This window comes from Lissotriton helveticus, chromosome 5_1 (assembly GCF_964261635.1).
Source record: "Lissotriton helveticus chromosome 5_1, aLisHel1.1, whole genome shotgun sequence".
In the NCBI taxonomy this organism is placed as follows: Eukaryota; Metazoa; Chordata; class Amphibia; order Caudata; family Salamandridae; genus Lissotriton; species Lissotriton helveticus.
In genome coordinates, this window is record NC_136065.1 from 223311387 (window position 1) to 223383475 (window position 72089).

Consider the following 72089-nt stretch of genomic DNA (forward strand, 5'->3'; position numbering starts at 1 on the left):
TCATAGAAACGTCCCATGTAATTTTCTTTTAAGCTCTTAGGTGCTTTGATGGTGAATTTTGAATTGTGGATCTGATTGTTCAACTAGTCATGAAAAATATTGAGCTCAAGTTCATTCCCAATCTATACGGTTCCAGTAGAAACACTTAACAATTGTTATGGTTTCTGGCCCCTTTTGGTTACATCTGAATTAGAATGAGTCCTTTCGCTTTGGGGAGTACTCTAAATACTCTTATTTTCTAGCCTGAGTTCCTTGAGGTTAATCTTCAATACTTCATGTCAACTATTCAATCAATCAATCAATCACAGCATTTATAAAGCGCACTACTCACCCGGTGGGTCTCAATGCGCTGGGGGAGGGGAGGTCCGCTACTGTTCGAACAGCCAGGTCTTGAGCTGTTTCCTGAAGGCGAGGTGGTCCTGGGTCAGTCGGAGGTGGTTCGGGAGGGAGTTCCAGGTCTTGGCGGCCAGGTAGGAGAAGGACCTTTCTCCTGTGGTGGCTCTTCGGATGCGGGGGACGGCGGCGAGGGCGTGGCCGGTCGAGCGAAGTTGGCGTGTGGGAGCGTAGAAGTTGAGGCGGCTGTTGAGGTATCCTGGGCCTTGGTTGTGTAGGGCCTTGTGTGCGTGGGTGAGGAGACGGAAGGTGATTCTCTTGTTGACCGGTAGCCAGTGCAGATCTTTCAGGTGTCCGGAGATGTGACTGCGACGGGGGATGTCCAGGATGAGTCGTGCTGAGGCGTTCTGGATCCGCTGGAGTCTCTTCTGGAGTTTGGCGGTGGTTCCGGCGTAGAGGGAGTTGCCGTAGTCCAGGTGGCTGGTGACGAGGGCCTGGGTGACCGTCTTCCTGGTCTCGGTGGGGATCCATCAGAAGATCTTACGTAGCATGCGCAGGATGTTGAAGCATGACGAGGAGACGGCGTTGACTTGTCTGGTCATGGAGAGGGAGGAGTCCAGGATGAAGCCCAGGTTGCGTGCGTGGTCTGTTGGTTTGGGTGCGCTGCCTAGGGCGGGGGGCCACCAGGAGTCGTCCCAGGCGGAGGGTGAGGATCTGAGTTTGTCTGAGTTCAGTTTCAGGCGGCTGGTCGTCATCCATTCGGCTATGTCTTTCATCCCTTCGTGTAGGTTGGCTCTGGCGGTGGCGGGGTCGTTGGTGAGGGAGAGGATCAGCTGGGTGTCGTCGGTGTAGGAGATGATGTTGAGGTTGTGTTGGCGTGCGATGGCTGCGAGGGGGCTCATGTAGACGTTGAAGAGGGTTGGGCTGAGCGAGGAGCCTTGAGGAACGCCGCAGATGACTTCGCTGGCTTCTGATGTGAACGGGGGGAGGCGGACTCTCTGTGTCCTTCTGGCGAGGAACGAGATGATCCATTCCAGTGCCTTCTCCTGGATTCCGACGTTGCTGAGGCGCTGCGCTAGGGTACGGTGGCAGACAGTGTCGAAGGCCGCGGAGAGGTCTAGGAGGATGAGGGCCGCTGTTTCTCCGTTGTCAAGCAGGGCTCGGATGTCATCGGTAGCTGCGATCAGGGCGGTCTCGGTGCTGTGGTTGGCCCGGAAGCCAGACTGCGAGATGTCGAGGGATCCGTTCGTCTCGAGGAAGGCGGCCAGCTGCTTGTTGACGGTCTTCTCGATGACTTTTGCTGGAAACGGGACAAGCGAAATGGGGCGGTAGTTCTTGAGGTCGGAGGGGTCGGCTGATGGCTTCTTGAGTAGAGCGCTGAGTTCGGCGTGCTTCCAGCTCTCCGGGAAGGTAGCGGTGTCGAAGGAGGTGTTGATGATGTCCCGCAGGTGGGGTGCGATGACGGCGTCGGCCTTGTTGAAGACGTGGTGCGGGCAGGGGTCGGTCGGAGATCCGGAGTGGATGGAGTTCATCGTGCGGATGGTGTCTTCGGTGTTGATCGGGGTCCAGGCGCGGAGGGTGGTGGTGGGGGGCGGTGGTTCGGTCGTGGCGTGCGTCGGTTGGGAGCTGAAGCTGTTGTGTATGTCGGTGATCTTGTTGTGGAAGTAGGAGGCGAGGGAGTTGCAGAGGTCTTGCGAAGGGGTGATGTCGTTGTTTCCGGTGTTGGGGTTGGAGAGCTCTTTGACGATGTTGAAGAGTTCCTTGCTGTTTTGGGCGTTGTTGTCCAGTCGATCCTTGAATGCAGTTTTCTTGGTGGCGTGGATCAGTTGGTGGTGTTTTCGGGTGGCGAGCTTGAGGGCAGTCATGTTGTTCGGCGTTGGGTCTCTGCGCCAGGCTTTCTCGAGGGCTCGGCAGTTCTTCTTGGAGCTCTTGAGTTCGTCGGTAACCATGGGGCTTTCTTGCTACCGGGTCTGCTAGGCAGGGTCTTCAGAGGGGCGAGGTCGTCTGCGCAATTGCTGATCCACTTCGCGAGGTTGGTGGCCGCCTGGCTTGGGTTCGTTGCGCTGGTGGGAGGGTGCATGCTCAGGGAAGTCGCGAGCTGGTCGGCTGTGATCTTGTTCCAGCTTCTTCGTGCAACCTGTAGTTGGTGGTGGTGGATCGTGGTCCTTCTGAAGCTGAAGTAGACGCAGCTGTGGTCCGTCCAGTGGAGTCCGGTGGCGTGGCTGAAGGCGATGTCCTTGCTGGATGAGAAGACGGGGTCGAGTGTATGTCCGGCGTAGTGGGTGGGAGTGGTCACCAGCTGCTTGAGACCGAGGTTGGCGAGGTTGTCCAGCAGGGTGGTGGTGTTGCGGTCGTTGTTGTTCTCCAGGTGGAAGTTGAGGTCCCCGAGGAGGATGTAGTCAGCGGAGGCGAGGGCATGTGGGCTGATGAAGTCGGCGATGTCTTCGCTGAATTGTGTGCGTGGTCCCGGGGGTCTGTAGATGAGGGTGCCTCTGAGGGTGGTCTTGGGGTCGATGTGGATCTGGAAGTGCAGGTGTTCGGCGGGTGCGATGGTGTCGTCGGTGTTGGTCGTGATGCGGATGGAGTTCCGGTGGATGATGGCGATGCCTCCTCCGGTCTGGTTGACGCGGTCCCTCCGGATGATCTTGTAGCCGTCCGGGATGGCGATGGTGATGTCGGGCGCTGAGGAGGCGTTCATCCAGGTTTCCGTGAGGAAGGCGATGTCTGGGGCTGTGGTGTCGAGCAGGTTCCAGAGCTCGACGGCGTGTCTGTGGACGGAGCGGGTGTTGAGCAGGATGCACTTGAGGTGGTTGCTGCTGGAGTTCGGCTTGGTTGGTGCTGGTGTGGTGCAGGTCCGAGTGCAGGTGAACTTGCAGGAGTGGCAGAAGAAGGGTCCGTGGGTGCGTCTCGGGGCGGCTCGATAGCAGCCCGGGAATCTGCCGGCGTTGAGTGCGGTGAGTTCGGTGGCATCGTAGGTCCGTCGGGTCGGCTTCCGTCGGTGGAGGCCAGGGGGTCTGGCGCTGGGCTCGGTCCAGGCGCGGACGTGCGCAGACGGGCTTACCCTTGGCGCACCTTCGGCGCTCAATCGGTGCTCCCACTGCGCGCGTCCGCTGCGCGGTCGCCCTGGGGGCGTCATAAGAAGGGAGCCGGTATGGAGGGTCTGCGGGGAGGCGGGAGCGCGTTAGCCAATCGGCTGGCGGGGGGGCGGGGCCGCGGGCTGGCAGCGGCGGGAAAATCGAGTGCGGGCTTGGCAGGCGGCCCTGCGGCGGCTGGGGCGCTGGAGGAGGGAGCAGGCGGCGTCGGTGGTGGCAGGCACAGGCAGCAGGTAGGCACAGGAGCGGGAGACAGGAGGAACTATTGTATCTAACTTGCATTATGTAGTTACTTAGAGACCTCTCTTAAGTTAAGAGCCGATTTCATGCACCAAAACCGGGTCAGATATAGAGGTAGGACTAGAACTGGCCATTGCCTATCAGAGGACTACAATTGAACCATCCTATAACATAGAAGAAGGACTACACCAACATATCACACAGAATTATAATACACACCAGAGAGAAGGACAAAAAAGAAGCAATGGCAATGTCAATAGGTCTCACATTTGCTCCCTATTAGCTGTGCCAATGGCTATTAGCCACGTTGCTCAACATCTCTGATGCGTGCATGGTCGGTGGGTGTCGGGGCTGCCCTCAGTGCCGTCGGCCACCAGGAGTCGTCCCAGGCTGAAGGGTTGGAGCCGAGGATGAGGACCTCCGTCTTGTCCGAGTTCAGCTTCAGACGGCTGGTCTTCATCCAGTCGGCGACGGCCTTCATTCCTTCGTGGAGGTTGGCTTTGGCTGTGATGGGGTCCTTGGTGAGGGAGAGGATCAGCTGAGTGCCATCGGCGTAGGAGATTATGTTGAGGTCGTGCTGTCGGGCTACGTGTGCGAGCAGGGCCATGTAAATGTTGAACAGCGTCGGGCTGAGGGAGGATCCCTGGGGTACGCTGCAGAGGGTGCCAGGAGGGAAGGTGATGCAGTGATAGCCTTGGTTCTCATTAGTGTGGGGAGAGAAGAGCTGAAGGCACAAAACCTGACACAGTGAAGCTTCAGTTTTCATAACAAATCTAATCAGAAATGCTACTCTAGGGATTGTGTTGATTCTCAGTCGCTCTGATTGGGTTGCTGGGAAACTGCAAAATATGTTTTCTTTGAAACAAAAATATTATTTCCTGTCATTGTTTTTCATGCAAGAGCTTATGCTTGGTAAAAGGAGAGCCATTCTTTGGATTTCTGGAGTGTGGGGATGCTACACTCCGATTTGTTTTTTAGGTCGAGTGTTAGCATACGACCTCATCTATACTTTAGTATACTTCTCTTGTAAGGTTAACGCCACCCCCTGTTTTTTAGGTCTCATCTGAGCCAGCGCATGCGCTGCTTTGGCTAGACATTTAGTGAGTGGGCTTTGAAAAGCCAACCACAGCTTTTTGTGCGGCCTAGAGCGTGTGGTTACGCGCACAGTTACGAGCAGAGGCGCCATCTGGCTTTCCTCACATCGCTCGCGGGCACCCTTACAGCGCGTGATGAGGCACCATCTGGCTTTCCTCTCGCTTGCTCTCTCAAGCGCACGCTTCAACGCTCCTCCCCACCTCCCCCAACACAGAGAGCGTCTCTCAGCCGCGTGTCTTTTTTTCTATTTTACTTTTACATGCGTGCTTGACACACTATAGCCCTTCATGTTTACCCTCTCTACTATTTCCAGACTCACTATGACCCCTCGCGTGAGCTTTCACTACTTCTGGACTAATTATGATCCCCGTGAGCTTTCAGTAGTTCGGGACACACAAATGACCCCTCGCGTGAGCTTTCACTACTTCTGGACTAATTATGACCCCGTGAACTTTCAGTGGATTCCGGAACACACATATAACCCCTCGCGTGAGCTTTCACTAGTTCCAGACTCACTGTTGATTACCCCTTCAGTCCTGGGCTCACTAGGACCTCTCACGTGAGCTTTCACTCGTTCCCGACTCACTATTAACCCTTGCCTGAGCCTTCACTAGTCCCGGACTCCTTTCTACCTTAAACCCCCTTCCATTCTACCATATAACTCCTCTCACACCATTCCATTTCCTGCAATCTTCACCTTCCATGTACGTTATCTCATGGCCCACTTTCCCCCTCACCCTCTCTCTCCCAGAATCATGTTTCCCTCAACTATCTTTGCTTTTTCGTCTGTCGCCTGCAATCTCTCCCTTCCCCTCTCTCTCCACTTCAGAAGTTCACATCTGCCTTCCACTCTTTATCTTCTGCTCTTGTTACCTGCCCCATGCATTGTCTCCTGTGGTCTCTCTTTGACATCCTTTCTTCACTGCCCTGCAGTCTTTCCATATCTTTCTATGTCACCAACCTTGCACTCCCACCCACTTCAACCATGCAGTCACTCTCACTCCCTCTTCCTCCCTCTACCCCCTCCCGCAGTCTCCTCCACCCTCCCCTGCGTCCCCCACTTTCGCCGGACGTGCAGTCTTACTCTTTTCTATTCTTCTGTCTGTCTGCCTCTGCAGTGGTAGCCCACCCTGCTCCTTTGCTGCCCCCTTTCTCTATGACCCAGAAGTCTCTCCAACACCTCTCTTCGCGCCCCCCCTTCCCTCTTTCCTTCATTGAGCCTCTGCCTTTCCCTGGTACTGTCTCTCCCTCACCTGTCATTTTACCTGTCGCTCTGTCCCGGTTCAACGCATTGATTTGTCCACATGTGCAGTGGAGTTCATAGCTTTACTGTCAAATATTCTTACCGCATGCATGTCTACTAACACTGTGGAGTAACTGGCGTTAACATGGTTTCTTCTATTCAGGGGCGTTTTCACATGTCTCTGCAGCAGAGGGGGGGGCCCAATCTTTGTGGGGGGCCCCCTATCCTTCAGGTGTTTGCATTCAGCACGAGGCCCATACATATCTGTGAGACATGGAAGACACATGGGACACTCATCACAATCTGCAAGAGGGCATCACTTTGTGTTACGCCACTGCCACTTTTAGTTTACTCCAGCTGTTAAATTGTCTTTATTACCAGGAGATGTAATGGTATTAACATTACAGCTCCCGAAAAGTACACAACATTTATAAAGCATCAGCATCGTTCTAATGAGGGATAAATGGGAGTTTAGAAGGGTACATCTCCACTTGTATTTTGTAAAAGAAATCATCAGTCAGAAAATGTTGCTTAGTGAAGATGGAGAAAAAACTTCTATTGATGATTTTGATGGGTGTTTTTTTGCAGCATACTTATTAGCCCGATTTAGCAGGAAAGTGTAAAATAATATCAAAGAGCAGGGTGAAATCAGGTCAGAAAGATTGTTGAAAAGTGGAGTAGCATATTGACATGTACTAAATGCACACAGTTACAAGCATTGGCATAGCCAATAGGTCTCGCCTATGGGACCTTATAAGTGTTTAGCCATGCAACAGTTTATGTTGTTGCACCAAGGATAATATGCTGCATAACTAAATACTTATAAGGTCCCAAAAGCGGGACCTATTGGCTATGCCAATGCTTGTTTTTCTTGTGCTTCTCCACCCCTACTTGTTATTATCTATACACTGGATGTTCTTAATTTCTTCTATGGCTGAAGCCATTTAGCTTTTTGCCAACCTCTCTTTTTCTATCAACAATGTTCCAGCTCTCCTCTTCTTTATTATTTCTCTCTATTTTCTCTCTCTTTGTTTTTTATACGTTTCATTGCAGTAATACAGATTTTTTGCTCAGTTGGTTGATATGGCATTATGTTATATTATGGACAGTAACCTTTATCAATTCTAGGGCATGTTTAATTTATATGGTATTCCTATTGTCATATGGTTAATAGTCTACAAATAGTTTCCTGGAATGTTAAAAGACTACCGAGAGTGCTTGCTCATTTATCCAGGTTACAATGCAATATTGTTATGTTACAAGAAACACCTCACTGATGCAGACATTCACTCATTGAAGAAACAATGGTTAGGCCAGCTATTCTGCTTCCCCGCACAGCAGAAAAAAATGGGGTTATTACTTTATTCCATATGTTATTATCTGTGTCTGTTGTCTATTTCTAACACTAATCTTATTTTGGATGGTGACCGCAACCAAATTATGGATTCTTATACTGACAGAAAATCTCTTGCCCAATATATCTCAAATAGAATGCAAAATATATGCATGTATGCTCTACAGTCCAGTGGTTTGTTTAGTGCATGGAGAATTTACAACCCAGATAATTTACAATTCAAATTTCATTCTCCCTTGCACAATTCTAAATCCAGAATTGATGATATTTTCTTAAACCTCTATTACCCCCAGCTTTTGTTCACCCTGAAATTGGCTCTATCTTAATATCGGATCACTCACCAGTATACAATGATTTAGAAGTTTTCGCTGTATCTTCAAAGCCTAAAAGATGGTGCTTTAACAACTATCTTTTGAAAGATCAATCTTGTGGAGATACTTATGAAAGGTTTCTGAAGGACTATTTTGATTTGAATATAACACTGGATTTTTCTTTCCACACTATTTGAGATGCCTTCAAGACATTGGCTTAAACCATAGGGGTCACGTCCGTTACAGGGGCCTGGTAGGACGTACTAAACCGTTATAACATAGAAATTACCTGGCCTCCAATTGACAAAGCTGCTTATTTATTCAGCAGATTTTGAATACAACACATTCAGTTATTGTACCTTACTTTAACAATGGTAATTCATTGAAATCACCTTTCAAGCAGTTGTACATATTTGATGCATTCAAGGTTACACATCTCATTTTTCAGAACATAATACTCTTATCAAAGTGCAAAAAATAATAGTGAAAACATTAAAACCATGTAAATGTAATAAACCATATCAATACAATAATCCTTTTGAATAGTTACACTAGTCAGTATGAAAAATAATCAGTCTGCCTGTGCTAAGATTATTTACACTTTCTTGTTTTGCAAGGCACACAAACAGACTCGCTATGGGAAAGTAAACATTTTGATTCTCTCTAGGGGTATGTTTTGTATTAGTACACCCTCTTAAGAGTCCCACTCAATACGACTCCCTCGTAGATGGCAAAGGAAAAAAGCTGACGCGTTTCCAATCCCCCTCTGAGTTTGGGTATTGTCGTCAGGGCTGGACCACGGTGTAATCTGGTGTTCGTTAACTCAATTTATTCTTGTAGTACACATTCTTTCTCCTTTTCATGTGTACTTGGTGATTCTTATGCGTGTTTCATTCCTTTCTTTCGGTGATTGTTTCTTTGTATCTTTAATAAAGGCGTTCACTCCGCCTTGGAAGTGGCTTCCTCTCTTCTCTACTCAGTCACTATATGCTGACGCGACGTGCAATTGGTTTAAGCCATCAGTTGAATTAGCATAAATTTGTCGTTACATTAAGCAGGAATTCACTTCTCCTTCAACCTTACAGCTGGGCAAACACGCATCCATGTTTTCCCAGCTGTAAGGTTGAAAATCGAAGGAGAAGTGAATTCCTGCTTAATGTAACAATGAATTTATGCTAACTGAATAAATAAGCAGTTTTGCGAATTGGAGGCCAGGTAATTTCTATGTATAACGGTTTAAGACATTGGCTAGTGGCCATATTATTGATTTTGTTGCAGGTAAAAATAATAAATCTCTATAGGAATTTGCGAATTTACTTTCATCTATTAAAAAGCTAGAACATGAGTACTACACTTCTAATACAGATGCTTCTCTTAAACCCCTTATCCAAACCAAATTGGCATTTAACAAACAAACTACTGAGGAGGCTTCTGGTGTACTTTAAAAAATTAATTCCAAATATTATGGCTGCCGAAACAGAGCAGGTAATTTTTAGTGAATTATCTTAAAGTTAAATCCCAAAAAGCTGAAATAATAATTATTATGGATGATAAAGAGGTTAATCACTTGAAGACAACAACATTTTACATTGTTTTACTGATTTCTATCAAAATCTGTACACACCAAAACGTTCTCCTTCAGATGCTGCTATAGATTCTTTCTTTCATTCTCTTCCTCCTCAGTCTCATCTACCTCAAGATTACTCCATCTTGACAAAGATATCTCTTTAGCAGATATCAACTCTGCTTTAGCTAAATTACCTACTGACAAAGCCCCCCGTCTGGATGGTTTCACAACTGAATTGTATTTCAAACGTTCTCATATTTTACTCTCTCATCTTCGTTGACTGTACATGAACTTTTATTTGACTTTTTTCGAAACAATGTTATGCTTGAGCCCAACAAAAGATAAATACCTCTCTTCTTGTGCCAATTATCAACCTATTTCCCTTATCAATGCGGACTATAAGATTTATGCCAAAATGTTAGCGCATAGACTTAATCAATATATTTCAGATCTCATTGGGCTTGAACTAGCTGGGTTTGTTACGGGCAGATACATGACGAATAATTCAAGAGCTTTTCTAAATATTATCCACCTTGCCTTTAAAAGCTCCACTCCTACAGCCGCTGTAGTTCTGGATGCAGCACAAACCTTTGATCGGGTAGACAGGCGTTTTATGAGGAGAGCCCTCAAATGCATGGTTTTAGCCCCAAGTTTTTTCAACATATTAGTCTACTTTACTCCTCCCTGTCTACTTCTATTTTTGTTAATGGCATTCAATCTCCATACTTTTCTCGTCATCGTGGAACCAGACAAGTTTGTCCCTTATCACCTTTACTTTTTATTTTATCCTTAGAATCGTTTTGGCATATGTTACGTCACTCATCTTCCTTTTGGGGCTTTGTTCATCAACATGTGGAAGTCAAATTTACAGCCTATGCTGACGATACTCCTTTATATCTCTCAGATCTATTAACTTCTGTTCCTGCCTTTACAGATCTTTTGAACACCTACTCAGGTGTCTCAGACTAGAAATTTAATTTTATGAAGTCTGAGGTTCTTCCATTAAATACATTTGACTTAAAACAAATGTTTGCAGCAACTGGTTGTAAATGGACTTCTAGTTATATTGAAAACTTAGATATCAAGTATTCTTCTTCTATCAATATAGCCATCAAAATTCGTTTAGAGGATGCCTTTAAAAAAATACTTCATATGTCTGAGAAATGGCCTCCTTTGCATTTATCCTGGTGGGGCAGGTTTGATCCAATACAAATGTTGATGCTTCCTATTGTTAACTTCTTTTTATCTATGCTGTCTATCAAACTCCCTTTGAAATATTTTAAATCTCTCAATAGTTCTCTTAATAAATGCTTATGGAATGGATGTAAATTCGGATTCTCTAAAGCTCTTCTGTGTAAACCCAAACATGAGGGAGGGGTCAATATCCCAAAATTGCATCCGTAGCAATAGTCCTTTTTGATTAAATAAGTTGTACCCCATATTAACTCTTCTTGTGGATCACCACTGTTGGTCTGGTGAAGACTTATTGCTTTCACTTTTTCCTTTTCATTCTCTTGCAAATTTTTCTCATCCTCCATGTACTTTTCTGTTGCTCACCATCACTCATTCTATTTCCACCCTCTTTCCAATCATCACTAAATCTCTCACACCATTTTAAGCCTTTTTAGAATCTTCCATATGGCACAATAAAGATAATAAGATATCTAATCGCACTATTTTGTGGAAGGATTGGGTTGCAAAAGGAATTATTCAGGTCAAACATTTATTTCAAGTAAGACTCCTTCTTTCCCCTCTTAAGGTTAAAGCTGAGTTTGACCTTTCAGCTGTTTCTTCTCTTAAGTATGAATTGTTACAAAATTCCTTAACACAACACATGTCTTCTCCTTCACAAGTTCTTTCCTCTTCATCTGACTTGTTTTCTCCCCAAGCACTTTTTTCCCTACCCTTTAAGGCTTCCTATATATACAAATACCTTCATTAATCTATACCAAATAGTCCTAACCACAAAATAGAACTTTTATTGAAATCACAACTACAGCCCACTTTTTCAGTACAAACCTGGAACTCCCTATGTAAACAAACATCATCATACTTCATGTCCTGCCAGCTCCACATAAACCTTAGATTTTTTTTACCATAGATTGTTCCTAACCCCTACTTCTATTTGTAAATATAATCCTGGCTTGTCAAATTCTGACTCTGAAAGATAGTAGTGGCTGTCATCCCGTTTACTCTATAGAAATACGAATGTCTATAAGGAAATTGTATTCTCTTTGGATGAAGGAGGGCTAGAACATACATACTGAAGCTTTACACACACACATAGGAGGACATATTTGGATACAGTTGTCCAAGATTCATTCACATACAGCGCAGGGCATTTCCAGACAAGATACACCAGGATCTTGGTGCTATATTACAACCCTGATAAAGTCCGTAAGGACAAAACACGTTGGTTGGGCTGAATATTTGTCTCTAGCTGCAAAAGAATAAATATAAATCAAGAAATGTTTAACAAAGACCACTTGACTCCTGTGCATGACTATTGATTATTCCCATTAATCCGGGTTGGACTGACTATATACATTGTGGATACTATTTGTTATGTTTTGATATTGTAGATGATGGAAATATAGAGCAAGAAACTGACTGGATTATTATGATATAATATTTACTATTAAGAATAACACATGCCCAGATAACAGACGCTCCAGCTCTAGCTTCGTAATTATGCTTGTCACATTTATGTTGGACTTGCACTAGTACTCCTGGTACGTTTTTGCATGCCTTTTTCCACTGCTCCTATATAACTTCTTTCTGGAAGAGAATCTGTCATATAATTTCAATTCTGTACTTTGTAGACTTCCCCTTTGAGGTTAAATCTATTTTTATAGGCAGTTCTCCACCTATTTGGATTGGTGCTCATAAATTGGGTACGTTGTGGGTTTACTGATTCCACTTTTCAAATCATTACTTCTAACTGGAAAGACACAACCCAAGTCACCATTAATGGATGGTGGAATTTACTTTTTCATCATCACAGGCTTGACAGAACGTCTGCATCATCTAATTTTCAATGTTTTCAGAAGGACATTCTCTTGTCACCTCTCACCAAGTATATATTTACTCCTCCTGCAAGGATGCATGACAGTAATTTCCATTTCCAACCAGCTTGAACTATTCATTTATTGCTAATATTTTAAATTGTTGCTATTTGTTGTTCTCTCTATTTATTATATTCTACTAATTCATGTCATCTATTTTATGAATATTTGACTTTATCTGTATTACTAAGTTCACTATTCTTTTTCTTTCCTGTTTCTATTCAGTTCAATATTCTGTTCCATCTTGTTTTCACTTTATTCCTTCCTTCTTTATTTTCCTTTCCTTTTCTCTCTTTTCCCATCTATTCTAAAATACAAAAGACAATTCTATTATGGCACTATTTTTCATTAAGGTTCTTCCTCTTTTACATTCTGCATGTACACTTTACAATGTAGTATCTTTAACATTTTCTTATTATTTGGTAAATGCTTTTGATCCAGCAGAAACAGCATACATTTTATAATCATTCACTTTATCCCTAATTTATTGTAATCAGGAACCTTTCTATAACCAAGAGTTTTGGGCCCATATAAACTCAATAACCACTTACATATCAGGTCCCCCCATAGATCTTTGGTAGAGCTAATAGGGACTCGATAATAAGAGATGGATGCTATTTCCCTCATGAGGACCTATAATGAAAGAAAAGCCTGTCCAACAACAGTAGTTAAAATATACATTTGTCTAGATATTCATGAATACATTCCAAATTCTGAATACTTATCAAGAAATCTTTATCTAAATACTACAAAATATTATTGGTCAATACACAAGTACATAGGAAATGTATAATTTCTGTGTTAATTCATTATTACAGGTAAGTTCACAACAAAAATACAGTGAATTTACAAATACATCATATAATCAATAACATAAATATACCCCAAATTCTCAAAAGTTCAATCCCCCTAAAGTTGCAATTTCACAGTTTCACAAAATTCCATTGGTCAGATTTATGAGGCGATCATCGTCTCAGTCAGTACATCCGGATTGTCATGTCCTCGCTCTCACTTCCACACCAGCTTGCAACATTAGTTGACACAATTATTCATAGAAAGAAATATTCTAACCATAGAAAGAGGAAATCCTAGTGATATGTTTACATTTGTGCACAATTAAACCAATAAATCAGCTTTTTAGAAATTATGAAGGACAAAGTACATTCTTTGTGGCCTACGTTAGGGAAAGGAAAGTTACAACTAGCACAGTTTGAGGCCTTCTTAGAAAAAGCATAAATCGTTGATATTCTCTGAGAAATAAACCACACGCATTAATATTTTAGAAAAAGAAAGAGACACATAAAGAAATAGGAATTAGAGATTCATTCTCCTATATCCATAAATATAATCTGATTTCCCAAATAATCGAACTATTAATAAGATTTATTTTTCTCTTGTTATAAAGATAGAATAAACATTTCACAAAACATTTTTCTGTAAGAGTTTTCTATCATTTCTATTTCATATTTCTAAATGCATGATTCTAAATGCATATTTATTCTAGCTTACTTCCCATAACATGTAAGAACACTTCATAGAATTTTCATGCTTTCAGCATGTTAAACTTTTCAACTACAACAGCCTTTATTTTACTAGACATGTTGTGCCATTCTTGCACATTTTCACGTTGTACCTTCAAATATCCCCTTATTCATAAATATTAAAAAGTCACACCATTAGTCATTGTTTTGTAAATAACATAGTTTTCAGTAGATTTGATCAAGCAACATCACTTTCATGGTATTTATCTCCATTACTATGTCATTTTATTATTTTTCTTAGTTATTTGATATGATTCACTAAGTTGTAACGTTTTGATGAAATTATCCTAATAAAACTTTCTTAAACCTAAAAAAAGAATGTTAGACTAAAAGAAGAGCCCATCAATAACTCACGCAGACCATATCAGATCATTACGCTGTTGAGCTGGCACTTAACTTCAAGCTTAAAGAGCGCCACAGGAGATGGACTCTGGATAGGACCCAGCTACTCGTTGAGAGTGTGAGGGCCGAGCTCGATGTGAAAACAGAAGATTTTTATAGGCTTAACGTAGCCTCCACTAGTGATCAGATAGTTTGGGAGACCCTTAAAGCATACTTGAGGGGACTTCTGAGCTCCTGTATGATTAATTAAAAAAAATCTGTTAAAGAAGCAGATATAGACAGCCTCAAGAAGATTAAGGAAAAGGAGACAGAGCTGCAACAGGCAGCCCTGACCTCCCGGAGTCTTATGCCACAGCTGGAAAGGGAGTTGGTGACCTTAAAGGCAGATTTCCAGGCCAAGATCGATAAAACTCTAAAGGATAGATGGGATGCCAGCATATTTCAACACTTTGCCTATGGCGAGAAATGCGGCTCCCTGTTGGCGTGGAAATCTAGAGTGGATAGGGTAAGAAACCATATTAAGAGCTTGGTTCAAAGAGGGTCAGGTGACCCGCTGCAGGAAGATGAGAAGATCAGGGAGGAGGCAAGATCTTTCATGCTTAACCTATATCAGGAGGATATTGATTATAGACCGGATGTAGTTAAGGCATGGCTAAATCTGAGGGATCTCCCTCACTTGTCCGAAGCTGATAGGTTGTATCTATCCACCAGTATTTTCGGAGGGTGAAATTAGAGAACAACTCAAAAAAATGAGTAGGGGCAAAGCTGCTGGTCCTGATGGACTCCCAGTTGAGGTATGCCTGGGTTTATCGGACAGGGTAGTGCCGGTTCTAAAAATCCTGTTGAACAAAATATACTTACATGGAGATGGTATCCCTCCCTCATGGTCCGAAGCGACGGTGCCCTTGATCCTCAAACAAGATAAGGACCCTCAAAAAATCGAGGCATATAGACCTATTTCATTGCTAAATTCGGATCTCAAGATCTTCTTTGGGATACTGGCCACCAGGATGGCAAAAATTATTAAAACTATTATACATCCTGATCAGAGGGGGTTCATACTCGGAAGACAGCTCAACGAGCTCACCTTTCAAGCTATAGGGGCAATAGATGTTGCAACAGAAAAAAAGCTGCCACTCACTATTGCTGCAATTGATGCCGCTAAGGCGTTTGATCAGGTTAACTGGAGCTACCTTTGGGAAACCATGCAAAAGTTTGGTTTCCCCACAAAGTTTGTTGAGGCTGTTAAATCTCTTTATTTGAACCTCCGAGCAAAAGTTTTAGTTAACGGTGTTTTAACTGAATGGTTCAGTATCTCAAGAGGCACCAGGCAGGGCTATCCCCTGTCACCCTTATTGCATAATTTATATATTGAACCCTTTGTGTGCTCCCTTAGAGCGGATCCCCTCATCAGGCCTTTTAAGATTGCAGATTTGGAACTTAAGTTTGTCCTCTATACCGATGACCTTCTCATGTACACTTCCAATTACGCAGAAGCAATACCCAGGTTGTTCGAACTTGCTGCGGAATTGGGTAAGAATTCGGGCTACAAAATTAACAGAGAAGAAAACGAAATAATGAGTTGGAATTGCGCTAACACAATACAGGGGGCAAAGGGTCAGATGAGATATTTGGGGATTTACCTAGCGCAGAAGCTGATAGACACATCAAAACTCAGCTGAGAGAAGGTTTCTAAGTAAGTTGGCAGCCTATTGTCACGCTGGGCGAACCTGCCATTGAACAATAATGGGGGGGGTTAAGCTGGTAAAAATGATAATTTCGCGTGAGTTAACTTTTTTGTTTAATTCAATTCCACTATCTTTTAACATTAGGGATCTTGCTACCCTTCAAGGTAAAATCGGTTTGTTTATGTGGGCCACAAAAACCCAGAGAATAGCATGGAAAAAGCTTAGGAGAGGGTTAACCCCTTCCATGCCCATGACGAGCTCAGCTCGTCATGCAGCACAGTGCTCGTGTGCTTATGACGAGCTGAGCTCGTCATGACCACACCCGTTTTTATTGCTGTCCAGCACAGCAGGGGAAACTCTCAAGCAGCGATGAGGCTAAAGATGGAGTAGTTTCTGTCCTGTAACTCCAGTTCTGTAGTAGGGGTATCTCTGTTATAGTCATAATCTAGTGAATAGTCCCGCCCATGTGCGTGGACCCCGGAGCAATCAAAAATAATCTCTTACAGTGTCAAAAAATGCAGAAATGCATAGACACTTAAGAGAAATTTTAAAGACAGATAATGCAGCCAAAAAGGCTACACTGTCCAGTACTTCAACTAGAAATTCCACCATAAAATCCACAAAACAGCAAAAGCCTGTACAGATTTCCATTGCTTTAACAGCAAACTCCCTCAGGAATGATAGAGAGAAGAACCTGGACAGACAAGCCCCATAGGCTGCCATTATGTGGCTTAAATAGGATACTGTGCCTTTATGGAACCTTCCAGAACCTTCTCCCAGTATCCCAGAATGCATAGCAGGTCCAATTTAGTTTCAGTTCTTTTTGAAGGCGTAAAAACGCCAGACCTGTAGCATTATGTACCTGAACAAATCTCCACCGGGGAGGAGGGCGGGCGCTTATGACTATAACAGAGATACCCCTACTACAGAACTGGAGTTACAGGACAGAAACTACTCCTTCTGTAGTAGGGGATCTCTGTGTATAGTCATAATCTAGTGAATAGAATGGCAAGCCCATCCCCACATCAAGCGGCGGTGGAGAATATGAAAATTACGCCACTATTGTGCGAACAAATTCCGCAGCGAAGCCTGCCCAACCTGAGCGTCTGCCCTGGCATCAGTGTCCAGGCAGTAATGCTTAGCAAAGGTATGGACCAACTGTCGTGGCAGCTTTGCCTCTGGTGGAATGAGCCTTAGGTTTACCCCCTAAGGTCTTATCAGCTTTGCAGTAACACAATTGTATACAGGACACAATCCACCTAGAAATGGACTGTTTAGAAGTAGCAAGACCTGTCCTGACTGAGCCATAATTAATGAACAATTGGTCAGACCTACGAATATCTTTAGTCTTATCAAGATAAAACTTCAGCACCCTCCTCACATCCAGGGAATGTAAAGACCTTTCCGCTGGAGATGACGGATTCTGAAAGAACGTAGGCAAAGTGATAGCCTGATTGATATGAAAATCAGAAACAACCTTGGGAAGAAATTTAGGGTGAGTACGCATAACAACCTTAGCAGCATGAAACACAGTATAAGGTTCTTGGCAACACAACGCCTGAATCTCACTCACCCTGCGGGCCGATGTAATGGCCACGAGGAACGCCGCCTTCCAGGACAGGTGCTGCAACGAAGCCTTATGAATGGGTTCAAAAGGCTCCTTCATCAATCTGGACAGCACCACATTCAAGTCCCACGAAGGCGAAGGAAGCCTGACAGGAGGGAACACTTTCTTCAAGCCTTCCAAAAAATCTTTGATCACAGGGATCTGGAAGAAGGAAGTCTGTGAAGGGCCTTTCCTGTAGGCAGTCAAAGCAGCCAGATGAACCTTAATGGAATGGACATTAAGGCCCGACTGCGCCAGATGTAGTAGATATGGAAGGATGACATCTTCCTTGCATGTCGTAGGGTCATAGTTCTTAGACTTGCACCAGATGCAAAACCTCTTCCACTTGTAAGCATAAGAAGTCCTAGTGGAAGGTCGCTTAGCCTCCTTCAGTATGTCCATACAATCCTCTGGGAGATTCAGATGGCCATATTGCACTATTTCAGGAGCCATGCCGCCAAACTCAAAGACGAGAGGTTGGGGTGAACCATCCGCCCCCCGAACTTCGTGAGAAGGTCCGGCCTGCACGGCAGCTTCATGTGAGGAAGGAGAGAGCGGTGAAGCAGGTCCGTGAACCACCACTGTCTGGGCCATTCCGGGGCAATCAGGATCATCCGTGCCCTGGACTGGGACAGCTTGATGAGAACCGCCGGAATCAGGGGAATTGGTGGAAAAGCGTACAGAAAGCTGTTCGACCAGTTGATCCATAACGCGTTCCCCAGCGTCCCCGGCTGGTAGTACCTGGAGGCGAAGCCTCGGCATCTGCTGTTTTCGGCGGTGGCAAACAGATCCACGTCTGGAGTTCCCCACCTTGCGAAGACTTCTCCTAGTACTTCGTCGTTTATGACCCATTCGTGGTTTTCCTGAATGAGTCTGCTCAGTTCGTCTGCCTGAACATTCTGCACACCTGGCAGATGGGTGGCCGTTATCGACAGTCCTCGAGCCAGAAGCCAGTGCCAGATCGCCTGCACCTCCTGCGACAGAGTGCGCGATCTCGAGCCCCCCTGCTTGTTGAGGTAATACATCGTTGTCGTGTTGTCTGTCTGAACAAGCAGAGTCTGAAAGGACGGGTGAAAAGCCTTCAGTGCCAAGTGCACAGCCCTGAGTTCCAGGAAATTGATGTGGTACGTGGACTCCATCTGGGACCACGTCCCTTGAATTTGTAGGTCTCCGGAGTGCGCTCCCCAGCCCTGGAGAGAAGCATCCGTCACGATAGTCTGTGTGGGAATGTCCTTGTGGAAGGGAACCCCTCTGAGGAGATTCTCCTTCGAGCACCACCACTTCAGAGACTGAAGAGCATGCAGAGACAGTCGTATCTTGTCGTCCCAAGATCCTCTCCTCTGGTCCCATTGATCCTCCAAGCACTCCTGCAGCGGTCTCATGTGCAGCCGCGCATGTGGCGTCAGGAAGATACACGAGGCCAACGATCCCAGCAGAGAAGACACCGTCCTCACCGTCGTGGATGGAGTAGACATGAGAGCCTGAGCCTTCCGAAGGAGTGATAAACGTCGCTCTTCCGAAGGAGACACGCTTGCTGACAGTGTATTGATGGAGGCTCCCAAGTACTGGATGCGCTGGACCGGAATCGTGACCGAATTGGACATTTTGATGTGCAACCCCAGCTTGTTCAAGAGAACGCACGTCTTCTGGAAGTGTGCATGAGCTTCCGAGAAGGAGGAGGCCTTGATCAACCAATCGTCCAGGTACGGGTAGACAAACACCTTGTTCTTCCGCAGGTGTGCTGCTACCACTGCCATACATTTCGAGAATGTCCTGGGTGCAGACTTCAGCCCGAAGGGCAGCACCGTGTACTGATAGTGATTGGTGCCGACTTGAAAGCGCAGAAACTTCCTGTGTTTGCATGCAATGGGCACGTGGAAGTATGCGTCCTGTAGATCTATGGCACACATCCAATCTCCTCGTTGCAGCTGAGGGTAGATCTGATGCAACGACAGCATGCAAAACTTTTCTCTGCGAATCCACTTGTTTGCCTGTCGCAAATCCAGAATGGGCCTGAACTCGTTTTTGTCCTTCTTGCGGACAAGAAAGAACCGAGAGTAAAGACCTCTTCCTCTTTGAGACAGAGGTACGTCTTCTATCGCCCTTTTCCTTAGCAGAATTTCTGCCTCCGCCTGAAGCTCGCGCAGTTGATACTGCGAGCTGACGGGAGGAATCGATGGAGGAGGGCTGGTGAAACGCAGACTGTATCCATTGCAAACAATATTCAGCACCCACTTGTCCTGAGTAATTTTTCTCCACTCTGCCAGAAAAAATTGAACGCTTCCCCCCACCGGAGCGGGTAACGGACGAGGGGGAAGTAACAGCTCAGGGTCGAGACCCGGCCGGGCCCTTGGAAGCGGTAGAGGACTGCTGTCTACCTCTACCCCCCTGGCGTTTCTGGAAGGGCCTTCTGTACTGCTGCTGCTGTTGCTGCTGCTGATGTTGTCCGGCAGACTGCCCCCTTCAACGACCTTGCGACCCGAACCGCCGTTGGAACTGGCGGTAGGGTTTCTTCTCCTTGGGCTTCTCCAATCCCACCGCCGTCAGGGTCTCCGCCTCGGCCTTCATCCTGGCCATCTCGTCATCCGCGTGTTTTCCGAAGAGGGTATCTCCGGAAAACGGGAGATTCGCCACACGTTGTTGTGCTTCCGGTTTAAGTGACGTCAACCTGAGCCAAGCATGGCGTCTCTGGTTAATCCCGTGGCAGTATCCGTGCGCAGACAGCAAGGAGATATCCGCCGCGGCGCTGATGGCCTGGTTAGAGACCAGCATCCCCTCCTGGACGATCTCCATGAAGTCCTCTTTGCGGTCTCGAGGAACGAGGTCTGCAAACTGCTCCATTGAGTCCCACAGTGCACGGTCGTAACGTCCCAACAACGCCGAGTCACTGGCAGCTTTCATCGAAGAGGAGGACGTACCACACGCCTTCCGACCAGCAGAGTCGATCCAGCGGCTCTCCTTGTCTGGAGGCACCGTGGATGCAGGGGAGGTGGCATGAAACTTCCGGGCCGCCGTCACAATTACCGAATCCGGCACCGGGTCCTTTCTCAAGAAGGCTGGGTCCGAGTCCGGAGCTCTGTACTTTTTGAGGAGCCTGGAAGGCGCAGACTTCACCACTGCCGGTGTCAGGAAGAGCTGTTCAGCCGGCTCGAGGAGCCCCGGCACCAGAGGCAGCAGGGGGCGAGACATGTGTTTTTTATGTAATGTCTCAAAGATCACCGAAGTCGAAGGTGTAGGCGCTTCAACCTTGATCCCCAACTTCGCCGCTCCACGCAGGAGAACCTCCTGGAATGTGCCTATATCGTCTATCGGGGACACTCTAGTCTCCGGCGAATCAGACAGTGTGGGAGAGTAAGAACGGGTCCCAGATGCAGAACGTGACCTGGACCTACGCCTCCTATGGCGATGCCTGGATCTCGATGAAGAACCACATCCACTCCTAGATCTGTCCCTTCTCCCCGAGCGAGACCTCGATCTCTTGGGTCGCGGACGTCCCGCTGGCCTCCCTGGTTCAGAAGCCTTAGGCTTCCTAGGAGTCTTCTTCGGTGGCGCCGGAAACTTGGGCATCGACACCGCCCTCGGCGGAACCGGGGGCGGGGGAGTAACCGGACGCGGGGCCAGCGGAGCCGGCAGAGGAGGCACTGGCGGAGGGGTCGGAGCCTTCGGAGGCGGACCCTTCGGTAAAGGAGGCAGCGAAGGAGGTGCAGAAGGCTTCTTCGGGGTATAAACCTCGGAATACGCCGTTCCCGGTGAGCCATCATCCTGTTCGGACCGTGGGGAGCCCCCCCACAGTCCTAGGCCTGTCCCTACGGCCTCCAGATGCTGAAGATCGGTGCCCAGACGACGACCGGGGATCCTTAGACGTCGAGCGGCCCTTCAGCGTCGACCGTTTCTCACTCTTCGACGTCGACCGGTGTCCACGTCTCGACGTCGACCCCGACCAGATGGACGAACCAGGAAACCTCGACGACGAGCGATGGCGCCTCGACGGCGACCTCGACCTCTTCGTACGTCTCAACCTCGACCTCTTGGATCGCCTCGAAGTCGATCTCTTTGAACGTCTCGACGTCGATCCCTTTGAATGTTTCGACGTCTTCGGCGCCGGAGACTTCTCCCGTCTCGACGGCGGTCTCGACGACGAGGATCCCCTCGACGACGATGTCCTTGACGGCGAACGGCGGTGTCGCCTCGACGGCGAGCGCCGACGCCGGGTCCTCCGATGTCGACCACTCGACGCCGACGGCGACGACGAGGAGATCGACACCGGCTTCGACGGCGGCCGGAACACGTCCCTCGACGTCGACGGGCGACGTTTTCTCAACCCAGAGCCCTGGGGAGACCGGGAACTGGCCGTGGACCTCCCTCTCGACGTCGTGGTCATCGCAACTGACCCAGACGGAGATCTTGGGCGCGGGCTGGACTTCCTGCCCCTGGGGAGCCCCCCAGAGGCCTCAGCATGGGCAGAAGGAGCCCCTCCTGACCCACCTCGTGCCTTCAATCTTCTTTCTTCATGTCCCTGAAGTCTGATTTTTCTCCTGTCCTTCAGGGTCCTTCCAGAGAAGCCTCTACAGATCACACAGTCCTCAGGGATGTGGGAAGAGGGAAGGCAGAGGATACAGACCTCATGGGGGTCTGACTTGGCCTTCTTCCTGGAGCACTCCGGGCATTTGTCAAATAATGCTGGCATTATGGACAATAAAAGAGTGCAGGAACCCAAGAAGAAAGTCACTAAAGTACTTTTAAAGCACCAAAAATCGAATTTAGTGTAAAAACACCAACAAAACCCTTGAAAAGGGAGAGCTCAATGCTCCAGGGTCCTGCTTGCAGGAGCCGGAAAAAAGAACTGAAACTAAGTTGGACCTGCTATGCATTCTGGGATACTGGGAGAAGGTTCTGGAAGGTTCCTTAAAGGCACAGTATCCTATTTAAGCCACATAATGGCAGCCTATGGGGCTTGTCTGTCCAGGTTCTTCTCTCTATCATTCCTGAGGGAGTTTGCTGTTAAAGCAATGGAAATCTGTACAGGCTTTTGCTGTTTTGTGGATTTTATGGTGGAATTTCTAGTTGAAGTACTGGACAGTGTAGCCTTTTTGGCTGCATTATCTGTCTTTAAAATTTCTCTTAAGTGTCTATGCATTTCTGCATTTTTTGACACTGTAAGAGATTATTTTTGATTGCTCCGGGGTCCACGCACATGGGTGGGACTATTCACTAGATTATGACTATACACAGAGATACCCCTACTACAGAAAGGGGGATTTACCTTACCTGATCTACTTTCTTATTGTCACGCTTTTCATTTTGAAAACTTTAGAATTTTGGCTAATAAGGTGGATTCTTCTTCTCTGGGCCTCTTATTTCAGGCAATGCTACATGATGTCCCGCAGAGACAGGAGTTTTTCCTTTATAAATTTGGTGACCCCAAGTTTTACAAAAAAGTCCGACTTAAGACCTTATTGGCTGCACTAAATACCTGGGGGTGTATTAGGAAAGTCTTGAGAATACCGTATTATATGGCACAGGCCCCAATCTGTGGTTCCCCAGGCACCCCTCAATGCCTTCAGGACCAACTGTCGCAGCCACTTAGACTAGCAGGTATCAGTTTGTGGGGAGATCTCCGGAAAGATTCACAACTTATCAGCTGGGAGTCAATTTCAAACTTAACTAGTGGGACACTAACGAGATTTAATCAGCTATCCGCATGGTGGGCAACGGAGTCGTGGAGCGATGAGGATCTGAGTACGAACATTGATTCTATCTCTAGAAAGGGTCCATGGAAACGTGAAGTATCGTTCTGGTACGGGGCCCTCGTGGATGCGGGATCGCCTGGATTCGGAGGCGGGGAAACGCTGGGGCAGTGTTTTCTCAGAAGACTGGGATGGGTTGCGGAAACTCTGGTGTGATTCTTAGTTAAACCAGCTACCCTCAGGAGTGTAGCATCGTGCTACAAATAACCACAGACGCTGGTTATACTTTAACTGGAGCTTTTATTATCTATGTACAGCTCTCACCCTGTCCCTACTCTAACTGCCCTGGTTCCTGTCCCCAGCTCCTCCCGTTCCTGCTCCTCCCTTTAACTCCACCCCCCAACCACTAGACTACATTACACAATCCTACATCTCCCCCTTTCTTAACAAAATGAGCTTAATTTCCACAGTGTTCGCAATTCTTCAATCCACCACACGGGTCGGCAGACAGTCTGTTCTTCAAGCCTCAGTAGTGTCGAATCAGTGGTGGGCTTGGCTTTGGTCAATCTTTCCGTTGTCTTAGTCAGGGCATACTTGACTACGTTGCGTGTGAGCTGTTTATTCTCACATTCCACAGTCATCATGTTTCCTTCTTGTGGTGTAACTGCTGTTGGCTCAGATGCTCGATCTCTTTCAAGAGTGGATAATGTTCTGGTTCTCTTCCGAGCACCCGCATCTACTTTTACTTCCTTTTGTCTTGTCCGGTCGAGGGCAACACGGCCCTCCAGTTCAGGGTCATGCGTACCAGACAGTACAGTACTATCTGAAGAGATTGTCTTGGTTTGGTTCGGTAACTCATTCGCGGCCTCGGGTTGTCTGGCGAACTCTTGGGCCATCTGTGCATAGGCATGTTTCTCTCTCATCCGATGATGATCTCTCTCTGCTGACACGTCCGGCTTTCCTTGCGGAGTGACTGGCTGATCCCTTCCCAACCGGTGACTAAGGTCCACTATCTCTGTTTTCCTTTTGTAGGTCCTTTGAGTCAGCCTCGCGGACCCCTTCAGGGGTGACGGTGTATGAACTATGTCTGGATGTACTTGTGACTGACATGACAGGTTGTCTTGTGGAGTGACTGAGTATTCAGAGACCTTAGTGTAGGACATGTTGCTTTTAACGGGAAGGATGTCCTTTGGCTCCATGGTGCGTTCGGGTGGTTGACACCATGGCTGTTGTCGGGACCATGACTCAGTCGACTCAAGGGATTGGACAGACATGCTTTCTGAGTCAGAGAAGTCTTTTGTCGACTTCCAGGATCGGACAGACGCGCTCTCTGAATCAGAGGAGTTCCTAGCCCTAATCTTTTTAAAGCGTTCTTTTGAGAGTGCATCGAGTAATGGATTTCTGAAATGAGTAGGCCGTGACACGTTGTTCTTTAACTCAGGGTTGTCTTTAAGGCGCTCCGGGCACCTTTGTTGACTTGTCTTTGGTGTTGTTTCACTTGAGAAGTTGTTCAACAACCACGTGCTCATTCTTTGTGTTTGATCTCGAGGTTTTTTATCTTTGCCCGTCTCACACGATGTCAACGACTTCTCCTCAGTTTCTTCGTTGTCACCGGTGCCATTGATGCGTTGGTCTTTTCCTGTTCGTTGTTGGGGAGGATCAGTTCGTCTTATGCGACCTGTTTCTTCTTCCCCTTTGTTTGGTGCTCGGACACCTATGATACGGGTGTGGTGTGTTCTCCTGCTGGATGTTCCCTCGGACTCATCTTCACAACTTGACGAAGAGTGTTCCTGCGCCGATTTCCAGTGTTGACCATTTTGATCTTTTCTTCTATAGTTTGTCTTCCTTACCCTCCTGTTGTGCAGGTTGCCATCTTGTCCAGGAGTGCGATCTTTCCAACTTGACGCTCCCTCCTCATCAGACTTTGAATGACACCTTGAGGGTGAAGAACTCCTTGGGGTTGTCCTTTGACTGGTTGACTCGGAGTACTCCTTGTCACTTCCCTTGTCACTTTGTCTCTCCCGTTGTCTTTTCACTGGCCTGCCTTCCCTCTCTCTCCTTTTCGTTTTGTTAGTTTTCCGGGTTTTATCTGTCCAGGCATCTTGACATTCTGCCTTCAGAGCTAGGTCTTTTGATCTGTCTCTTGCCTTGACGTGCATTCCAATTTCAGCCTTCCTAATGATTTCTTCTAAAGACCAATGCTCTCGCAGGATCTTGCGCTTTGTGTCGGGGTTTGCGCAGCCTTCAATTATCCGGAGTCGAACTGTGTCCTCATTCGTAAAGGTGTTGAAGTGGCAGCCTTGTACCAGGTTTTGCAACCGAATGATGAAGGTTGGCAATGGTTCGCCTGGTTCCTGCCGAGCTGTGTTGAAGACGATGAGATCATGATCCACATCTGCTTGTGCGGAGAGATGGGCACATAGCTTCTCTTGGAGTCTTTCATAGATTTCTGTGTCTTCTTTGGAAAATGTTCTGATTGGGCATCGGCCCTCAGGACCCACCAGATGGAGGAGTAGCATTAGACATTTTCTCTCTCTTTGTTCACCATTGGTGTCCAGGAAGTCACCCAATGTTGCCAGCCATTGGTTCCGTTTGAGACACAGACTCCAAGTATCACGCTGCACCCCTGGGGGTGGTACTTTAAGGCAGGGGCTGAATCATTGTGCTACTTCTTCCCCCGCCATGAGAGGAGGATTCTGATCAATTATATTCGCAGGGCACAGGCTGTTCACTCGGCTCCTCGTCTTCTTAGCTGATCTTCTTTAGTCGAGGTCTTCGGTCTGGTCATTTGCTAGGACGTTGATAATCTTTACAACCATCACAGAATGCGCCAGAGAATAAAGCTTAGGTTTCTTGCATTCCAAGATGTCCACCACTCAGCTGCACGGTGCTAGACACAGGGCTCCTACTCTTTCGAGTCGCATGCTAGTGGCAGGTGGTTACTGACTCTTCCGCGGTGATGCGGGGCGCGTTTGACAACTTTGTTCGTTCGGGCGTTCCCTTTACCCTAGTGCAAGTCCTCCAGTCACTTCAGTGTGTATTGTGCTTGTTTCTGGGACTGTCCTTGCAGGCTTGCCCTCTTCTAAATCTCATGCGATTCTGTCCAGCAGCTCCTCTCCCTTTTACGCTCTTCGGTGTGTGTTCACCACCATCTTTACCGGTTGCTTGCGTTTGCTTATGATTGTTTGCTTCTTCTCTTCCGTTCTTGTTTATGTTTCCTTATTACGCCTCTTGCGTTTGTTTGGGCTTGTTATCTTATTATACTCGTTGCATCTGCTCGTGATTATTTGGGTCCACTTGTCGCTTCTACCTAGCTCTTGCATGTGTCTGTGCTCGTTTCTTTTCCTCACTTGCGTTGGCCAATGTTTGTTGCATCTCTTTTGTAGGTGCTCGTGCTTGTTTGCTGTTTCTTCCTTGCACTGACTCGGGCTTGTTCGTTTGTCGGTGTTCGCGCATTTACTTTTGTCAGTGCTTGGACCTATACCTTTGCCGCTGATTGTTCCTCTAGACTTGCCAATGCCTGTCCTCGTATTTCACTTACATTTGTCACTGCTTGTTATACTATTTTTCTCCTTGTCTTTGTCAATGCTTGTCTTCTTAGACTGCTTCTTGTATTTGCATGTGCTTGTTTGTATGTGTTAATGTTTGTTTTGTTACAGTCACCAATGCTTGTTTATTTGCTCTAGTCAGTGCTTGTTTCTGTTGCTGTGTGCCTGACTTAAAAATGGCCGCTCTACTACAATCAAGGGGTCTGTCCTGAGAAGCGCCTGACTCTAAGATGGCCGCTCCCGATGTTCACAGAGATGTCCCATTGGCTTGCCTGACTCCAATATGGCCGCCGTAGTTGCCTGCATGCACTACTTTCTCTCTCTTCACTCGACCCCAGTTCCTTCACACGGGACTCACCGTCAGTCGATCTCAGGGGGCAGCACGTCTCAGGTTCAGCTTTCCTCAGCGTCCTCCACAGTCAGGTGAGGTTGGGGTTGGCTCCCGCGGCGTCTCACCAGGTCCCGCGCTCACTCGGCGATCGCGTGCCAATGCTCACGCATCGGGAGTGAGGTTTCCGATGCCGGGACTCCTCGAGCTCCGTTTCAAGCTCCGCTTTCGTCGCGCTTGCTAGTGCCTGCCAGCCGGTCCTCTGGGGGCACTTTCCTACACCCTGCGCACTCTTCACTACTTTGGGGTGGGCTCCCACCTTACTTTCCAAGTTCCCGCTCTTCTGCGCCGATAGCGTGCCAAAGCTCACGCATCGTGCGTAAGGTTTTCCGACCTCTGATGGCACCCGGGCTCCAGCTCCAGCGCGTTCAGCGGCGCTTGCCAGCAGTCTCTCGGGGACAGCGTCCTCCACGCCGAGATACCTTCGTCTCGCTCTGGGGCGTTAGGCAGGGTCGGAGTGGGCTCCCGACTCCTGTTTCTTCAAGGGTGCCAAGTTGCACGCATCCGGCGGGACTCGCGCTTTCAGCGCGAACAGCTTCTTCCCTCGAGCGTTTCAGCGCTCGTCACAGTGGCTCCCTCTGGGCTCCTCACGGTCACTGGAGGGGCAGGGTCACCTGCTGCTGTCCTCTGTCTTCAGGCAGCAGCACCACACGGCAGCGAGCTCCTTTTCTTGACGCTGCAGGGGACAGGGCACTCTCCTGAGATTCTGTGGGTTGCAGTCATGCACATCCCACCCTCGTCGCCAGTTGTAGCATCGTGCTAAAAATAACCACAGACGCTGGTTATACTTTAACTGGAGCTTTTATTATCTATGTCCAGCTCTTACCTTGTCCCTACTCTAACTGCCCTGGTTCCTGTCCCTAGCTCCTCCCGTTCCTGCTCCTCCCTTTAACTCCACCCCCCAACCACTAGACTACATTACACAATCCTACAAGGAGGAACCATCTGTACACTGCTTATAGAGTGTACTGGACTCCTGGGAAACTGTCTAAGGTGACTGCGAGGATCTACAACTGCCCCAGATGTAAGTACCCAGCCGCGGATGACCTGCATATATTTATGGATTGCCTGAATATCGGCTCTTTTTGGACTGTATGTGGTTTCCTGGAGGACGTGCTGCTTAAGCAGATTTAAGTGAGTGCAAGGTTAATCTTTTTTGGTCTTCTGCCGGATTATTGTATGAACGCTCCAGCCTCAAAATATGTATTTTATGTAATCATCATTGCTAGGAGAGAAATTTGTAGAGCCTGGAAATCTGAAACACTTCCTTCCTTTACGGACTGTCTAAAGAATATCATCATGATTAGCCAATCAGATATGGCCTGCGATAACTCTAGTGCCAATAAGATCTGGGCGGCTCTAGTGGCCTGGAGGGAGAAGTAAGATCAGTCCTATGATTATGCCAGAGGTCTGTCGGTCCGGTCCTCCTTAGTAACATACGGCCTCCCAGGTGCTGTGAACAGGAGTGGGACCAGGATACAGCAGCACCTCTGGGTGAACTCTGCCTTTCCTTTCAGGCCCTCCATAAGGTCGGTCATCGAATGGGTCTGTGTGATAGGCGTGGAGGAATCCCATCTAGAGCGTTTCTGATGGCATGTATGAGGACAAAAAAAATAAAAGAAAAAAAGTTTAAAAAAAATGTTTGTACACTGTGACAGTTTTTGTGTATGTGAACAGTATAAATGTTTTTTAATTGAGTTGAATAAATGATGTATGTGTGTGTATACATACGTACACACTACAAGGTTGGTGAGCAGGCTGCCGGAAATGCTGAGAGGACTTTGTCAGAATGTATTTCAGTTTATATAATTACAGCTCATCAACACCACATGTGAAACTATGAGCATCACAAAATTATAAAAATGAAAGTAAGGTATGCTTTAATTTAAGAGGAAAAGCACCACAACTTTGGGAAGGGCTGTAAAATGGAGTGGAATAACTCAATGTTAAAAAAGCATAGGAAAAGCCAATGTGTTTGGCATTAGCAAAGCCAATATGTCTGGCATTAGCCTCCAATCTGTTGGCTTTGTCAATGCTTGTTTTGCTTTGTTCAAAATTTTGTAGTAGAAGAAGCTGCTGGGACCTCTTCAATAAAAAAGAAAGTTGGGTAAGCCAAAATATTTTTTGGCCTCAAAAGCACACATTACCAGTCTCTGTCCCTTATTACTTTGTGTATGGACTTGCTTCTTGTGAAAGGGCAGCATGCCTTAACTCTCAGGAGTCAACTCAATTAGCCAATGGATGAAGTGAGCTGACTCCTTGCACCATACCGAATGTTGTAGTGGTGGTAAGAAACATCTGAATGTCACAATAACAGAACAGTGGATGAAGAGGGCTGGCTGAAAGTATACTAAATATATATACTTTTAGGAAAATCAAAACATATTGGCAAATGCCAGACCTAAAAATTAACCTCTTCAGCGCGACCGCGATTCCCCCTCCGGTGCTGGGCCGTAATAAAAACGGGCGTGGTCATGACGGAACGGTTCCGTCATGAGCACAGCTCAACCGTAGCTCATGACGGAACCGCTCCGTCATGAGCATGGAAGGGGTTAAAGTAGGTGAACACTGTTCATAGTATCCCAATAACTCTGACCTCTATGTACACCATCTTTGTGCATCAGTACACCTCTAGGATAGAAACGAAAAGGAGATTGCCTTTATGTTTGGTGTCTTCGATTGCTCTGAATATAGTTGTTTGCTACCTAATTTGTGGATACATTTAAGTTCTATAGTCTATTATTCTGTGCTGGAATGTTTGTCAATAGTGGATAGAAAGTATTTCCATTGGTAGTGCGCAAAGGCCACCCCCTTACTATAGGTGCCTTTCCCACTTCCAGCTCCACCTGTCACTCATGGCTGCATTTGGATCCCATAAGTTGAGCTGAAAAAGCATCATCCTACATTCATCATAACAGGGAACCCTGGATAGTGTCTTGGGGAAGGACCTACACCAGACGATTTCTATGCAGACCTAACTCAGGCCACCGTCCCCCTTCCCTCCGAAGCCCCCCTCACCCACTGGGCTCATCAACCATAAATAGGATGTTAAATGGAATAGTGCTGAACACAGTAGAGGTACCACAGGTAACACCAACCACCTGCTACACCACTTTGCCATAGATGCAGAGAAAGAAAAGGCCAGTGCAATGTTGTTGAATAAACTCAAGAGGTCTGTGCATTACCTACACCCACCAGTATAGCTCCACCATTTAAGTCCATGGACCGGACCTTCTTTCTAAGCATCATATGTATGACCATGACAGGACCATATGTCTAGTCTGACCTTGAGGCGCACAAATCAGCACATGCAGGACCACTGATCAGAGACAGCTGGGACAATCCCAAAAATAAGCTGGCTTTCCGTTGTAACTCATGAGATTGAGGGTTGTTTGCTGAGTGAACTCATAGCCTCACGGGTGAATCTATTCTCACCAGAATACTGGTGTTTTTGTGCAGTGAGATTTTTATTTAATTGCATAAATGTAACTCCTCATGCTCAGGCTTTGCTACCCAGTGGCACAATATGTGGTATCCAGGTGAAATGAAATATGTTCCTTATTTAGTTTCAGGTGCAAACCAGGAGGGCCCCACTACTTTCCTCATCAAAGACAATGCACTTTAAATGTCATATTCAGACTTGGGGCCTTCATTAGAGTTTGGCGGATGGAATAGTCCATCACAAACGCCATGGCGATCCTGTCCGCTTTATTAGAAGTGCAATAGGCTATAATTAAGCCTCCCAATCTTTACTGAATTTTGCAGATAAATACAGGCAAACAACTATCTATTTTACTGCCTGTATTTATTTTTAAATATGGATAAAAATGGAAATGTGTTTGTTTGACAGTCATGACTTCCATGCTAACAGCTGTGCAGTACATTGGTAGGTAAGGGAGTCAAAAAATAGAAAACACTTCTTAATGAGGCTTAAGCAGCTGAGGTGTGTACAAGATTGATAATAAAATGCAGCAGTGGCCTCTCCGTTATGGCGGAGGAGCGTCGCCCTACCCCCCTCCCCGCCAGCAGATGCAAAACTTGAAAAGTAAAACCATAATAAAACAGGTTTATTATTTTCTTCACAGGGACGAGTCTTGGGGGAAGACCATGTGATGACAGCCATGGAGGAGGCTTGGTGGGCACATGCTGCAAGTGCACCTGTTGTTTTGCCCGTTCGTCTTAGGATGGCCAAGCCGACATGTACACTGAGGTGTCACCAACCCGAACTGCGTTGCAGGTTTGGAGACCGCAGGCAAAGACTCACAGTCTCTCTGGGAGCGCAAATCCAGGCCGCTCAGGCCCAATCCCGGCGCTTCTCTCATGCTGCCAGGAGCATGAGAGTAGCATCTGGATTGGCCTTAGGGGAGTCTGGGAGCCTCAACCTGTGCTTCATTGGAGCCAGAGGAACATAAGAGTGGTGATGGGGCAGGCAGCAGGTAAGTTCTTTATTTTTTTGTGTTGATATTGTTGTCGTCCCATCACCCCCGCTCTGCCCAGCATTTTTCCCTGACACCAGCTACTACTGCTAAAATGTACATGTTTTCATACCAGTGTATTCATTTATTGTTAATGGGTATTTATCTCAATAAAACCTGTCGGATGCTCAAGTATCAGTGTATCTTTATTGGTTAAATACATGTGGAAATATATTAATTTCAGCTTAATTATTTTCGCAGAACCTAAAATAAATATGGATATATACAGATAAAATAGTAAAGAATAGACATGGATAAATACAGACAGAAATGTCCAAAAACATAAATACCATACAACTGGGAGCCCTAACAACAATGCAATTGTAATTCGGAGGCCGGGATCTGCCACACTTGTGATGGAGTATCCCACCTGCCAAACTCTGAATAACCCACTTGATTTCTTCAATTGACCAAATAAATTCTATTTAATTATTTTTTTTCTTTTTATTGTCCTCATATTTGCCACCAGTTGAAATGACTCTAGATGGAAACTCTCAATTCTGCCAACATAATGCCTAACTGTGCGCCCTGGAATACTTTTATTTTATGTGTGGCTTTCGAGAAATCTCCCAGAGGTGGGTTTTCTACTAGTCCGACTCCCCTCTCTCTACCTTGTCTTGGGGAGGACCAGACCGCAAACCCCTGGCATAATCATTGGACGTTTGTTGTCTAACTATCCGACCATTTTATCAACGGAGCCCAAATCTTTGCCGCCTCCTCTCCTCCACAAAAGAGGTCTATTTTACTAATAGCCATGATGTTTTTTAGGCAGTCTGCAAACCTAGGGGGGGTTGAAGATTTCCATTCTTTGCAGATCTCCCTCCTGGCAATAACAATCACATAAAATATAAACTGGGTGATGCTGTGTCTAATATCGTATTCCTCTAGCAAACCCATAAAGATCAGTCTGGGGCTACACGTGACTGATCTGGACAGTGCCTCCTCTAAAAGGTTGCAGACCGATGACCAGTAATTTTTAATCTTAATGCAGTTTGCAAAAATATGTAAATCGTCTGCCTCTGTACTTTTGCATCTGGGGCAGAAGTGTGGTGTTCCCGATATTTTTGAGAGCTTGGAGGGAGTCCAATAGACCCTGTGTGCCGTGTAAAGATGGTTTCTTCTAAGGTTGGCAGGTTTTACTGTTTTTTGAGATATTACAAATGAGTCTAACCAAACCTCCGATTGTTTCTCCGGGTCATCTCCTATTATATCCCCCCAGAGTTTCGAGATCTCTTCCTCCTGCCTGTCCTTTGCCCCAATTAGTATGTTATACCATGCTGAGACCTCACCCTTCCACCCTTCTTGCCTATTAACTAGATCTAAGAATTCACAGCCCGCTGTTTCTGACAACCAATTTTGACTTCCCCACCATGATGATAGTTGATAGTATTTAAACCTCGCGAGGGACCCTCCTGTCAAATTAGAAATAGATGTTCAATCTAATAATTCTTGATTGACCTGGACATCTCCCCATCATTTTATACCGGCCTCTCTCAAGGGAAGGGAGAGTCGATCTAGTAGACATTCCGGTGTTCCGGGGGAGTCCCAAATTGGTGGTTGTATGACGATCCATCGGAAACAAAGACCGCGCGGCAGTTTTCATCGCGGTCATAACATCGCACCGGCAGTCACATCGGCAATTTTCTCATCGCACGTTGTTGCGACGCAAATGCGGGCATGTAATTGGTTAGCGTGTCACATCGGCGACTTTACATCGCCCGACGTGACAACGCAATGTTTGAGCCCACACGTTTCAGACTGGACAATGGCTATGATTCTACAGACTGCACTGTCAATGTGTACTTGAGGGAGAAGTGAGTGCCTGACCCTCTCTTGTTGCAATCCACAGCCTTCATCCTGAGCCGAATTCACGAATGTGCTTTTCTATCCGAAATCTTAGTTCTAGCAATGCCGTTCTACGACATACACTGTGCACCGCTGGGAAATCTATATCCCGGGCCTTTGAATAACACCGAGTTTAACAAACCATTAAGCACACACACGAGGAAATAAATACCTGATTGAAATATGCGGGATGTCAAATGTTTTGAATGGAAAACCGAGATCAAGACATGGTTCTTCCTCTTATTTCCCTTTTCTCCCTCACACATGCACATTTAGTTGATGTTCGTTTTTAGCATCTACGTTTGGCAGATGTTATTCTTCTACATGTGACTCATGAAAAAAAATACCAGAGGAGTGTTCACCTTTCACCCGCCACCATTGAGGTTTTGCTCCAAACTGGACTTGTATCTGAAAACAATACGGCTACCTACAGGGAACTGTCTCCATCGTATCTTTACGTCTCCTGTGAAGAGGAGCGATAAAGAATAGCATGCAAAAAAAGAGGCTATATGTTTCCCTGCGCACATCGTGCTCTCGAGACTACTGGACCTCACGAGAAATAAAAACGTAATGTTAACCTGACATAGCGCAGTAGCTCTAATGTTCTTCACACAGGACTTAAACAAATGCCTAGTATAAAAATGCCATCAGCCATCCTTCCACCCATCCTTAATTCATGCATCCACCCACCCAGTTGTGATAGCGACTGTTTTTTTTTTAATTTGCATCTGCGCCATTATAACATATGTAGGCTGTGAATACGCTTGATAATAACAACGTTTCTGTTGCGATTGTGTCGTCCAACAAGATTGTAGCCAGCATCTCAGACCGTTTCTGTTCTGCATTTTTATAAAGTGGGGCATGTACGTGACATTGTAATGGCATAATTTTTTTAAGTTGTCTCAGCCCGTCTATTGCAAAAGAGGCTATATGTTGCTGTACCTCACGAGAAACAAAAAAACGTAATGTTAATCTGACATAACGCAGTAGCTCTAATGTCCTTCACATAGGACGTAAAGCTCTAATGTCGTGTCATAAATAAAAGTACATCTGGAGGCTGATTTGGATCTTGGTGGGGTGTACAGCAGGGGAATAAGTGTAATACATGCAAATTGCAGGCTCTGCACTAAGGGAGAGGTTTTGGCCACACAGATAGCGCTTCCGACTTTGGTGCTGGGAACTAAGGTTCGAGGCTCGCCTAATCCACAAGAAATTTACAAGTGCATTTTTTATGTTTCTGATTAAAATGCATAAACAAACATAAATCATAAATCAGCAACATAAAAAAGAAGCACTTGTAAGTTTCTTTAGTTTCTTTTATTTTAGTGGGTCAGGCGACTTACTTATTTGACGTAATGGTCCATGCGATGTTATAGCGTGCGTCCACCCATCATCCATCCATCCTTCATGCACGCATCCAGCCACTCATAAACCCACCCATCCAGCCATCGGCTAGCAACCACCCAGCCATACATTCAGCCACCATCACCCATCCATTCTGCAACACCCACCATCACCCATCCATTTACTCATCCATCCATGCAGTATGCAACACATCCACCCATCCCCTAGCAACCACCCTAATAATGTTCCTTGTAGCTCCGCCCATATTAATGCCACCCATTCATCCATTCATCCACCAATATCCTTCCATTCAGCCATCCATTCATCCACCAATATCCTTCCATTCATCCATCCATTCATCCACCAATATCCTTCCATTCTTCAATCCGTTCATCCACCAATATCCTTCCACCCATCCATCCATCCTTCATGCACGCATCCAGCCACACCCAGCCATACATTCAGCCACCATCACCCATCCATTCTGAAACATCCACCATCACCCATCCATTCACTCATCCATCCATGCAGTATGCAACACATCCACCCATCCCCTAGCAACCACCCCTAATAATGTTCCTTGTAGCTCCGCCCATGTTAATGCCACCCATCCATCCACCAATATCCTTCCATTCATCCATCCATTCATCCACCAATATCCTTCCATCCATCCATCCTTCATGCACGCATCCAGCCACTCATAAACCCACCCATCCACCCATCCCCTAGCATGTCATGTTTTTCACCGTTCGCATCGCGCTGTGATTTATTAAACGTTTTGTGACACATTTGCCAATTTGTCATGTTTTTCAACATTTGCATCGCACTGTCATTTATTACACATTTTGTGACACAGTTGTCAATGTGTCATGTTTTGCATCGCGCTGTGATTTGTGAAACATTTTCTGACACATTTGCCAATTTGTCATGTTTTTCACCATTCGCATCGGCAATGTGTCCTGTTTTGCATCGCGCTGTGATTTATGAATTTCAACATTCGCATCGCATCATTTTCTGTCACAGTTGGCAATGTGTCTTGTTTTCCACCATCTATTCCGACATCGCATCGCACTGTCATGTCTAACATCGCATGCGTTGTAGTTGCATGCGATGTTAATGACATCGCGCCGTCGTTGCATGCGATGTGAACGAAGATGCGATGTAAAAATCGCGCTGCGATGGCACCGCGAGGTTTTGACTCCGATGCTGTGGGCGCTTCCCCAAATTGGTGCCAAAAAGTTATAGTAGGGGATTTTCCAAATTTTGCAGGCTGTTTGCCATAGTTTTAAGGCTGTTAGTAGAATTTTAAGGCGGACTTTTTTGTAAAAGTTTTGGGCGCCAAATTTAAACAAAAAAAATTCAAGACCCTTATGAAGTTTGGATAACAAAGCTTGAAACAAACGACCATGTGACGATGAGTCTAACTTATTGGCCAGGAGTCTAATCTTTTTCAACTGAAATGCGTAACAGTAGAAGAGGAAATCTGGGAGAGCTAATCCTCCTATTTTTAGCCCCCTCCTCAGCTTCTTCCAAGCATTTCTTGGTGACTTAGATGCCCAAATAAATGAGCTAATTTTTCCCTGAAGGTTTGAAATGTCTTTATTATGAAATGTCAGTGGAATGCTATTGAATAGGAAAGTCACTTTAGGTAATACTACCATTTTAATTAAATTAACTCTTCCGTAGATGCTGAGAGGAAGATTGGACCATCTTTGAAGAAGTTTAGTTATCTCATTTACTACGATCTGCCAGGATACTTTAGGTGTATCTTGTAATTTTTGAGTGATGTGTATACCTAGGTATCTAATCTTTTGTTTTTATATCTGGTATGGGAACAGGACTATTTCAACTCATTATGTCTGTTTTGTTTTTGTTAATACCATAACCTGAGACTGCTCCAAATTCCTCTGCTAGATTAAATAGCTTCGGGATAGCATCTAAAGGGTTAGTAGTGTATAGCAACAGATCGTCAGCATACAATGCGGTCTTTAACTCCAGCCCACCCATATTATATGGAGAAATTGTTGGGTCAGATCGTATCACTGTCACAAAAGGCTCAATATATAGGTCAAAAAGGAGAGGAGACAGAGGGCAACCCTGCACGTCCCTCTTGATATCTCAAACCAATCTGACAGGGCCCCGTTAATTAAAACCTTAGCTCGTGGACGCCCGTATAGATTTTTAACAGCCTGAATAAAGGATGGTGGAAAGCCAAACCTTGTTAGGGTGTCCCACAAAAACACCCAGTTAACTTGATCAAAAGCCTTCGCGGCATCTATTGCCGCGATGGTAAGTGGCACTCCCTTTACTTCGGCATAGTCAATTGCACCGATGACCTGAAAGGTCAACTCGTTCAATTGTCGTCCTGGAATAAAACCCCTTTGGTCAGGGTGAATGACAGTTTTAATAACTTTAGATAGTCTCTCGGCCAAAATCCCCGAAAATATTTTAAGGTCCGAATTTAAAAGAGATATAGGTCTGTATGACTCAATATTCTTTGGGTCCTTGTTTGGTTTTGCAATTAAAGTGATGGTGGCCTCGAACCAGGAGGATGGAATATCCCCTCTTTGGTGATAAATATTATTAAAAAGAGAGAGTAAGTGTGGAATAATCACCTCCTCATTATCTTTATAGATCTCCGTTTGCAGGCCATCTGGGCCTGGGGCTTTATTCCTACTCATCTTTTTTAACTGAGCTCTAATTTCCCCCTCAGTAATGTCTCTCGACAAGGTCTTTTTGTCTTCTTCGTTCAATTGGGGTAGAGCCCTTTAGTACCACCACTTTTCCAAGTCTTCTATTCCAACCTTGATATTTTCCCGAAATAACTCTTCCATAAATCCTCTGGCTTCATCCCTGATCTCTTCTTCCTTAGTTAACTGATCTCCAGAAGTCCTTTGGTTCAAGATGTCAATGTTATTTCTGGTCCTATCTGCTCTGGCCTTCCACGCCAAAAGTGCCCCGCACCTCTCTCCATATTCAAAGTTTTTTAATTTACTAATTTCCCATCTGTCATGAATCTGTTTGTCAGCTCTAGCTTTAAGACTCCACTGTAACCCTTGAAGATCCTTTTCTAATTCTGGAATCTTCTCCCTTTCCTCCGAGGCTGCATACTGAAGCTGCTGCTCTTTCTTTTTAATAGAATCATAGAATCCAGTTCTTTAGTTTCTATATCTTTTATCTCTTTTCTTTTTAGTCTCATATGATATCCCAATAAACCTCCAAGGAAGGCCCTAAATGATTCCCAAACAATCTGTTCTAGTGCTGAGCCCACATTAAATTAAAAAAAATCCCTAATACTATTTCTAATTTTGGCTCCAATATTTTCATCTAAGAGAATGGTTCTATCTAAGGTCCATCTTCGTTCGGTAACAATATTTGGAAAGTTAATGTTAAGTTGTACTACTGAGTGATCCGAAAGGCCTACTGGAATATGGGTAACAGATACCAGGACAGATTCCAAAGAATGATCTACCAAGAATAGGTCAATTCTCGAAAATTGTTTGTATCTTTTACTATAAAAGGAATATTCTCTAAGACTGCCATTCTTGGTTCTCCAAGCATCCAGCAAGTTATGTTCTTTCATTATATTTTTAAGAACAGAGAGGGATCTCTTAGGCAGAATGTATTTTGCTCTCGAAGTGCGACCCAGTTGAATATCTAGAATAAGATTAAAGTCTCCCCCAAGAATCAGAGGTGCCCTACTAGAAATTAAGACCCTCTCGAGTTTACCCAGGAAAGTTTCATTATCCTCATTCGGGCCATAAAACACTGCAAGAGTATATGGTGAGCCAGCAATTAAGAGCTCAGCTACCAACCACCTCCCGGTCTGATCTGTATCCCATCTCTGTATTTTGATACCCTTATTTGCTCTAATAATTATTGCAACTCCTCTAGATATTCCCTTTTGCCTTGAGCATAAATTGTCCTGTACCCAATGCCTTTTCTCAAAAACCTTCTTGCACTCTTTTTCTTCGAAATGGGTCTCCTGAAGTAGATATATACTAGCTTCGAGATTCTTTAAAAAATCACATATCCTCTGTTGTTTCCTGAAGCTTCCTATTCCATTAAGATTCCAGGAGATAATCTTACTGCTTGTGTAGGGATTTACTGCCATGGCCAAATTTTCCTCTCCCAGTTAATCTCTAGGGTATTGTTTAGATGTCTATATATGCGTTTATATGTCTGTATTTGTCTATGTATATGGATGTTAGTTTTAGAGTTTCTGTACATGAATGAGGACTTTTTTCTTTTTTCCCCCTCCCCTCCCCCCCCCGCTCCCTCCCCCAAGGAACCCTCCCTTCATCTTGGGCGTATGACCTGCCCCTGTGGAGCTCTCCACCTTACAGCGCCCTATCTATCTATCTTATCCCTTGCCCCGTTGGCTACATCTGCTATTGTCAAAGTAAATTAGTGTGAATTGGTGTATTTTAGTGCTTCCCTTTTTCCCTTTCCCTTTCCCTACTTACTCCCCCCTTATTCTTTTTTTTTTTTTTTTTTATTAATTTAGTCAAATATGATGTGGGAACCCCGTTATTGTGTGCATGTATGTGTGTTTTTTTTTTCCTTTTCCTTTTATATGTGTTTCTTTTTTTTTATATACATCGTGCAGTTTATTGTGTAGTTTTTGTATTTATACTAAATCACTAAATTATATCTTGCCTGACCTACTCCCTCATTTTCTGTAACAATTCATCTGCCTCCACACGCTGATTGCAGGTATATGTTTTGTTGTTCCACATAACCTTAAGCAGGGCTGGAAACTTCATCTGCACTTTTGCTCCCAGTGATCTCAGCTCCGGCATTCTTGATCCCAGTTCCCATTGTCTCTGAGCCGTTCTGCCTCCTATATCAGACCTGATCAGATATGGGTTGGCCCGATAATGGAGAGAGGCACTTGCTAAAGCTCTACTCAATATCAACTCTTTAACAGTATAGGTCTGGAAATAGACCAATATTTTCCTGGTCCCTTTACGATCTTGGTGTATTCTGAAGGGGTCTCTATGAACTCTCTGAATCTCCGCTTCAAGGTCTATATCCGGACGATCCTTCAATACCCCCTCTCTTAGGAGTCTGCAGACAAAAGCTTTTATGTCCCCTACTTCCTCTCCTTCAGGAGAGCAACGGGGAGCTGCAGTCGGCGGTCGGCGGTCGGCGGTCGGCGCTAGGACTTTGGGGATGGTTGTAGCAGCGAACGTGAGTCAGGAGGACGCGGAGGAAGGGCGAACACAGGACACGAGAGGCGAGGCGGTAAGAACGGCGAAAGCAGACCCGGGAAACGCGGCGGAATTATCTGATACAAACGCGGGAGCTTCTCCAAGGCAGCCCCACATATCAAAGATAAGTTCAGATTTGAAACGTTGTGGTGAAATCCGGGGGGGGGGGGTATTTGGAAGTGGGATATTTGGCAGCATATGAGAAGTGTTTTTCCGCTGCAACACTACAGAGGGCCTGTTTGCTGTGGGCATTTTTCAATTAACAGGTACCTCTCCCCAGTTACCTTAGTTACCCCTGCTAAAGATAGAGATCGTATGGAGGCAACTTCATCGGCAGCAGCAGAAGTAGTAGTGCCAGTTCTGTTGAATCAGAGGGAAGGAAGCCCAGATACTGTGTCTGATACCGATACTCCTACGCCAGTAGACTTATATTCAGCTAAAGCTACTAGAGTCCCAGAGCAGAAGGGGAAAGACCGGGCATACAGTAAGCAGGCTAAGAGTCAAGGGGAGGTAGTTAAAAACAGATATCAGTTGAGGTCAAAACAAGAATTAAAGCAGCAGGGGGTTCTAGATTCAGCTGAATTCGGGGAGAAGGTGAGACCCTCACCTCTAATTCCACACAAAAGTAAGAGGAAAACGAGTTCTAAGAAAACTATTAGTAGTAAACCTCCCCAGCAGATCTCAACGCTAAAAAACACTCCCTCTCATAAAAGCTACTTGAAGGTGTTAGAGAAAATGAATTCTTCAAAAGAAGGAGCTAATATGGAAGAGGCCCAGCAGTCTATCCAGAATATGGTCCCCCCCTCCTTATCTGGTCCAGTCTTGGTTAACAGGTATTCCCCATTAGCTGAAATTCAAACTGAGGAAATTTTAGAAGACTCAGAGAGCCCAGTCAATACAGATAATGACATACCAACAAGTTGTAACCATACCAATAGTCCCTCTGAGAATCATCCTTCTCATCAAGACTCCTTGAATCTACAGACATCAGAGATAGCGGGGTGTAGCAATATTGAATCTGAGGAAAACCTCAAAAGTGTATTCAACTTAACTCCTAAAACTCAAGTTACGTTAGAAAAAGTCACAGAAAAAGACACAGGTTTGATCTCTACTCCCCCCCAGGAGTTTGATAAGATTGGCCTTCTGCTTCATTCTTTAAGAAGCGATCTGTTGGAGAAGTTCGAAATTTCTGAGACAAATCAAAAAAGACGACACGACAGGTTTGATTTATTAGAAACCAAATTAGAAGGAGTAGAAGCACGAACCGTTACCTTGGAGAAAAAGGTCTCTACCCTTTCAGTTTCCACAAAAGAAAAAAGTGAGGAATTAAGTGCCTTAAAGAAACAGAATAAGGCTTTAATGATGGATATGGAAAGACTGGAGACTCACTCGAGACGGAATAATCTCCGCATTTTAAAGACCAAATAAATTCTAACTTATTCACACATCCCAGTGTCTTGTGTAAGTAACACGTTTAACCAGTACTGGGTTTTTAACTGTCAGCACTTCGAATGTTCTGGATTGTTATACCCATACTCACAATGTTAAAATGTAAACTACAGTTCCCATACTGCAACGCTCTTTTGGCTAATTAGACAGGGCTGGCTGCATGAATTGTTGTTGAATGGGAGTGGGGCGTGTGAGTGAGCACAGCGAGTGTCTGCTCACTTGGAAAAAGGGTTTTGCCAGTTTCGAGATCCCATGCTGCCTTTTAATGTATCCTCTTTTAGTCCATTTCTAGGCATTGCTTTGAAGGTATTGTGAATATAAGATACAATAAAACCACAAACACTTCTCAGGGTGTTTCTCGTAAAAGAGGAGACCCCGGACATGAAATATTTAGCAGACACAGAAGGGGTTCCCAGAATATAACCACCACAGCAATTACTTCTTGAGCCTGGTGAATTATTGAAACAGAGTCAGCCCGGACACTGAGCAGTAAATTGCACTTATCCCTCTGTGTGGTTTGGCCTTCACCATCTGTTAATAGACCTCCCTGGGAGTGCCGGATGCAAAATGCACCAGACTGCGTCATCTATGAGAGGAAGGAGCACATTGCATTACAAGCCTTCTCAAACATGCAAATATTCTCTTAGGACATTTTAATCTCATATTCCAGTACATACTTTGAAAATGCGTAAGAGCTTGCTAGTAGGATGGCAATAACACATTGATGGCATGTGTTCTTCCACTTTGTCAGTTTCTATGGTAGCTCGTTTTTTTATTTATCTTGGCTTGTACTTGTCTTTTAGGCCTGCAGAACACCTCTTAGAAACAAAATAGGGCAGATTTTCTCAGAAAAAGTGATGCGTGGGAGCTGAAAGTCTGGGAAGGATATTTACTTTGCTTTTTATATTGCACTGGGAAGGTGCGCTTTTCTTGGTGCAAATTGTGCTGCGTGCTGCTCCGTTCTACTTTGCATCAGGGCGGTGTGACACGGGTGGTACTTGGAATGATCAGCTAAGATATCCATAGTTATTGACGCAAAAACCTAATAGAATAATTAGACCCGGCTTTGCGTCAAAAAAAGAAAACCTCTTTGAAGCAGATACACATTTGGAGAAATATTTTAATTTCTGCAAACATTCCTCAAATTGCATGTGTGCTGCTTTGTACAGCAAGGATCCAATATGTGGAATGGTATAGAAATTGTCTAGGCATAGGACTTTGTAAAGGAAAGATATACCTTCAGTACAAAACCTATTCTCAACCCAGGCCTTGAGAAATCTACTTACTCACTCACTATGGCGAGTCAGATTTTATCAGGGCAAGTTATTTTTAGGGTCTACTGGCCTGGTCAGGCAAGAAAGCTCAAACTGGCAAACAACAGGTGTTCTGCTCATTCAGAAAGTGAATGAGCAATAAATATACCTTTCAATCTTGTCTTGTCACATTTGCTGCGCCTTTAAAGACAGAGATCAGAGAGCGGCGCGCGTGATTCAAGATGGCCGCAACCTGAGCAGCTCCGTCCCGACGAGCAGCGCTCGTTAATGAAGGGTTGTCGTCGTGGCAGTATTCCTGTATAAAAACAGCGGATTTCGCCGTCGGAAGTGTGCAGCTCCACATGGGCAAGTTTTTTCCTCGAAATGTGGCTTTTTAGGCATGTTAAGTCCTAAATACCTCCTTTCTGACTAGCGGCCGCCATTTTGTTTTTATTTCTCTACGCAGCTTTTTTTCTCGTCTTTCCTCGCTGCCACCTTGTACTTTGCACTCATGGGTCCTCTCTTTTTTTAATATGGACAAGACCTCCTGTTTCATGTTTTATTGGGCTGGAAAATCCCCTCTGTTCCCCTGCTGTAACCTGTAACAAACTACCTCAGGTACATATTTGTCAAAGGGTTTCACTTTCCATCTGAGCAGTGTTTTACTGGTTATGCGCTCGTTCATCTGACAGCTTTGGTGGTCTATGCTACTTATACGCTGTTTGGCAGCTTTATCCACTGAATTTCTCCGGTTCTCTAATTTTGCTTCCCCTGGGCTCCTCATTTCAAAGCCTTTTGCTTGTGTCCTGGATGGATTTTCTCATCTTCTGTTAGAATATGGTCCAATTGTTCGGTGCTTTACATTAACTCTTTCAATACTGCTTCTACCTGGTGCTGCCAACAATTTGCTCCTATCTTGCTTTAATTCTTTTTACTCTCTGGGTTCATACCTTCATATTGGAATCCTCACACTCAACCAAGGCTCATGGCGCTACATCTGGTACTCACAAAGATCCTGCTACAACCTGTGGTAAACGCGTCAAAAAGGATCCCCCCTCTCCGTCAAAATCTCCGCTTCCCATCACATTGGAAGACATTATGGAGGAACTGCGTCTCATTTGTCCTTTCATGACGTACACGGCCACAACTCTTCAGAGGCTGGATGACAAATGGTCCAATCTTGATACGAGACTTTCAGATGTAGAGCAAAAGGTTACTGATGCTCAGGATGTCGTAGCCAAAGTTGCTAGCCTTACAAAAGAAGTTGACCAGCTCAAGAAGACCTCAGAGGATTTGGAAAACCGCAATAGGCGCAATAACCTGCACATTTATGGTATTCCGGAAGGTTCTGAAGGGTCGGACATCATCCAATTCCTGAAGACTCAAGTCCTTCAAATTGTTGGCCTCCATAAGCACATGGATGTTAATATCCAAAGAGCCCATCGTCTTGGACCAAAGAACTTATCTTCTAACTCCAAACCCAGAGTTATTATTGCTTACTTCCTCCTATACTCAGATCTTTGGGCGTAGTGGGCGGAGTGGGGCTCCGCGGAGCTACGTGAAGTGGGCGCACAACTACGCCCACCCACGCACTCCGCGTAGCCCCACTCCGCGCCGCCCGCCTCCCTCCCGCCCTCACTAAATACATAAATAAATGAATAAAAAGCTTTTAAAAACACTTACCTTGTCTGCCGCGTCCCCGGGGCTCCCTCTCGCCGTCCCGCGATTCGCGCCGCCACCGAATCGGATCCTAATGCGCATGCGCGGGCGGCCGCGCATGCGCATTCCTCACGAGAAACGCGCATGCGCGGCCGCCCGCGCATGCGCATTAGGAGCCGAAATGGCGCGCGCATCGCGGGACGGCGAGAGGGAGCCCCGGGGACGCGGCAGACAAGGTAAGTGTTTTTAAAAGCTTTTTATTCATTTATTTATGTATTTAGGGAGGGCGGGAGGGAGGCGGGTGGTGGCCGGCTACGCACCGTGAAGGACTGGACTTTTAACAGTACCAGCGGTGCCAGGGAACAACACCTATAACCTTCATGGGATACCTGTTTCGGCGCACAAACTACAGAGACACGGGACACTTCCTTCGGCGTCAAAGATCAGCTTTTATTACTGCAGGGAAACAAGAGTCATAAGAAGTACAACAGTGTGTAGGTTCTGAGAGTCTGCTTCAAATTGCGTTTGTAGGTCGCTCTCTTTTATACAGAATGTTGCCATTGCATAACATGTGGACAAAAGATTACAATTCGGTTCTCACAGTAAACTTCAAAGAGGTCGCTTTCATGTGTTCAGAATCCCGGAACATAATTACAATAGCAATGCCGGTTCCCAACTGTAAAAGTACATCTTCCCACCATTAGGCACACCCATTAGAGTTGTAAATGACAAAGAAGAAGAGACAAGAGCAGCTGCAAGGAAGTCAGACACGTGTAGAGAAAAGAGTGTGGGGGTAATATCGGAAGCATGATCTTAGGATCAAAGAGCTGGATCCCATCGCCTGCACGGCTGTCATAATAGACCGGCACGACCAGATTACCCTCAAGCTGAGCCATCTGCCTTCACTGTACCATTCCTCCGGCCATAAAGACGCATGAAAGGAATATGCGTCTTCCGCAAGGCTGGGAACTAGAGGGTCAAGAAGCGAACAGTTACCTGCTCGCTGACTACGTGAGGGCAAGAAACAAAATGGATGCCGTATCTAAAATGGAACCCAAGGGTTCAGATGAAGAACACGTAATATTAGACGAACCCTGGCAGGTAGTGTAGCGAAAATTCGCACACTTGCCGAACTCGTCATTTGCGGTTCGTAGATACCAAACTCGTCCATATTCGGTAATGCCCAGAACATCGTAATAATTTTTACGGAACCTCAGACGGTCCTTTTGCCCTCATGTAGGCAAGCACTAGTCGGAATCATAATCGATTTCGATACTCATCAGATCATCCAGATGTTGTTGATACATTATTCTATCCTTCAATGCCTCTTTGGTGACAACGGGCTGTCTTATACACGTCGTAGCACAAAGGCCACATAAGGCAGGACCACATTGCACACAAAGACAACATGAGAACAGAAATGTCACAACAACCCCTATGATCATCAGAATCTTCCAACCCCAAGTTGATATCAGACCCCAAAACCATCCCAGAAGCGTCCAATTTCCTTCGTCCACGTGTATGGACTCCGAAATTTTGTGCAACTTAGAGATGGCTTGATAAACCGTTGGAGCGTTATCAGGTATGAATACGCAGCAGCTCGAATGGATGACTTTACAAACCCCACCTCTATCTGCTAGAACGATATCTAGAACCATACGGTTCTGCAACGTCATTAGTCTATCCGCCTGGAGTTCGGCTGTCAAATTACCAAGGGCATTTGCAGTTATGTTGGCAGTTGATTTTACTACACGAGTTAACTGCCTCAAGTTCCTGCTATTAACCATCGGTCCCCAGAACGGTAGGAAACCCTTAAAGAAGTCTCCCGCTTCTTGTCCGGAAGTATCTTCTTAACTAACCACACCTCTCACAAGTCTATGTCTGTGATAATCAGAGGCCACAGTGAAAGTGGGAGGCAAAAGATTCGCAATATAGCAGGTACCCGAGAAGTCATGAGGTAACCACGTATAGGCTCGATCATAACATACAAAGTAGGTACCCTTGGCAGGCAGGAAGACAGGAGAAGAGAGCGTTGGTAAGACATACGTCTCGGTACAAGCACTCTCCCCAAACTGAGCTCTCGGATTTCGACCAAGACCTTTCAAGCAGAAATTACCAAGGTGAGGTACAATCCATATTGGTGGCGAGCTTTTAAGCTGCCTCTCACCCACTGATAAGCTGTACTCAGCCTCACTTAGTTCCTTATATGCTCGCACCTCTTCCTCTGGGATGAGCGATGCGTCAAAAATATCTCTATCTAAGTCTGCAATAGCTCTCGCCAGAGTCTTGTGGTACGGACCAGGACCAGAGTTTGCTGACCGTGGTTCTCGATGGGGGTAGGAATCTAGTGCGCTACGGAACATAGTTTGTAATGCTCGAGCTGACCCTTGTGCACTATAAGGCAGAACTAAGTACGGAATACCCTTATCCATGGTATGTGGCATTAACCCACACACCCAACAGTTGGTAGTGTTTACCACTAACTGATGCTGATGCAAGAGTTGAATAAAAGAGTTGTTTCTGAATTCCGCACGTCTGACTTGTTCGTGTTGAGGCAGAAGATAAAAGGAATGTGGAGAGACAGTAGAAACGAAATATAGATCACGAGATGGGAGAGTAGATGTAGCAGAAGACAATAAGAATTGGGACCCATAATATACTCCCCCTACCAGTAACATAGATATAGTCAGGAATAGTATGACCACCTGTAAGAAAACCCATTTTGTATGAAATATTTTATGCAATGTAGATCTTTGCGCCAACATTTCTTCTCTTTTCGACAGCTCAGACAATGATGATTCCATCCCCTAACGACCGTCCGCGACGTTCTTGACGCACTTCGTTCTGAGTAGCGGTTATCAATTCCCAGGAATTCCCAGAAATTGATAATAGAAACCAACCTTGTGTGGATAGCTGCTAAACAGAAGGAAGTACCCGCACGGCCTTACGGTCAACCTGGATGGTAGGTTCTAGCTAAATAATGTTCTTGGCTGTACGAAAAAGAAAAAGATACACAATATATAATGTCCACTGTTTTCAGAGCAATGTAGAACCTAGAAACAAAAAAAAAATCTTTTTATTTGTGGCTTGTTCGTGGACGAAGAAATATCGGCTACTTCCAGGGTGAGTCTGATCTTCAAACAGTGGATTGGACGGCAAAGGAGTGTTCAATTGTTCAGGTGATTGTTCAACAGTCAAATTTTCCAAGGTTGACGTGGAGGAAATTGTTTGAGGGGAATCAACAACGGTGTCAGATACAAGCCGAGCTTCGCTGAATGGAACGAAACGTTGCGGAGTGTCGGTCTCAGATGAAGAAAGACCTCTTCTCGTCCAGGTGTCCGACGGCAGAGGAAGCGGGACTCTTTTCGTGTGGGTAGCATGTACCCAGTTCCGATGTCCGTGTAGTCGAACCGCCGTCCTCGTAGCCAGCTGTACCTGAAACGGGCCCACAAATCTTGGTTCAAGGTTTCGTTTTCGTCCGTAGTTTCTGACGAGGATCCAGTCTCCTGGTTGGAGCCGATGACCAGGACCCTCTGTTTGTGACGGCAGAGCCTCAAAGACCTGTTGGTGAATCAAACTCAATTTAGCAGTCAGATCATAGAGATAATCGATCAACATAGGGTATTCAATTCTATCAAATTCCTTAGGTCTTGGGACTCCCCATACATTGGCAGGACGACCGAACACAATCTCATATGGGCTGAGCCCTACTCGAGAGTGTACAGTCGCCCTGGTCGACAGGAGAGCTAGAGGCAAAGCGTCGGGCCATGATAAACCAGTTGTTGCCTGAATTTTAGCCAATTTCAGTTTTAGAGTGCCATTATATCCCTCCACCAAGCCTGCTGATTGTGGATGGTTTGCACTATGAAATTTTTGTACTATCCCTAAACCGCGACACACACTCTTCATCACACTCCCAACAAACTCACTTCCGTTGTCCGACCATACGACCCGAGGCATTCCGTAACGAGGAAAATATTCTTTGAGCAAGATTTTTGCCGTGGATAAAGCCGTATTATCCTTAAGGGGGTAGGCCTCAATCCACCTAGAGAATGCACACACCACAACCAACACATACTTCAAGTTATTACATCGGTCCATGTGGATAAAGTCCAACTGGATGACTTCGAAAGGGTATGTAGGAGGGGCAAAATGGCCAGGTGGAGTGGGAGTGCCCTTACCAGGATTGTGCATCAAACACACCATACAATTCTTGACCACTCTCTCGGCACACTTAGTAATCCCATCATTCTTCCATACATGAGACAACAACTTGCATATGCCTTTAGTGTTGATGTGCGCCATACCATGAGCCATTGTAACAACAGCGAGCACATACGCATCCGGTAACATCCATCTCTGCTTCTCTGATAAATCAACCCAACATCCATTCTCATCCAATCTTCCCGTGCTCTCTCTCCATTTAGTCCTCTCTGTCTCAGTGGCTTCATTCTGTATTCCTTTCACACTTTCAAATGTGTCTTCACACATACCAGTCTTTGTTGGCCATCTCACTGAGCTCGTAACATACATTCTGTTCGTCAAATCTTTAGCCGTCTCTTTAGCCGTTTCATCCGCAAACGCATTTCCACGACCCACATCATCTGTTACTTTCTGATGTGCGCTACATTTGACTATGGCCACTTGTTTAGGCAATGTGAGTGCATCTAAAAGATCATTTACAAGCTGACCATGTTGAATCTTCGTGCCATGCGACGTAAGGAATCCTCTCTCTCTCCACAGTCGTCCAAAACTATGTGCCACACCAAACGCATACTGACTATCTGTAAACACATTCACCCGTTTATCTTTAGACAACACACACGCTCTCGTCAAAGCGATTAACTCGGCAGCCTGAGCCGAATTCTGACTTAGTCTTTCGCTTTCCACAATCGTTCTCAATGTAACTACAGCATATGCAGTCGTCACATCACCGTTCGGCAACTTGAAACAAGAACCATCCACATACAAAGTACCATCGGGATCTGTCAATGGAGTATCTTTTAGGTCAATACGACCCTTAGTTTCCTCTTCAGTTCTGAGATAGCAGTCATGTACTGCTTCACCACTTGACTCTGTGTCGATCGGCAGCAATGTTGCTGGATTCAACACATTACATCGTTTTATCCGTATGTGACTGGCCAGCAACGTCAACTCATATCCAGACAATCTTGCGCTTGTCAGATGTTGAGTTTTCGTTCGATTCAATAGAGTGTCAACTGCATGTGGAACCATTACTGTAAGCATATTATCCATGACTAGACCTGCGGACTGTCGAATGGACGCCGCAGCTGCCGCAGTTGCCCTTAAACAACTTGGCAAGGCTCTTGCTACTGGGTCTAAAGTCGAAGAAAAATAGGCACATGGGCGTTGTTTGCCGCCAAAAGGTTGTGTCAGAACACTCAACACACAACCATCCCTCTCGTGAACGTATAGTGTAAACGGCTTACTGTAGTCAGGAGTACCCAACACAGGAGCTGAACACAACGCATTACGTAATTCAGAAAAACTTCTCTGACACTCTTCAGTCCAAGGCAATGGGGATGAAACATCCTTGCACGTAAGGGCTATCAATGGTTTCGCCAACAGTGAAAAATTTGGAATCCATTGTCTGCAATAGGACGTAATACCTAAAAAGGCGCGAACCTCTCTCTGGGTTTTTGGCACAGTCATTCGGGTAATCGCTGCAATTCTCTCTGGGGTCAACCTTCTCCCTTCTCTTGACAATAAGTGACCTAAATAGGTAACTTCTTGACAACAATACTGTAGCTTTGAAGGCGATACCTTGTGGTGTAAGTCATGTAGATAGTGTAACAAAGATACCGTAGCTGTTTTGCAAATAGGTTCTGTATCAGCTGCCACTAAAAGATCATCAACGTATTGAATCAAAGCTGCACCCGTTGGTAAAACAAAGGCATCAAGCTGACTTTTAAGTGCTTGGCTGTAGATTGACGGACTCTCACAGTAGCCCTGTGGAGCGCGTTTTAGCCTAAAACTGCGACCACCTAATGAGAATACGAATAGGTCTCTGCTTTCCTCGGCAATCGGAATACTAAAGAAGGCATTCTTTAGATCGATCACCGTGAACCAGGAGGCAGATGCCGGAATCATTGTTAGTAAGGCCGTAATGTCAGGAACCACAGGAAATTGTGGAACCACTATTTTATTTACCTCTCTCAAATCTATAACGAAACGATACACAGGAGGTTTAGTTGGGTCAGTTCGTTTCAGAATTGGCAATACAGGGCTGTTACACACGTTTCCACGAGTTTCTTCAACAACACCTTTTCCAATGAGATCATGAACGATTGCTAACAGCGCTCGTTCGCCCTCAAGAGAAATACGATATTGAGGTAAACGTGGTAATCGCGCATTTGGTTTCAATTGAATCACATAGGGTGGAATGTCCAACAGTCCCACATCGTTGGGACCTGTGGCCCATAGGGACGCAGGGAGGGAACTCAATTCCGGTGGGAATTTATCGACCGACAAATACATGGGAGAGATCACTCTCCGTCCCAATGTAAGCTCCACTCCTTCGGGGGAACAATACAATGTTGCATATAGTCGTTTCAACAAATCCAGGCCTAAAAGATTCTCACCACAACCTGTAGATAGAATCAGTGGAGCCGTTAGCTCACAAGGTCCAATCATAAGAGGCAAAGGACTAGAGACTGGGTTACTAACAGGGGCGCCAGAGAATCCTACGGAAACGTTCGTTAAGCCAGACAAAGGTGCGCCAGGGAGTTTCGAATGCCTGATGGAACTTTTCGTCGCACCAGTGTCTAACAGAAAAGGCTCAACTACACCCGATGTAGCCACTGCAACGTAAGGCCCACTCTGATCGACCGGAACTGACACTACTCCCTCTCTTTGTCGTTGGCTGTCCTAGTAATGGTCATTTACAACAGTCTCATGCTCTACGTAATAATCGTCCACATTATACTGTGCAGATCGGACTGACCCTGCATTTCGCTGGTCAAAACAATTATTTGCATCTGATTGATTTTGATAACGATCACTCTGATTGTGGGATGAACCACGACCTCTACCTCGTGATGCCTGTTGGGGACCACTACCACGATTTCCTCGTGCTGACACACCATTTAGGCGGTCCCGTAATGCAAGACAATCATATTTTAGGTGTCCCTCTTTCTTACAATATGCGCACTGATTATACCCAAGGGAAGATCTATAATCAAAGTTGTCAGAACGCGGCTGTGTCCTATCGGGCTGTGCTCGTGGTCGATACTGCTGTTGTGAATCAGTTTGGTTTGATCGTGGAGGGTATGCTTGCTGTAACAAAACCTTCGTTTTTAGCTCCTTCGTTTTCTTCTCTACACGATCACTTTCTTCCTTTTCCCTATTCTCATAATACTGGGCTGTTGCTAGTATTTGCGCAGGGGTTGAAACTGCCCACGCACTCTCTGAATTTTTCAGTTTGTTGCTTAATTCAGGCAACAAATTCGACACAAATTTGTCAACAAATAACCGCTGGCCTCCCTCAGCTCCCATGTCCTGACCGCTGTGGTCGACAAACGCTTCCTCAAACCTTGTAAAGAAATCCGAGACACTCTCGTCTTTCTTTTGCTTACAAGCTGATAACTTATCCCAGTTCACCTTCATCGCTGGCATGATAGTTTTCATGAGCGTAATGATTTTCTGCGGCAAGTCTAAGATTAGCTGGTCGGGCTTAGCCCCACCAACTTGTAATGCATCAGCCGCTAGCAGTGCAGCCCAATCACCCCCTAATTCAACTGCGTGGTTGGCTTGACGAATTTTGGCCCAAACTGGTTGCGGTACAACATTGCCAAACAACATGTCGATGTCGGCAAGGTTCATAATAGAAGCTTCCACCAGTTGTGATAATTCCTTATAATAACCAGCCGGATTTTTACGCGGATCGGGTAAGGATTGCTTCACTTGCAAAACTTCCGATCGTTTCCATGGAAGATGTATCCATACCCTTCGAAAATGCGGTAGAACCACAGGGTTTGCATTAGGATCACCAGGCACCCACAGTGGCGGAACCTCTCTCATGGGGTATTGACCAGGAACCGCTTTCCAATTCTCGGTGGTATCATCTGAGGACACCCGAGAATGTGCTGTGGATCTAAACGCTAATAAGCATTCCACGGCACGTCGTACATCTTCACCTATGATCATACCGTTGGAAAAGTGACTCTGAAGTTCAATTATGTCGGACGGTACATTATCTACATCATCATTATACCATTCTTCCCTCAAAAAGTTACACATCTCCTCAAACACGAATCTCTGCGTAGGCTCATTAAACTGAGAAAATGTATCAAAGACCACACGAGGAGTGTAATTAGCAGGATGTCTTATCCACCTATGTGCCATGGTTATTAATGTCTCTTTCTCCCTACCACTAGGGATCTGACTCCGTCTCTGAGGAGTTTCAGATGAATCAGACGAAAATAACGGACCAGAAAGAGGTGAATAAAGGGTAGCAACAGAGTTAGGAACACGCTTACGAACAGAAGGGGAAAGAAAAACAGGGGCAACAACACTGGAGGTGAAAGAAGGCATAGTAGGAACTGACAAGATAGTTGGAGTAGCAGAAACAACAGTCTGCGAAGGTACAGGTACAGGAGCAGTAGGAACAAGGACAGGTGGTGAAACAAACGTAGGGTTAACAACGGGCTGGCCCGCAGCCACTGGAGCAACAAGGGGAACTACAGGAGGAATAACAGGAGCAGCTACAGGAGCAGTAGCACCCTGTACATAAGGAGGTGGTGATTTCATCAAATATGATAACAAGGAATCCTCCTTCAAATCTTCTTCTTTCTTTTCTAGATTATTCGGTAAAACCGGGTAACATTTATCTATTTTCATGTGATGCAATCTAGTAGAGATTTCCATTTCCTTTTCTTCTTTGTCCTGTTTACATTCTCGTATAGTTTGCATTATCGGAACGAACCCTTGTTTTTGATCCTTTTTAAGTTGTTTGATTTCTTTCTGCTTGGCCTCTTTACGCCATATCCGAAAGGAATCAAACATAGCTGGCCTAGCTTTCTTTAAAAATAATTTAGCCTCAAGATGATCTAAAATCGAAAGTTCAAAAGTTCCATGTGGTGGCCATCTAAGGTCACCGTCTTTCTTTGTATAGCGGACCCAGTAATCATTATATATTATAGGACCCACCCCATGTCGACTATAAAGATCATGTATTGGAGTTCCAACTGGAGGTATCGGACACGAGTCCTCCAACCGGGAATCCGTTGCGCAACATTGGAAAATACGAAACAAACCACTATGGCTAGGCATCGTGCACACTAACCTAGTATCAAACTTCAAGGATTACCGAAGTAATTAAACCTCGTGTAAGTCAAAACCCTCGGTTTTTGGCAATTGCAACTGTCAAATAATACTAAGAACCAATACTAAGAACCACAAATGCAATGGAACCATGCAATACAACAAAGCCTTAAGGCTACCACAAAGCTCAGAGAGCTAACCACAAAGCCTGAGGAGGCTATTACAAAGCTCGGTGAGCTATTACAACAAAGCCTTAAAGGCTAACAACAAAGCTTTCAAAAAGCTAGAACAACCACTAAGGACTGGGAGCGACCCACAAATACTTAACTCAGAACTTCAATGGCGTCACCAGGAAGGCCCGTCTATCGTCTCGCTTGTACGTAAGGTCTACGCCGGGCGTCGAAGACAGGTCGACAGTCAGGGCATCGGTCCGTCGCAGCCGTCAGGAGGCGGGAATCTTCGCAGGGAAAAACTTCGGGCCACTTATTTCGACAACAGGATCGATGAAGCGGGGTGCACGTTCCCTCGGAGATTTCACACGAAGTTCCTCACGATCATCAGGCTTTGGACCGGTACCGCTGAAGTCGCCCCACGTTGGGCGCCAACTGAAGGACTGGACTTTTAACAGTACCAGCGGTGCCAGGGAACAACACCTATAACCTTCATGGGATACCTGTTTCGGCGCACAAACTACAGAGACACGGGACACTTCCTTCGGCGTCAAAGATCAGCTTTTATTACTGCAGGGAAACAAGAGTCATAAGAAGTACAACAGTGTGTAGGTTCTGAGAGTCTGCTTCAAATTGCGTTTGTAGGTCGCTCTCTTTTATACAGAATGTTGCCATTGCATAACATGTGGACAAAAGATTACAATTCGGTTCTCACAGTAAACTTCAAAGAGGTCGCTTTCATGTGTTCAGAATCCCGGAACATAATTACAATAGCAATGCCGGTTCCCAACTGTAAAAGTACATCTTCCCACCATTAGGCACACCCATTAGAGTTGTAAATGACAAAGAAGAAGAGACAAGAGCAGCTGCAAGGAAGTCAGACACGTGTAGAGAAAAGAGTGTGGGGGTAATATCGGAAGCATGATCTTAGGATCAAAGAGCTGGATCCCATCGCCTGCACGGCTGTCATAATAGACCGGCACGACCAGATTACCCTCAAGCTGAGCCATCTGCCTTCACTGTACCATTCCTCCGGCCATAAAGACGCATGAAAGGAATATGCGTCTTCCGCAAGGCTGGGAACTAGAGGGTCAAGAAGCGAACAGTTACCTGCTCGCTGACTACGTGAGGGCAAGAAACAAAATGGATGCCGTATCTAAAATGGAACCCAAGGGTTCAGATGAAGAACACGTAATATTAGACGAACCCTGGCAGGTAGTGTAGCGAAAATTCGCACACTTGCCGAACTCGTCATTTGCGGTTCGTAGATACCAAACTCGTCCATATTCGGTAATGCCCAGAACATCGTAATAATTTTTACGGAACCTCAACCGTCTGCGGAGCGCGCGTAGTGCCGCCTGGCTACGTCCGCTACGCAAAATGCGTAGGAGACGGCACTCCGTGCACTCCGTGCACGGAGCGTAGCTGGCCGCCCACCCTTAATGACGATTCTACATTCTGCCAAACAGCATAAGCAGATGCTTTGGTCTGGTCATAAAGTTTTCTTTACTCAAGATGTTTCTAAACCGACTGCTGCTCGACGGAAAGAATTCCTGGACCTGCGACCTGCTCTGCGACCAATGAATGCCCACTATGGCCTAATTCGTCCCTGTTTTTTCAAAGTAACTTATAAAGAAAGAACCTTCAGCTTTGAAGACCCAGCCGACCTTCGGAAATTCATCCATACTCACAAAGGAGAACTTCTGGAACTGAGCAAACCTTAGTTGTTCTGTTAATTGCCAGTTTTGTTTATTTTTTTATTATTGTCAATATTTTCTCTTCATATTTTGTCTGCTGATGTAACTATTTCTCCGTTCTTCTTTCTCCTTGTCTTGCAGGTCTCCTTCCCGCAGTCTTGTTGTATACATCTCTTCTCCGTATCACCCCGTTGTCTGTAATGTACTGCTCATGTCACTGCCATCCCTCCCTAATTGTTTGGTAAGTTCCCTTCAGTTGTCTTACTCGGTTACCTTTAGTCTTCGGACTTCTCTTTCCTTCTTTCATTTTGTCATAATTACTGTAAGGTGACGTTGTTTGGTCTTTATTTTGTTTGTCTCTTGCTCGTGCGGTTGTCTTGTTCCTCGCTGCCCCCCTCCCACAGTAATGTCTTTTGGTCAAGTGTCCTCTATGACTAAAGCCACTTGGCTTTTTGTCATCCTTCTTCTGTATTCATCTTTTGGGGGATTGTATCTCCCTACTTTCTTCTCTTTTCTATATTTTATCTCTTCTTATTTCCCTATTCCTTTTTTCCTATCACTCTCTTCCCTTTCCTTCAGGCAATCTTTTTCCTACTTAATTTATTCTGCATTTTTCTCCTTATTTAATCCAGCTTCTAATTCTCTATTGTTTTCTCAATTCACCCTTATCTCTTTTCCTGCGGTGGTCAGGGGGCTTCATGTCGTCTTAGTTAACTTCTTTTCAATATCTCTACCTTGCCTGCCTTTCTCTTTTCTATCCACATCTCTACTATTCCTCAAACTCTCTCGCCTATCTGTTTGTCTAATGTTTCATAATTTCCAAAGATGAATGGTCTCCGCGTCATTTCCTGGAATGTTGAAGGTGTTCGCAATCCTGTTAAGAAACAACATGTTTTATCTCACTTAGCAAGACTAAAATGTCAAGTTGCAATGTTGCAAGAAATTCATCTTACGCTTAAAGATTTGTCTTCACTGCATAAACAGTGGGTGGGAGAAGCTTTTGCTCCCCGTCAGTGAATAACAAAAATGGTGTTATTTTTTTGTTTCATAAATCACTATCTATTCAGTTAAAAACTGAGCTTCATGATACTAATGGTAGATGGTTGTTTTTGGATGTTACGGTTAATAACACAAATGTATCTTTCTGTAATGTTTATGGTCCCACTGGTGTAGATTTTACTTTTTGGAACGATTTTTCCACGCTTCTCTCCTCACATGTGACTGATGACTTAATTGTCGGTGGCGACTGTAATCAGCTCATGGACCCCTTTTTAGATCGGAAATCTCAGGCTAGATATGTTCCCAATAAGATGCAAAAATTCTTTTTCAAAGCCATCTCTTCTAGAGGCCTTATAGATTCCTGGAGGATTTTCCACCCTGATAAGTTAGAATTCTCCTTTTTTTCTCCTGTACATACATCATACTCACGTATAGACTATATTTTTCTCACTCAACACACTTTCCAATTCATGAATAACTCCGATATAGGCTCTATCCTTATTTCTGATCACGCGCATGTTATTCTGGATATTGATTACCCGTCATCCATTCCCACCACTCGGCGCTGGCGTTTTAATAATTCCCTTCTTCTAGATTCGCAGTTCACTGAGCACTTCACTCTTTTCATGGAAGAATTTTCTCACAATAATCTTCACTCCACATCTCAATTTCACTTCATTTGGGATGCTTTAAAGGCCGCCGCTGGAGGCTTTATTATCGATTTTGTCTCTCTGAAGAAGAAAAAAGCCCTTTATCAGTCTTCCCTCATTCTTAAACAAATTAAAGAGCTTGAACATTTTTTTTTCACCACTAACTCTTCTGATGCACTCTCTTCCCTCATTAAAGTGAAAATACAATTCAATAAACATTCATGGGATGCCGCATGCAATAACCTGCTTAAATTTAATGCGAAAATGTACGGTGGGCGTAATAAAGCAGGTAAATCCCTTGCGAATTATCTCAAACTAAAAAACAAAAATTCAAAATCACTGTTATTACTGATGTACATGGGAATCGTCATTTCACTGATGATAAGACTCTTGACTATTTTGTCCAATATTATTCTTCCTTATATACTCCGGAAACAATCCCTTCTTCTGCTCAAATTGATTCTTTTTTTCAAACTATTCCCAAATCCCCAGACACTGGTATAGATCTCTCCTCCCTCAATGTACCTATTTCTGGAAAAGAGATACTCAATGCCATCACTCTTCTACTCAAAGGTAAGTCACCTGGTCCGGACGGTTTCACTGTTCGCTTCTATTGTCATTTTAAGAATGTTCTTGTACCACACTTATTCTCACTGATCAATATTTTCTTACCATGGGGGAATCCAAGGGCTCTTTTACACAGACAATGTTATGTTTAGTTCCCAAGAAAGATAAGGATCCATCTCTCTGCAAACATTTTCGGCCTATTTCACTAATTAATACAGACTGTAAAATGTATGCAAAAATGTTAGCCATTCGAATAAACAATGTCATTCCTGACCATTAATATTTATCAATCTGGGTTTGTCAAAGGAAGATCTATATCGGATAATTCGAGATCTCTCCTTAATATTATTCACCTTGCTTCAAAGATGGCCTCCCCAATTGCGGCTATTACCCTAGATGCTGAAAAGGCATTTGATAGGGTTAGTTGGGATTTCATGTTTGGTGCGCTTCGGTGTCATGGTTTTAGTCCCCTCATTATTAAACATATTCATTTGTTATATTCTGCCCCTTCTACGTCTATTTGGGTTAATGGTTCCCAATCCTCCTATTTTCCTCTACAAAGAGGTACCAGACAAGGTTGTCCCCTATCTCCTCTTCTTTTTATTTTAGCTTTAGAACCTTTCTTAGAAAAAATTCGACGCTCAACGTCCTATACTGTTTTTTTACATAAGAACATTGATATCAAATTCACTGCATACGCAGATGATATCTTACTCTATATCTCTAACCCAGTCAGTTCTTTACCTGCACTCTTCTCTTTATTAAAAGAATATTTTTTAGCCTCAGGTTATAAATTGAATATAGATAAATCTGAAGTATTACCCCTTAGTAAAGTTTGTCTTCTTCAAATGTTTCACGGCTCTGGGTTTGAATGGAATCCTAAAAGCATCAAATGTTTAGGCATCCTCTATACCAATAATATTAGGGAGACTATTAAAATTAATCATAAAGATATTCTTACAAAGCTTTCCTCTCTCATAGATCGATGGTCTCCTTTATTCTTATCTTGGTGGGGGAGACTAGCTTCTCCCTATTGTTAATTTTTATCTTTCGATGCTTCCCATTTCTCTTTCCCTTTACTTCTTCACACTTATAAACCGCGCCCTTACCAAATTTTTATTGAATAATCGCAAATCTAGGATTTCTCTTTCTCGTCTTCAACAAACCAAGAACTTGGGAGGGGTTAACTTTCCTAACCTTATTCGGTTCCACCCTGCCTTTACATTAAAACAAATATGGCCTTTCCTATCTGATTCCTCCTCTCTCCCTGTGACTGCTTGGAGTACAATTGAACTAGCGCAACTTTCCCCGTTCTCTTTTCTCACAGCTACTCGTTTATCTCAACCCCCCTAGCGTTTTCTCACACCCACATTCAAGCATTCAAAAGCACTTGCCCTCTTATTATTTTGTTCTTCTTTCTCACAAGCTCAGTTGCATTCTCTCACTCCTATTCGGTATAATAAATTCTTAAAGATTAACAATAAAGCGCTTTTTTGGAAAGAATGAATCAATAAAGGCATTATTCTTTATGATAGTCTTCTCAAAGATAATTCTTTGAGGAACTTTCCTGATATCCATATATCCTTTCACCTATCCAACACATACTCTTCCCAATATCCCTTGCTTAAACATGCTCTATCCACCTTCATATCCCAACATGGTTCCTTACCCACCACTGTCCCGTCAGATTCCCTTCCACCAGACTTCACTACACCTCTCAAAGCTGCTGCCATTTACAAACTACATTCTCGTTCCACTTCAGACCGGCTCAAATCTAAACTAGAGCTTATCTGGGAAAAGGACCTATCGCAGGAATTTTCCTTTTCAGTCTGGACTCCATTTGGTCTAAAATACACACTGTTTCTCGTTCTGCTAGCACCACACATACTCTTTTTTTTATTTTTATAATAGGCTCTTTTTCACCGCCTCTGATTTATTTAAGTTCAAAGCCTCAGATTGAAAGAACTGTTGGTCCTGTTCATATACTGATAGTGATTTTTTTCATATGTTTTTCCACTGTCTGTTCAATCCCTTTGGTCTCATGTTTGGTTTAAGCTAAATGATATTTTAAGTTTGAACCACCCCTTTGACATTGTTCATATTTTTCTGGGTGGATCCTCTCCCATTTGGACTGTTTCATGTAATGTACGTAACTTTATAGATTTGTTCATAGCCATTTCTTTACAGATAATCACAACAAACTAGAAGGATACCTCGAAGATTTCACATAGTGCTTGGTGGAATCTACTGTGTCATCATCATAGACTTGATCGTGCTTGTGCTACTACTGTACCTCTTTTGATCAAAAAAGATTTGTTGTGGTTTAACTTTAACTAATTTCCTTTCTAGACATTTCCTCTAATCGTCCCTTATAACTCTTGTATTAGTTTGCCTTTTCTTCTTCTTTCCCATCCTCCCCTTCTCCCTCTTTCCCTTTTCTTCTCTTCCCTTCTTTCCTTTTCTCCTCAAAATACCTTCGGCGTTATAACATGACCAGTAGTGCCTTCATTCTCTCTGTACTGATTATGTAAAAAAAAAATTCTAATAAAATCGTTTGAAATAAAAAAGAATAAAAAAATGCATTTTCCCTAGGTACAGTTTATAATTTTCCCTTTTGGGATTTTTGGTTCTACCATTATGATGTATTATCTTTTGATTTATCTCATTGCCTTTTATATTGTAATGATGTTCTACATGGTTTATCTGATTTAATAAAGCTTTCTAAACTAAAAGACAGAGATCAAATGTCAGGGTATGGCTTCTTACACCTTGCTGCTTATTTTATCTTGGAGATTGGTGTTTATAAAATCCTTTAACTTTGCAGTCAAAGACAAGTACAATGAACTATCTGTCAATCCTGCTGTGGTATAGACTGTGTGAAATGAAGGGATGTAGAATGTCAGTTTTTTTCTAACACACAACATTCAAATAGCTTGTAAATGACTGCACAAATATTTTACAACTTATTTCAGTAATTAGGCAATTACCCTTTTTGTAATTTTTAAGTAATATGGAAACAAAACATTTAAAAGAATCAAAACAAATGAAAATACTTTACTTGGTAAAGTGCAAATCATAAATATTTGCTGAAACTCAATTTCCACACATTATTGTTTGAACCCTATATGTGTCAAAAGCAACACAGCATCATCGCAGAAAACTGCACCCATGTCTCCCTTTCAATCAATTTACCTGACACAGGTACCAAAGCTGAAGTCAAATTCCTATGAGGAAACCGACGCCTTGACTAATAAAGTAATTCACTGGCTAAGGACTGAACGGAATTGTCTTTCCATGGTAAGATCTGACATGGTGCATGTCAAGAGGTACATGTCTAGCCAAGCAGTGCATGATCATATACAAGTTGTCTTAAAGTCAATTTTCTTGGCCAAAAGTCCCATCAATTTTTAACTGCGTACCAGCCACCTTAATGGGAACGAACAATTGGGAATAAGATTGAAGGCATCTCCCCGCCAGCTGAGACTCAAAGGGAGCCTGTACCAGGTCAAACTAATCTGGAAGAGGTTGACTGACTAATGTATAATCCCCAAATTATCCCATGTCAGCTTCCCCTATGTGCACCAGATAAAATATCTGTTCTACACCCATATGTTTTGGAAGTGGGTTGCATGTCGGGGGATAACGAAGGATTCAATACAGTCGCTAATGGGGTAATTGAATCATCTGCCAATTATGTCACAGATAACAACACTGAACTGGTGGATGGTGCTAAGGCAATTAGAACCAACACACCTTATTTAAAGAGGGGTTGTGACACCACCTCTGAGCATAGGGATTGTGCTAGGATGATTATAGGTAACACATTGAGTAATCTAAGGGGGGTGTTACCAACTCATGTGAGAAGGTAGGCCCAAATGTGATTTCAACGGTTCTATTAGATAGTGAGAGTGGCGGATAAAATTGCTCTCCATCAACTATTAGAATATTATCATTGGAATGTAGCCGGGCTTGGGGACAAGTTGGTTGACCCGTAATGGTTTTCCTATATATCTAAATATGACATCTGTTTACTTCAAGAAACTTGTGCACTCTCAGTATAGATACAAAACCAGCAGAACAATTTGGGAGATCGATTGGTGGCCTTATGGTTTTAATTAGAAATGGATGCATTAGTACATTTAAACAAATGATCATTGATAGTCTTGATTTACTGGGGGTTCTTATTACCTTTTCACCAGAATTTAGTATATCTATCTTTAATATTTATGTTAGAACCATAAGGGGCTCTGACAAATTCCCTACTCTGTCACTTCTAGAAGATGTTATGGATAAAGTACAAGCTAAGTAAAAAAACATTTTTTGCATTAGATTTTAACACCTCATTTCAACCCTTTGAGGATCTAAATAAGATAACAAGACTGGAAAATGAAATATGGGGTATACCTACATTAGCAGGTGAACCAAAGAAAAACTCCTCATATCTTGCATTACAACTTGCATCATTAACAATTAGTAGGGGGCTTAGAGCATGTAATGGGTTCACTGCTTCTGATGACAACAGATTGGTAACATTCAAAAGAGGAAATTGTACTAGTATAATTGATTACGTACTTGTTGATTTGAGATTATGGCCACTTTTGGTTAATATGTCAGTTGCAACGCGTCTTGATAGTGACCATAACTCCTTGGAAGTGACTATGGAGGGTGATTTGTTGAGACAAGGAGCATATTTCTGCACAACTATTGTACCTGCTCCCCTTGTAACAAACAATTGCCAATACATCTCATGGCCAAACGTAATGTCTAATCAAGAACTATATAGGCAAATCTATAGGCTGGAAGGATATGTCGGACTTTGCGAGGAAGAAATTCCTATTTTTAAAATACATGTTGGCTTATTTGAAGAGCTGAGAACGGCCCTGTACAAGAAGGCCACCAGTGTGAATTTGAACCCTGTTAAGGAAGAAAAATGGTTCGATGAATGATGTAAAATCGCAAAAACATCTCTAAGAAAGGCTGTAATTGAGGGTGTCCAGGATAAGATTAGTGAAGCAAGATCTACCTCCAAGGAAGCCCTGACAAAGGCAAAGAGAAATTGGGATAATAATCTTTGGCAGAAAATCTTGGACGACAGTAAGATTAATTGCATTAAATTATTCTGGCACCTCATGACCAAATCAAGGGAAGATAAGTTTAAGTCACACAATTACAATATCCTTCCTGATAAATGGGTGTCACATTTCTGTACTCTTTATGCATCTTGGGATCTGCATGATTCATGAACTAGTACTGATAATTTTGATGCATCTATAGCCTTGGATTCCACTACCCTGATCATTGTTAGTCTTGATGACACTAGTAGAACAATCAATTCCCTAAAATCTGCTAAAGCCCCTGTTCCAGATAAAATTCCGGGAGACTTATATAAATTAGAACCCCATATCTGGTCTGTATATTTAAATCTACTGTCTAATGTAATAGCAGCTGGGGTATGGTACCGGACTCCTGACTCGGGGCTAAAATCGTAGCAATCCAGAAAAAGGGAGACGCAAGTGACCCGTAAAAAAATAGGCATATTAGTCTTATCGATAATTCCCCAAAACATTTTTCTAAACAGATTTTGGAAAGGCTTCTCAATTGGGTGAATACAAATTAAATATTGTCTCCCCTCAAGGCTGGTTTTAGGGTAAAAGTCAGCACAATAGATCAGATTTTTAACAAAATCAAAAACTTTATGTGGCTTTTATTGATCTTACAGCAGCGTTTGATTTAATTCCTAGACAAAGATTACGGAAGCCTTTGATTGAAAGGGGGACCCCTAGTAATGTAGTATATTCAATGAACAAACTACACACAAATAATTATGCACAAGTCTGCTGGGGCCCCAAGGGAGAATTAACAGAACTTATCCCCATTAAAAGAGGAATCTGACAGGGCTGTGTTTTGGCACCCACCTTATTTTCTATATATATTAATGATGTGTTAGTATATTTAGAGCAATGTAGAAATGATTCACTGGCCCTGAATGGCAAGAAGATCCCTATTCTCTTATTTGCCGACGACTACCTTTTGACCTCTAAAACACCCATGGGTCTCCAGATTTTAATTGACAAGTTTTTTAAGTTTTTGTAACTCTAGAGGCTTAGATCTGAATGTAAACAAAACCAAGTTTATGGTCTTTGAGAAGACCAAAAAGAAATGCTGTTCCATTAGCGCAGGTAGAGATGCCATAGAAAGAGTACATACCTTTGATTACTTGGGCGTGAGACTAATGGATAGCCTTAGGTGGGCAAGCCAGTTTAAGAAAAGTGTTTTACCAATTGAGCATAGATCCAATGCCATTGTAAGATTTTATAACTGAACAACATCACGTTTAGTCTCACCTCCCCTGGAACTTTATAGAGCAACAGCCCTGGGCACGGCACTATATGGGGCAGAGATCTGGGGACATGCTGACTCTCACTTGTTGACATCAGCGGAAAATAAATGTATTAAGAAATTGCTCACCCTCCCATCAAGCTCACCTGTCACTCTATGTTTTTTGATGTAGGAATGAAAAGAATTGCTGTTGGGTCCGACTATGGAGTACACCAGAACTCGGAACTTACAGAGACTCTTTAATAGACTTACTAAAAATAACAGGAGCAAGGAACATACCTTGGGTTAAATTTATTTCAGATTGTTTGGGAAACTTGGCATACAGACCTATTGGGATGATCCAACTGCGATTCGTAAAAACGATCTCAAGATGATAAAAGCTAGCTATTGGACTTTTATAAATGAAAGGCATTTAACCATCAGCCCTAGCGGATCTTTGACTGATATGTTTTTAGATTCTAAGTCATTCCAATATTTGAGCCTTTTTTTGCTCTTTTATCCCCTCCCCTATCAAGGAGCCTGTTTTTATCTTTTCAACATGCATCTCTTCCTTTACTATCCTTCACATGCAAATGGCGTTCAAACCAAAATACTGCAACATGGCCTGCGTGTGGTTTGAACCAAGAGGACGAGATGCATGTAATGTTCTTCTGCTCCGAGTTATAGTAACCTACGCCGCAAATGGATTGTGCCCTTCTGCCTCAATATGGGCACAAGAAGGTATTTAGCAGCTTTTAGGATTTTAAAAAGTGACACATCCACAAAAATTTTATTTGTGGTTAGCAAATTCCTGCAAACTGTTTGGTTCGGGAGAACTAACATTTTTAAACAGGTTGCTTGAGGACGTGATAATGCTAGGCTACTTAATATTTTTATCTTTTTTAATCAGATTGCTTTTTGCACATCAGTTTTTTGCACTATGCACGGTCACTTTGAGGTTTTCTGTTCCACCTCATATGGATGCCCCCCTATGGAAATATTTTAGTTGATAATAAATGCCATATCACTCAGAATGCTGCTCAGATCAAGGAATAACATTTAGAAGTTAACAATTATATATCACTTTTACATATGTATATACTGTTGCTTGTTATGAATTATGTATTTTATGATTAAATCAATTTTTATTAGCAGAACACATCACCGCAATATACAATGTGTTGTCGCCTACAACCCTGCGGGCCGGCTACTACAAAATCCTGTAAGCAGATATCAATTCTGAGACCATAGGCTATTTATATGGATGAAATACAAAGCATGCCGCCTACAACCCATGATGGGCCTGCCGAAAACAGTTGAACGAAACAATGAAGGATCCATAACTGTGTGGAATATGCCCCTTCTCAACTATATACCACAATATGGCGAGTGAGGCCACAGGTCTCGGCTATAACTAAACGGAGTTCCAACAAAACTCCCCTCCTTCCCCCCTCCCCCTCCCCAAACTGGTGTGTCCTATGCCCATCCTCGCAGTGAGCGAGTGGTCAGAGCGTGCTTGATAGTCAGAGTCGGGCCCATTTTCTGGTTCTTCAGGTGTTGTGAGTCGAAGGAGACGGAGGTATTTTGGGCATGTGATCTCGTTGAATTCGGTGGACAGGAGGGATACCATTAGGCGCCAAATCTCCCCAAATCCCGATGCGGAGTTTGTAAGTGAAGCCTGTATGCGTTCCATCCCCAGTATATGCCAAAGCCTATGCAACCACCTTGTGTGTGATGGTACTGTCTGCATCCCCCAATGCGATACGATATTCTGGAGTGTGGCCCCAAATGCCAATCCCATCTGCTTCCCTTTGCAGGATTTCAGAGAGAATGTTAACGGATTGGGCAGCCCCACTACTACATATCTGTGTCTCAAATTGTTGGTCTATTTCATCCAGAATTCTGGGCCAGTAGGCTGCCAATTCCCTGCATTCCCACAGTAGGTGCACCAGCGTGCCCTCTTCCCCACACCCCCTCCAAAAAGTAGGACTGCGATTCGGGTTCCCCTTATTGAGTCGCACCGGAGTCAGATACCAATATGTGGCGATCTTGAAGGTGGTTTCCTTGCTGCTGGTGTTTCGCGCTCTATGTTTGGCCCTAAAGTAAATCTCCCTCCATTCTTTCATTATGAGTTCCCTCCCCAAATCGTGTGCCCACCATTTCTGACTGGCCGTGGTTTGTATAGTGGCCGGCGAACGTAGCATCCCATAGAGTTCCGAAATCAGCCTCTTATCGTTGCGCTTTGTCACCAACTATTTCTCATAGGATGTCAGTTTCCTATGACCCTTCCCGTAGACCTCTGGATGGAATAGACAATGTCTTATCTGGACTGGAGATAATGGAACCTTTCTGACTCTGGCAGGGAATTGTCATGTTTTGCCAGGAAAACAAAATAATTCCCTCTACATCAAATAGGTGTCCTGCCCTTGGCATTCCGTTGTCCTCCACCCCGGGAATGCCCGCTCATCTAACCCAGTGTAAATTCCCTGTTGTCAAATAAGGGTGTCATTGGGGAAGGGAAAGTTGTCAAACCCTTTCTGCTGGCCACCCCGTCACACACCTGCAGTAACATGTTTGTTATAGGGGAGCCCTGAAGGTTCTGTGGCCGATCCGCACATTTCAGAAAGGGCACCTTCCATAAAGACAGTTTCCCAAGTGCTCTATCTTGAAACAGCCACCTCTTTTCAGATTCTGGCCTGCTCCATTCCACCATATATCTTAGTTGGATCGCCCTAAAGTATTCAACTAGGTTAGGAATTCCCAGGCCTCCCTCCTCCTGTCTCAGATATCCCGAATCCCTCTGCATGCGTGGGCGAGGCCTAGCCCAGACAAAATGAGATATGGCCTTCTGTAGAGTTGGGAGTGTCCCCTTTGAAGGCAGACTGGTAGTTTTTGGAACAGGTAAAGCGCCTTGGGTAGGATAGACATTTTAACCACCGCCACGTGGCCCAGTAGTCACAATGGGTGTTGCTTTTAATTCTGGAGCTCCCTTGTGACCTGTCAGGTTAGTTTAGAGTAATTTAGCGTGACTGTCCGATGAATAGATGGAGGCAACTCAATTCCCAAATATGGAATGGACTCCATAATCTTAATCCCGCTAGAGGTGACCCCTCCCGTTTCAGACTGTGTGCTATCCTGATGACGTTGTGGAATCATGGACTTCCCCAAGTAATCCGGAAACCCGCACAAATGTTTCCACTTCCTGTAGGAATGCCGGCACCGAGCTATCTGGGGACTCTAGAGATGCGGTGATATCGTCTGCATAAAGGCTTATGTCATGTCTCTCCCCCAAAGGGAATTCCTGTGATATTTGGGTTGTCCCTGATCTTCTGGGCCAGCAGTTCGATGTATAGGGCAAAGAGTACTGGCAACAGCGGACACCTCTGTTGCATCCCTCTCTGGATAGCGAAGGGTCCAGAGGACAGCCAGTTCCCTAATAGTCACGGTGGGTGAGGTATAGCAGCTCGTCACCCTAGCCCGGAACCAGTCCCCTAGCCCAAAGTGGACCAATGTTCTATCCCAAAAATCCCAGTCGACCTGGTCAAATGCCTTCTCGGCATCAACCGACAATAGGGAGGCGTCCATGTTCGTGCGGTGGGCCTTATCGACCAAATGGAGAATTCTTTTGGTGTTGTCGCTGCTCTGCCTATTCTGGATTAATCCTGACTGATCTGGCTCTATGATACCCGGCATCAGGGGGCCCAACCTTGCCACTAAGATGCTGGTAAACAGCTTGAGGTCCACATTAAAAAGGGACACTGGACGATAGGAACCACAGAGGGCTTTATCCTTCACGGGCTTAGGGAGAACCATAATAGACGCCATCAGCATCTCAGGGGGGTTCGATCCCATTTCTGCAAAGGAGTTAAAAAGTCGCGTCAGGAGCAGTGCTAAGATATGACAAAAGGATTTATAGAAACCTGCTGAAAAACGATCCGGTCTCAGAGATTTCATACATTTGAGGCGGGAGATTGCCCCGATAACGTCTTCTATTCGGATCGGGCGTCCAATAACTCCGCTTGTCCGCTATCGAGCTTTGTCATGTTTGTTCCCTGCAAATTAGTTGTCATAAGTGACCCTAAGTGGAACTCTTGTTTATAGAGGTCTGCGTAAAATTCCCTAAAAGCTTTTGCTATTTCCTCGTCTGTGCCGACCATCTCCCCCATATAATTCTGAATAGATTGGATCTTCGTCTGCTGGGTGCGTGGCCGAAGTTTATTTGCCAACATGCACCCTGTCTTGTCACCCCCCATATAGTAGGAATGTTTAAGACGAAGTGCTGCATATTCAGCTCTATCAATGTCCAGCCCTGCCAATTGAGCTCGAGCCCTATTGTGCACCTGCTCTAATTCTATCATTTGTGCCACTAGGGTCTCCCTCTTCTCTTTGCGTTCCTCGTTCTCGGCTGCTCAAATAGCGATTGTTTCCCCTCCCACCACTGCCTTTAGGGCCCCCCATAATGTAGGCAAGGAGATGTCCGCTGTGTTGTCAATTTCTAGATGCATTTGTGGATCTGTCCCTTTACTGATTCCCTATGTAGAATGCCTTCTTTGAGTCACCAGCCTCCTGGCCGCCACCATGCTAAGGGCAACCGTAGGGAAACCATCACTGTGTCATGGTCGGAAAGCGCAGCCGGTGTAATTTCCACCTCCCCCACCAATGCGTTAAGCTCCGTCGTGCCTATCAAGTGGTCGAGTCTGGCATGTGTATCCCGTGCATGTGAGTAGAAGGAAAGTTGGGAAGTCTTTGGATGTGCCACTCGCCTGTCTCACACATGTCTACCAACCCTCTGGTAGCGGAGCCATTCCTTTCTCTCGCTAGACAATTCCCCGGTCTGAGAGATTCGGTGGCTTGACCTGTCTGCATTGGCATTCATAACTATATTGAGAGCCCCTCCTACTATCGTCCACCGCTCTTGCTTGCTTAGGACCTCAGATAGAGCCACTTTCAGAAATTTCTCTTGTCCCGCATTGTGCGCATACAATGACCCCACCGCCAGTGTGTTGTCCCTCTAAGTATATTGTGTAGGCCAACAGTCGCCCTTTGAGCTCTGTGATCTTGACCCCCACCTTCCCATGAAAGTGTTTAGCAACTAAGATTGCCAGCCCCGCTTTTTTATCCTAGGTAGAAGAGACCTATTGTTGGGGAAACGCTCTTGATTTCATCTGGTGCCAATCTCTAGAGGTGGGTCTCCTGAATGAGACATATATCAGCCTTCAGATTCTCCATGTATGAGAGTATGGATTTTCACTTAATAGGGTTGTTAAGGCCCTTCACGTTCAGGGTTATGATTTTCACCAAGGAGCCTGCCATGGTGTCGGATCATAAGGTGACTTCCGATCTCGGGAGTCCCAGAGGCTCCGGTCCCTCCTAATGCCTTCTCCCTCTCCTTCTTCTCTCTCTGTCGCCAGCTGCCCCAACATTGTTCTTCTGACCTGTAACCGCATCTTCTGACACACCAGTTCCTCCCTAACCCCAACCTAACACCTCTGAAACCCCCAAAGTATCCAGAGCCATTGCACATGCGCACGTGCCCTTGGGGAAAAAAGAGATTAGGAGAATATCGTGTCCACAGGTTCCCGTTTCCCCGCTCCTGCCAACCCCCACCTGCAGCTCCGCATATGTCCATCTTCATCATGCTATCCCACCAGCATTTAGGAGCTATCTGGGGAGCCTATGTCCTTGAGCACCATTGTGAGGACCGGTTGACTCTCCTGCGCCATCGTTGAGGGATCCGACCCCCTTGGATGCTCCGATAGGCGCCTCCCCCGAACTCTCTGCCAGCTGTCTCGAGGGGGTTTGTGTTCTGGCTTGGGCACTGTCTCCTCGCTTGGTTAATCCAGCCCTAGCATCTTGCATGTGTCTTGCAAGGATTTGAGTTGGTGTAGCTTGCCATTCTATTTAAAGATCGGTCTGAATGGATGGCCCCAGCAGTATGCCACCCCCTGTTCTCACAGATGTACGGTCACCATCCGAAACTCCCGCCTTTTTTGTAGGGTTATTGAAGCCAGATCTTGATAGAGGGCTTTGGGGGTGTCCCTGGTACGAGAGTGGGTGCTTCGCCCTGGCTTCCTTCAGTATACGCTCCTTGAGTGGGAAGTCCAGCAGAAAGGCCAGGATATCAGGCGGGGGAGCTGGCACCCTTCTTGCTCATGCACTGAACTCCTTTTAGCTGCAATGTCGTGCTCCTTTCTAGAAATTACAATCTATATGTGATAGGTTTTTATGGGGGCAAAGGAAAGCTCGTCGAGCCTCGCAGTATATTTATTTATTTATTATTTATTTATTTTAAGGTTTTATAGAGCGCGAACTTGACCCGTGAGGGTATCAGAGCGCTTTACAGGTTCATAGTGTAATACAGAAAAGACGGTTATCACAGGAGACCAGTACATCGGAGAGCTTTACAGAATCTAAGGGTCATATGGTAGGCAGGGTGTCAAAAGGGTACTGTGCAATGGAGGGAGGGGTGCTGGGTACTAGAGGGAAGGATGAAAACTGGACGTAGGATCATTTTACAGATTAGAGGGTCATACAATAGGCAGGATATTGCAGGGGTGCTTTACATTAGGAGACTGAAAAAGAAAACTATACAACAGGGTAATTTACAGAGTCGAGGATCATACAATAGGCAGGATATCACACGGGTGCTAAGTCTATAAGATTTATGCCAAAATGTTAGCGCATAGACTTAATCAATATATTTCAGATCTCATTGGGCTTGAACTAGCTGGGTTTGTTACGGGCAGATACATGACGAATAATTCAAGAGCTTTTCTAAATATTATCCACCTTGCCTTTAAAAGCTCCACTCCTACAGCCGCTGTAGTTCTGGATGCAGCACAAACCTTTGATCGGGTAGACAGGCGTTTTATGAGGAGAGCCCTCAAATGCATGGTTTTAGCCCCAAGTTTTTTCAACATATTAGTCTACTTTACTCCTCCCTGTCTACTTCTATTTTTGTTAATGGCATTCAATCTCCATACTTTTCTCGTCATCGTGGAACCAGACAAGTTTGTCCCTTATCACCTTTACTTTTTATTTTATCCTTAGAATCGTTTTGGCATATGTTACGTCACTCATCTTCCTTTTGGGGCTTTGTTCATCAACATGTGGAAGTCAAATTTACAGCCTATGCTGACGATACTCCTTTATATCTCTCAGATCTATTAACTTCTGTTCCTGCCTTTACAGATCTTTTGAACACCTACTCAGGTGTCTCAGACTAGAAATTTAATTTTATGAAGTCTGAGGTTCTTCCATTAAATACATTTGACTTAAAACAAATGTTTGCAGCAACTGGTTGTAAATGGACTTCTAGTTATATTGAAAACTTAGATATCAAGTATTCTTCTTCTATCAATATAGCCATCAAAATTCGTTTAGAGGATGCCTTTAAAAAAATACTTCATATGTCTGAGAAATGGCCTCCTTTGCATTTATCCTGGTGGGGCAGGTTTGATCCAATACAAATGTTGATGCTTCCTATTGTTAACTTCTTTTTATCTATGCTGTCTATCAAACTCCCTTTGAAATATTTTAAATCTCTCAATAGTTCTCTTAATAAATGCTTATGGAATGGATGTAAATTCGGATTCTCTAAAGCTCTTCTGTGTAAACCCAAACATGAGGGAGGGGTCAATATCCCAAAATTGCATCCGTAGCAATAGTCCTTTTTGATTAAATAAGTTGTACCCCATATTAACTCTTCTTGTGGATCACCACTGTTGGTCTGGTGAAGACTTATTGCTTTCACTTTTTCCTTTTCATTCTCTTGCAAATTTTTCTCATCCTCCATGTACTTTTCTGTTGCTCACCATCACTCATTCTATTTCCACCCTCTTTCCAATCATCACTAAATCTCTCACACCATTTTAAGCCTTTTTAGAATCTTCCATATGGCACAATAAAGATAATAAGATATCTAATCGCACTATTTTGTGGAAGGATTGGGTTGCAAAAGGAATTATTCAGGTCAAACATTTATTTCAAGTAAGACTCCTTCTTTCCCCTCTTAAGGTTAAAGCTGAGTTTGACCTTTCAGCTGTTTCTTCTCTTAAGTATGAATTGT